Source organism: Equus quagga, chromosome 19 (assembly GCF_021613505.1).
Source record: "Equus quagga isolate Etosha38 chromosome 19, UCLA_HA_Equagga_1.0, whole genome shotgun sequence".
Lineage (NCBI taxonomy): Eukaryota > Metazoa > Chordata > Mammalia > Perissodactyla > Equidae > Equus > Equus quagga.
Window position 1 is genome coordinate 8,297,757 of NC_060285.1, and position 68,358 is coordinate 8,366,114.

Genomic DNA, 68,358 nt, shown 5'->3' on the forward strand with positions numbered 1-68,358 from the left:
TTCTGGGTTTGGAGGAACCTAGAGTGCCCTAGAAAGGGATCTGGTAGTTGCGAGAAGCCTTGTAGTCAGTCTTGGGCTTGCACGGTCCATGATTGGGGGAGATGGTGTGATACTCTGGGCGGGGTCGTGCAGTCAGTAGGACAAGTCCTGGAAGCGTTTCAACCACACCCGCCCGTCTGGGCCACCGCCTTGGGACTGGCGGGGTGGGGCCGTCGCCTGGCCCGCCTGGAGCCTGGCTCTTACTCCCTGGCACCCTACAGGCCTTGTCAAAATTGAGAACCTCTCCTCCCCTATTCCCCTTTCCACACTCGTTTGAATCCAGTCGTGCTGGATTGTAAGGATGATAAGGATGTAGGATGTTCAGGCTTGAGGTGCCTGAATATTTTTAAAGATACCCATGATTTGGGGGCCCAATGGCTTCCCTCACCGTTATCCCTCCTTTTCCTCTTTAAAACATAACTTTTTCTTCTTAAAAACTTTCTGTCTGGTGCCGGCCGGTGGCGCAGCAGTTAAGTTGGCACATTCCGATTCTTGGCGGCCTGGGGTTCACCAGTTCGGATCCTGGGTGTAGGCATAGCACTGCTTGGCAAGCCATGCTGTAGCAGGCGTCCCACATATAAAGTAGAGGAAGATGGGCCCAGATGTTAGCTCAGGGCCAGGCTTCCTCAGCAAAAAAGAGGAGGACTAGCAGTAGTTCGCTCAGGGCTAATCTTCCAAAAAAAAACCTTGACATTTTTGCCAGAGTTCTCTGGAAACTCTGCTACCTATCATTGACTGGACCTGCCTTCCTCTGTTTTGTTTTGTTTTTTTAATTTTGTTATTTATTTATTTATTTATTTATTGAGGAAGATTAGCCCTGAGCTAACATCTGCTGCCAGTCCTCCTCTTTTTGCTGAGGAAGACTGGCCCTGAGCTAACGTCCATGCCCATCTTCCTCTGCTTTATATGTGGGACACCTACCACAGCATGGTTTGCCATGAGGTGCCATGTCTGCACGCGGGATCTGGGCCGGCAAACCCTGTGGCCAAGAAGTGGAACATGCACACTTAACCACTGCGTCACCTGTTTGGCAGGGTGGCCCCTGCCTTCCCCTGTTTTTGTCATTCTGTGAAGCACTTAGTCTTTAAAACACAAGTCAGGGGCTGGCCCCATGGCCGAGTGGTTAAGTTTGCACGCTCTGCTTCGGTGGCCCAGGGTTTCGCCAATTTGGGTCCCCGTCGCCGACATGGCACCGCTCATCAGGCTATGCTGAGGCGGTGTCTCACATAGCACAACCAGAGGCGCTCACAACTATAATCTACAACTATGTACTGGGGGGCTTTGGGGAGAAAATAAGTAAATAATTTTAAAAAACAAAAACACAAGTCAGCACAAGTGATCTGAATCCAGGATTAAGTTTGTTACTGGAAGTAAGTAAGGAGAATGAGATATTAAATAAAAGTGGACAGAATTTACTTTCAAAGATTTTAGTTTTCCTTTTTCTCCCAAAGCCCCCCGGTACACAGCTGTGTATTTTTCGTTGTGGGTCTTTCTAGTTGTGGCATGTGGGACGCGGCCTCGGCATGGCTTGATGAGTGGTGCCATGTCTGCACCCAGGATCCGAACTGTTGAAACTCTGGGCCTCCGAAGCGGAGTGTGCGAACTTAACCTCTTGGCCACGGGGCCGGCCCTGCAACTTTTTACTATACTGACAGAAAGTAGATACTGCTATTGTTTAACACTTAGCCTTTGGGGGGTTTTTGTTGTTGTTTTTTTTTCAGGCTTTTTGCCACTTTTCCAGCCTTTTGCGCCCTAGTCACTGTTGGAAAAAATCTTGGAGGTCTTTCCTGCTGCTTAACTTGAATCTGCTTTTTCGTTTTGTTGAAGGGTGGTTGTTTCTGATCTTATCACATTCTATGAATATTTTATATATGTTCTAGAATTTGTCCATAGCCTTTTTAAAAAATGAGCAAACTCATCTGAGTGGTCGCTCCTATCTTTAGTTAAAGACAGGACAACACCAGTGCCTTAATCCTCTGTTTCATAAGCTTCTTGAAGTCAAAATTAGAGCCTGAGCTGATAGAGCAGAAAATCTCATTCTGGTTGTCCTGCGTTTTTGTGAGGTTCCACCCCACAGCCATCTGGCCTGGCCTGTTCTCCCATCAAAGAGGCAAAGGTGCCATTATATACTTCCTTATTTGTGCGGCGGCAACACTGAGGAACAAATTGGTGTGCAGCTTTACTTGCTTATGCTGCAGAAAATGGTTCGCTAGGCAGGGCAGATGACAGTGGTTCTATTGTATTTTAGGGTAGGAGGCTTATTTCCCAATGACTTTGGCCTGCATTTAAAATGCTCCCATTCTGAGACTGAACTGTTCAGGGGGTTAACTTGGAAGGCAATTATGCAGCAAGGTTTGAGGAAGCCTAGAAAGGTGTAGGAGCCCTTTGGTCTGGGTAGCATAGCAAAAGGCCATATGGTACCTTGGGAAAAGTGTCACATGTCATGTTTGAGTCTGTTTTTTCAAAAACATTTTGGAAACATTATCTTTAACTCTAGGCCCGTTCTTGGAACCAGTGCCAACTTTATTCACAACTTTTTGGTCTCCTCCATGTCGGACACCTCTAATGGACTGTGGCCCTCACAGACTTGCTCTTGAGGGGCCCACAGTTCTGGTGGCTAGCTTTGCATCTGATGACAAACCCAATCCTCATAAACAGAAAGCCCTTTATTTTTACCATTCTTCTTAGTTCTCTTTAAACCCCAAAGGGCTGTGGACTTGATCTGTGGTGACCATGAATAGACATTTGAAGAAACCTGGAGATCAAGTCTGTGTTGGGGGCTGGGATCGAGGGGAGACGAGGGTCTCCTGAATCCTGAGCGTCCCTGTGGAGAGTTTGGGAGAGGCCATGCTCCTGGCACCTCTGTTGACTCCCCACATGACCCTGTCTGTCTGCTCAGACCTGAAATGAAGGTGGGACTAGACCTAGCCACTGTCATATGATACTCCAGGCTCATTCTAGGGAATCACTGCTAACTTTCTTCACAAATTTTTTTTTTTTTTTGAGGAAGGTTAGCCCTGAGCTAACATCTGCCACCAATCCTCCTCTTTTTGCTGAGGAAGACTGGCCCTGAGCTAACATCCATGCCCACGTTCCTCCACTTTATGTGTGGGACGCCTACCACAGCATGGCTTGCCAAGTGGTGCCGTATCCGCACCAGGGATCCAAACTGGCGAACCCCAGGCCGCTGAAGCGGAACGTGCAAACTTAACCGCTGCACCACCAGGCTGGTCTCTCTTCACAGTTTTTTAATCTCCTCTGTGTTAAACATCTCTAGTGGACCACTATAGCCCTTACAGACCTCTGTTCTTGAGGGGCCCTGTGGTCCTGGGGGCTAGGTTTAGATTGACCCAGTGCGTCTTCTCTGATACTCACCCCAGAGATCTCTGCCTAAGGATTCAGTACAGAAATGTCCCAAGGAGCTACAGCCTCAGGCTTGAGAATTACAGGGAAGTGAGTTGAGGCAGGTTCAGAAAACTCAAGATCCTGAAGCCTAGAACTGGTACCTGGATACTCTATGCTGGACCCAGGGATTTTAATCAAAATCCAGCCCCAGGTCTTTTCACGGGACAAAAGATGCCCTTGACCGATCATGGATCAGTCTTGTCCCTGTGCTGAGCTTGGCAGCACGGTCTCGCCCAGAAGTCTTGCTAGGAACATGTTCGGGCCCTGCCTGCCCTCAAAGGTGGCCCTTTTCAGCTCCGTTCTCCCACAGCAGGAGGCTAGGAGCTGCCATTTTGGAGAAAGTGAGGAGATTAGGATCACTGGCTCTCAGGACCTCACAGATCATCTTCCTGAGACACGAGGTGGCCCAGACCTTGGGAATAAACCTTTTTGACCTTTGTGGGATCTGGCTGTGAGAGAGTCCCAAAATAACAATCTGAGTGTTTATCTTGGACTGTCTTCTCTCCAGGGATCTCCAAACACTTGAGAAATCTGATCTGGTGCCAAGGACAGGTGGTCAGACAGTCCCTGGGAGACTGAGTGATGATGGGTCCCCAGCTGGAGGCTGCAGGGTGATGGAAAATTTCTTCTCTCTGCCCCCCTCATCATCTACCCTCTAGCCAGAAACTACAGAGATTCTCTCAGGTCCCACCAGTGCCGCTCTTAACGTTTTGTTTTATAGGGCCCTGCTTCCGTGGAGCAGCCCCCGGTCAGCAGTTCTGTTGACCCACGCCTCTGGTTGTGACAGGTCTTGACTTGTTCCTGGAGATCATGCTCTTGTCTCCATTCTTGCAGGCTTTCTGGATGGCAGTGCACACCTTGGTTACACTGTGGAGTTTTTAAATCGGTTCTGTAAACCCAGAGTGAGCCAGAGAGCATACACACCCAGGGAGCCCGGGGTGACAGATTGGATGTGACTAGAATCCAAGCCCTCTGTGAAAAGTTGGCAGTGCCCCTTCCTGTTCGGTGACCTGTATCCCTTTCCATTTAAGGAGGAAAACTTTATTAAACTTATTTCTCCAAACACTTGAGAAATCTGATCTGGTGCCAAGAACAGGTGGTCAGACCTGTCCTTGAGAAAGATTTTAAATTTGTCTCTCGGCCTGTGACAGTTTGGGAGCATGACTTCACCAAGTTACTGCAAGGACAAGTGAGTGAGAGCCTTCCCTTCTCTGGCTGAAGTAGGGGCTCAATTTTTTTTGGTGTCAGTCGTATACAATGACCTGAATTCTCTAAGTAGTAGAAACCACAGCGCCCCTATTTCTTTAGAAATACTTAAAAAATAATAGCTGCCTTTATCAAGTCCTACTAAATACCAGGTACAGTGTGAAGTAGTTTATATCTTTGAACTAAGTTATTCTTCATGGTTGCCTCATGTTAACTGATGAAACCAAGGTTCAGAAAAAAAGTGACTTGCCCACAGTCACACAATTAAGCTAGTCACTGGTAGAACAGACCTTGGGTCTGTGTGATCCAGAGTTGGTGCCTTTTTGTCTGTCCTTCGCCATTGATCCCCCTGGCTTTCTGCATATCTACTCATGCCATGGGCATGAGTCTACAAAAGCTGAGTACGGCTGTTGAGGACAGGACATTGTGGCCATCACTCATTCACAGGGTCTCCAGGAGTTGGAGCTGACTTGACAGCACGTAACAAAAAACTGATGATGCCCTTTCTCATTTCCCAGAGCCATCTAGAGCCCAAGGCTGCCCACCTTCCATCTCCTGCCACTGCCCTTGGCTTGTGCACGTGCCCTGCTCTGATTCTCTGCCTAGGAAAGGACCATGCAGCTGGAGATCAAGGTGGCCCTGAACTTCATCATCTCCTACTTGTACAACAAGCTGCCCCGGCGCCGGGCAGACCTGTTTGGGGAGGAGCTAGAACGCCTCTTGAAAAAGAAATATGAAGGCCATTGGTACCCTGACAAGCCACTGAAGGGCTCTGGCTTCCGCTGTGTCCATATTGGGGAGATAGTGGACCCTGTGGTGGAGCTGGCCGCCAAGCGGAGTGGCCTGGCAGTAGAGGATGTGCGGGCCAATGTGCCTGAGGAGCTGAGTGTCTGGATTGACCCTTTTGAGGTGTCCTACCAGATTGGTGAGAAGGGGGCTGTCAAAGTCCTGTACCTGGATGACAGTGAGGGCTGTGTTGCCCCAGAGCTGGACAAGGAGATCAAGAGCAGCTTCAACCCCGATGCCCAGGTATTTGTGCCCATCGGCAGCCAGGACAGCTCCCTGTCCAACTCCCCATCGCCATCCTTTGGCCAGTCACCCAGCCCCACGTTCATCCCCCGCTCTGCCCAGCCCATCACCTTTACCACTGCCTCCTTCGCTGCCACTAAGTTTGGCTCCACCAAGATGAAGAAGGGTGGTGGGGCAGCGAGTGGTGGGGGTGTGGCCGGCAGCGGGTCAGGTGGCCAACAGCCCTCCCAGCAGCAGCCGCGCATGGCCCGCTCTCCCACCAACAGCCTGCTGAAGCACAAGAGCCTCTCTTTGTCTGTGCATTCACTGAACTTCATCACGGCCAGCCCCGCCCCTCAATCCCAGCTCTCGCCCAACGCCAAGGAATTTGTGTACAACGGCGCTGGCTCTCCCAGCCTCTTCTTCGATGGGGCTGATGGCCAGGGCAGTGGCACCCCAGCCCCCTTTGGGGGCAGTGGGGCTGGCACCTGCAACAGCAGCAGCTTTGACGTGGCCCAGGTGTTCGGAGGTGGCACCAACAGCCTCTTCCTGGAGAAGACGCCCTTTGTGGAAGGCCTCAGCTACAACCTGAACACCATGCAATATCCCAGCCAGCCGTTCCAGCCTGTGGTGCTGGCCAACTGACCACCCACCTGCCTGCGGGGCCAGGAGCACCCAAGACCACAGAAAAGAGAAAGGAAAGGAAAGGCCAAAAAAAGAGGAAAAGAAAAATATACAAAAAGATGTCCAATCTTCTCACTCTCACTTCTAGAAAAAAGATCCAGCCCAGGCATGGAAGGGGAGGGGCTCCCGAAGCACCCGATCGTGTTTAACTCAACCCCCCTGCTGTTTTCCTGCCTGCCTCTGATTTATTTGGTTGGTTTGGGTTTTATATTTCTTTTTTTTTTTTTTACATGTAGTTTTCTATATAACATATTTAATTAGTGGCTTCCTGTGCTAAGAATGGTCCAGATGTGAATTGCTGCTCCCTGCTCCCTCCCTCCCTCCTTTACACGCCTGGTTTAGGATTGGTGTGTCCAAGCTCACAGGGAAGGAAGAGCCGCAGCTGGGGCCTGGCCCTCCCCAGAACAGGGAGAGGCTGCCCTGTGTCACTGCCTCCGTCACCCAGCTATCCTCTCACTCAAAGCCATCCAACCTCAGCAGGCCTTCTTGGGCCCTGCCACCCAAATAGGTCTGACCCCAGCCTCCACTCCCTCTCAGGCCTGGGCCACAGGGAGCTGCCGGCTGGCTGCTTGACACCCTCCCCCTAGAGCTGAAGTCTCTGACTCCAGGGAGGTTAGCACTCTGTCTAGTGGAATTCCTTTCATCTCTGTCCTATGGCTCCACGCCACCATCCCCAACTGGCCCAGCCTATCATCATGGCCCTGGAGACCCAGCCGTTGACATGTGGCCTCTCTCACACGGCCTCTTCTTCCCTGGGCCTGAGGTGGTGGGTGGGGAGGTGGGACAAGTGTGGGTCGGGGTGTGTGCCTGCGCATGTGCGTGGTTTGCCGTCCTGTTTTAAAGGATTCCAAACCATGTGGAACTTCCCCTCTGGGTGTGATTCTGGGTTGAGCAAGTGCTTACTCATGTTTGAGGTTGGGGAACGGGCCAGGGACGGCGTGTCAGTCCTCTTGTAGGGTGGTTCACGTGGTGGGGTGAGACTGCGGCTGAGCCTAAGACACTCCCAGGGGAAAGCACTGCAGAAGGAACTGGTTTCAGACTGCGGAGGGATCTGCACTTTTGTTTGTTTTTGACCAAAAAAAGGTTAGTGTGAGGGGCTGAGGGAATAGCAAGCCTCTGATGCCTAAGAAGCCCCTGAACTCAGACTCTCCTGTTGTGTGACCTTAGCCCGGGATGGGAGCTGCTCACCTGAGCACCCTGGGGGGCGGGAGTTAGTCGGTGCCTGAAGTGGGCAGTCCTGAGCCTTGAGTTGAGACTTTTTGGTCTTTTGGTGTAGACATTGTTTTAGTACATTTCTGCCCTTGCCTGCTTGAGAACTTCTTGGTACCTCTTGCCATCCCCTCACTGCCCGACCCAACCCCACTGGGCCCAGGAGTGGTCTCCTGAGCAGGCTGGGCTGAACAGGCGCTTGGCCGTTGCAGGTGGTGTGTTTGGCTTACAGAAGAGCACTCGCTCTCGCCTCTGCCGGGAGAGAAGTTGTTTCTCTGACCCAACCCTAGTGGGCCAGCTTCCATGCCGTGATGCTTTGGCAAATGGGGTGCATGGCATCAGGGCCCCCCCCACCATCAGAAAGTACCAAAGTCCTTGGCACCCTACCCCACCCTCTCCGGCAATCCTCAAGTGGGCAACTGCTATGGCAGTGGGTCCAGCCCAGACAGACACTGCCAGCCTCCTCCCTGCAGTGGGCACCAGCTCTACCTCCCCTAGCCAGGCAATACCCTGGCTCCTCAGCCCAGCACCATCTGTCCCCCTACACTTCTCAGGGGCCAGCCCAGGCTGGGCCACCCTCTCCCTAGCCCTCAGCTCCCACACAGGTCACGTGCCCAGGCAGATGGCTGCTCTCTGGGAAAGGTTGGATGCTGCCTTATGTCCCTCCCAGCCCCCTCCTCCCACACTCGCGCACACAGGTACCGCCACACCTGGTTGGCTTGTTTCTCACCACACAGGGAGAGGGGGACTAGCCCCTAGTATCTTTTGAAATACGAAGAAAAATGTGTGTTCAGGAGCATGACTCCAGCGCTGGGCTCTTAGGCCCGGTTCAGTCTGTCTCGTCTCAAATCTAGGCATTTTTGCTTCAATTTTATTTTTTTTAAGGAAACAAAAACAAAAATCTGCACTAATTTACCTGGTTTCGTAGGAAAACTTTTTTTTTATTTTTTACATTTTTTGGTGTCCGTTTGTATTGAATAATTTGCTACATTTGTAAAATGTAAGAGGTATATATAATATATGTATATTTCTAACGTAAAAAACGTAATTTTTTTCTTTTCAAGATTTTTTCTTAAAAAGAGGACAGAAAGATATTTTTTCAGGAAAAACAAACTTTAAAATAAAAAAAGAGGAGACTAAAACCTATTTCTCCCCTTTCCCCATCCTCTCTCTATCTACCCCTTTCCCAGGAACAAATCAAAAGGTGGATTGTCTTGTAAAGAATGTAAGCTTTTAGTCCAGAATGATGATTTTTCTCAATGCAGTGAGCTATAGATTCTCTGGTTTGACCCCTAGGGACGGGAAGGGGGGCATTGAGGCAATGTGGAGAGGAGCTTGGGGGGGCAGGGTAAGGAACTTGTTTTCTTTAGTGAAGGAGGAATACAATCAAGCGTTTTGTATTCAGAATGTTGTGCAATATTTTGGAATGGGACATTGGTGTGTTAGAGGTTTAGTTTAAAAACAAAAGGATTGATCAAATCTGTACAGTTTATATTGTTCCAGATTTTTTTAAGTTTGTATTAAAAGCATGATATATAATAGCCTTCTGCTTGCTCCCAGCTTGTTTTATTTCTGGGACCCCTTTAAGATGGAGAGAGTGGGAGTGACCTGTTGGCTTCGGGAAACAATTGGTCATCCTGACCTGCCCCCGGGATGGGCATAAGCCTCCCCGGCCCCTTTTACCTCCTATGCCATCAACACAGAACACCTGGAAGTGCCCGCTCCTACAGGCCTTTCACACTGGAAACAGGTTCCGCAAGGTTGGGAACTGCCCCAGCTCCCTCTGCCAGAGGTGAGGAGCCAGGCCTGGAAGCAGAGCCTGGACAACAGGATACTTCTTTGTGGCTTTTTTAAGAATGGCGTATTCCATAATTACTTCCACTGAAATATTTTGAAAAATGATCTGCATCAATACTATAAAATCATTAAGGTGAGGCCGAGGGAGGGATCAGCCTCCACCCTGTTCCAGGTCTAGAATTTGCCCTTCCCAGACCGCTAGACTCTTAGAACTACCCCCAACAGGCTTTGTCCACACAGCTGGCGCTTGGATTCCCGGCCCTTCTCTGGGCTGAGCAATTCCAGAGCAGAGCTGTGTTAGGGACAAGAGAGCCTGCCTGAGCCATGGGCTGGAGAGGGGTCGCCATCCGCCTCCGCCTTCCTCTCCCAGGTCAGCCCCACAGGGTCCTGGGTTAAGAGGGCAACCTGTTGAATCTTTTATTTCGCCCTTGCAGAGACCGGGTGCTGGAGGTATTGTCTCCACAGCACAATTGAGAAACAGGCTCCAAGTTAGATGACCTGCTAAATTCACAAAACTAGTTGATGGGAAAGCTGAGATTTTTGGCCCATGTGCGACTTTTTCTTGTGAAAAGCTGTAGTAACTGCCATGGGAGAGTGACACTGGAGGCGGGGATGGGAGGCTGACCTTGCCCCCTCCCGGCTGGTGCAGGGGACAAGTAGCTTTTCTGGGGCATCAGTAGGATGAGGGTCTCCTCAGGCCCCTCACTCCCCGAACAGGTCAGCACCGATCCCTCCCCTCACAAGTGTGTGGACTGGGTCTAGGGGCTCTCAGGCCAAACATCCAGCCTCCACACACGGTCCCAGAAGCCCTTGATATCCACCCTGCCATGGGCTGCTCCCCCCATGGAGCCTGTCCAGCAGAGGGAGGGCCAGGCCCTGGCCTGCCAAACATAAGGTCACTCCCAGGGGTCTTGCTCTCCTCTGTCCTAACAGGGAGACGCCCAGCCTGTCCCTGTGTCCCTGTATACAGGCTGCCCGCCCACCTGTGGGCCCCAGGGCCCCTTGCACACTCATTCCTATTCATGTTCCTATAAAGGAAGCACCCAGCACAGGTCCTGCCACAGAAGGTGACCACAGTCACTTGTTCCCACTCCCTGTGCATGTGCCAGAGAGCAGAAAGGCCCAGGGAGGCCAGCTCAGGTGCTGGGACCACCATCCCGGCCAGCCCAGATTTGAACAAACCTCCAAATTCTCCAAGACATAGGCATAGAAATGACTTGTGCCTCCATTTAGTCGCAACGTTCACTGGCTCTGAAGCAGTGGAGGGGGACACCTGGGTAAAGGGCTGCCCAAGGTCCCTGCTCTGCAGCAGAGGAAGAAAGAACATTCTGGTACACAAGAGAGTTCCTCGGAAAAAAGCCACATGTATTCACTTGACAAACCCTCTATCCATAAGCACCCACTGTGTGCCCCGGGAGCACAGGTGGGACAGCAGTTACAGGACAGTTACAGTCCAGGGGGACTGAGAGCCCAGGGATCGATCAGGAGGCGAAGAAAGAGTACAAGTTGGCCAGGAAGGAGAGGAACAAGGCCAAGGCCCCTCCCAGGGACCTGCAGGGAGGGTGCCTGGCGAAGAGTCTGGACTCTGCTCCCTCAGACAATGCAGATTCCCACCCCTGCCGCTCCCTAGCTCAGTGACCTCAAGTAAACCCCTCCACTTACTCTGGCACCTCAGTTCCCTCACCTCTAAAATGGGGATATTAATTGTACTTACTTGTGAAAACTAAATGAAATAATGGGAGGAAAATGCTGAGCACAGTGGCCGGCCCAGAGTAAACAACAAGTATCATTTTCATCATCAGGGCCATTATTGTCCATCCTCAAATACCACCAGCCAACCCAGTCCAGGATGCTTCCTTACGTCAGCAAATAGGCCGAAACCCAACCCCGCCAGCAGCAGGACGAGGCTGGGGCGGAAGAAGAAATTCCATTCTCAGAGCAGAGACTAGGCTGGCCCCAACTCTGTCCTCTGCCAAGGTGGGTGGCTGCTTGTCCCCAGCAAGACAGCGTCCTGTAAAGTAGGCTGATCACCACTCCTCCTCTCCAGGGGCCCAGCCTCCAGCCTCAGGATGGGAGAGGGCCCTTGATGTGTGTCCCAAATCCTCCTGGGAGTTTCTCCCTGGAGAGCAGACTGGGAGGTGAGGTCACAGCAGCAGGAGAACCCTGTTCCCTTGTCATTGCCTGCCTGAGTCAGCACCTGTCTGCAGGCCAAGGGGATGCCACTGTCTGGTCCCCACCACTGCCACCTCCCCCTGAGTGAGTCAGGGGGTGGAGGGGCACACTCTCACCCACCCTCCTCCTCTCTCTGGGCCTGGCAGGTTCGGCCAAGGCCTGCCTGGGCAGGGCCTGAGGACCGGCCAGGCAGTCTCCAAGCCCCTGGGCAAGAGGAACCTGCTGATCCACTGGTTTGTAATTCAGGGAATGTTACTGCCAGCAAGAGATGTGGGCTCTCAGTCCTCACACCTGCCAGCTCTCTGTACCTCGAACACCTTTCTCCCCTCTTGCTATCTGTCCTATTTGTACAACAAGGAACAGTTGGGCTGGTCCCCAGGCCAGCACCTCTTCCAGCCCCCCTGGCTCCCAAGCCCTGGTGAGGGCCCTGGAGGACCCTGTGCTGTGACACCTTTCCCAGGGAGGGAAAGAAAGAAGGATGGGCTGAGCCCTGGGCAGGACCACACAGCTACACATGGCTGAGACCCACCCCCCCCCCAGCATGAAGACCTGATCAAAAGGCTGCTGGGCTGTGGCAGGGCTGGGTAACTCTAGGCAGGAGACATCTGGGTCCTTCCACTAGCTCTGCCCTGATTTACTAGACTCAACATCCAATATTCACCATTCAACACAGAGCCCCCATGAGGGCTGGACGCGGTTCCAGGTGTGAGGAAAATAAGGGCGACGAGCAGATGAAACCCCTGCTCTCCTGAAGACGATGTTGTATTAACCACAAACAAATAAGTGAGAAAACATCAGATGTCAAGGATGTGCTGTCAAGACAATTGCAACCAATGATGGCAGCTAGTGACCAAGTGACCCCTTTAGGTTGACCAGTCAGGGCAAGGAGGCCTTCCCAAGGAGGGGACTTTCAACCCGGGACCTGAATTATAAGAGAATTAGCAGAGACAGCAGCAGGGAGGTCACCCACTTCCCAGGGCAAGACAGGGACAAGCATGGTATGCTGAAGGAATGAAGAGGCCAGCAGTAAACAAGAGGCAAGCAGCACAAGACAAACTCAAAGAAGTCCCCAGGGCCACATCATGGGCTCCATAGCCCACACAGGGAGTTGGGATTTTTTTTTTTTTTTTTTGAGGAAGACTAGCCCTGAGCTAACTGCTGCCAATCCTCCTCTTTTTGCCGAGGAAGACTGGCCCTGAGCTCACACCCGTGCCCATCTTCCTTCACTTTATATGTGGGACGCCTACCACAGCATGGTGTACCAACCAATGCCACATCCACACCTGGGATCCGAAATGGCGAACCCCGGGCCACTGAAGCGGAACGTGCAAACTTAACCACCGCGCCGCCGGGCCGGTCCCGGGAGTTGGGATTTTATCTTTAAAAATGTGAGGCTCAGGGCCGGCCCCGTGGCCGAGTGGTTGGGTTCGTGTGCTCTGCTTTGGTGGCCCAGGGTATCACTGGTTCGTATCCTGGGCGCGGACCTAGCACCGCTCATCAAGCCACGCTGAGGCAGCGTCCCACATGCCACAACTAGAAGGACCTACAACTAGAATATACAGCTATGTACTGGGGCGCTTTGGGGAGAAGAAGGAAAAATAAAATCTTTGAAAAAAAAAAGTGAGGGCTGGCACCATGGCCTAGTGGTTAAGTTCAGTGCACTCCACTTCAGTGGCCTGGGTTTGGTTCCCAGACATGGACCTACACCACTCTGCGGTAGCCATGCTGTGGCAGCGTCCCACGTATAAAATAGAGGAAGATTGGCACAGATGTCAGCTCAGAGCCAATCTTCCTCAAGCAAAAAGAGGAAGATTGGCAAAGGATGTTACCTCAGGGCAACTCTTCCTCAGGAGAAAAAAAAAATGTGAGAGTTAAGTCTCTCACCCCCAGGTTGCCTCATCTGTGGCTAGGGGCAGAGAGAGTGAGAGAGTTTTCTCTCAATCAGCAAACCTTCCCAGAGCCCCTCCTTTGTGCCAGGCCCTGACTGGGCCCTGGGAAAGGGCCTGCGGGAGGACAAGGGGTAGTTCTAGTGGTGGAAGAGTCGGGTAGAAGACAGACCCAGGTCATGATGACTTCAACACCCTGACCAGGTCCACGGCAGAAGGAAGCCCAGGAACAACAGTGCCCAGAGAAGGCAGGCTCTTCAAAGGGTTGATAGAAGCTAGCGTGTGAGGAGGTACGGCACAGCACGCATGCCAAGTGCTTCAGGGCGGGCTAGTAAGACGACACCCGGACTCAGCATTGAGGGGCTCTGGGGGTTCAACAGGGAGAGGGGGAGATGAACAAGACTCAGGAGCAGAGAGGTGAGGGGTGAAGCCCAGGGCACAGCAAGTGTAGATGATGCCTTCACGAAGCTACAGAGATGTCCAGAAGGCAGAAGTGTAAAACTGAAACTATAACAGCTCTAGAAGACAAGAGAGGAGAAAAATCTTTGTGATCTTCAGTTAGACAAAGATTTCTTAGGGGCCGGCCCAGTGACACAGCGGTTGAATGTGCACGTTCCGCTTTGGCAGCTCGGGGGTTCACCGGTTCAGATCCACCACTCAGAAGGCCATGCTGTGGCAGGCGTCCCACATATAAAGTAGAGGAAGATGGGCATGGATGTTAGCTCAGGGCCAGTCTTCCTCAGCAAAAAGAGGAGGATTGGCAGCAGATGTTAGCTCAGGACTAATCTAGGCCCAGGGTTTTGCCAGTTTGGATCCTGGGCACGAACCTAGCACTGCTCATCAAGCCATGCTGAGGCGGTGTCCCACATGGCACAACTAGAAGGACCTGCAACTAGAATCTACAACTATGTACCCACAACTAAAAATACACAACTATGTACTGGGGGGCTTTGGGGAGAAAAAGGAAAAATAAAATCTTTAAAAAAAAAAGTTTTGGGGCTGGCCCCGTGGCCAAGTGGTTAAGTTCGCGCGCTCTGCTGCAGGCGGCCCAGTGTTTCGTTGGTTCGAATCCTGGGCGCGGACATGGCACTGCTCATCAAACCACGCTGAGGCAGCATCCCACATGCCACAACTAGAAGGACCCACAACGAAGAATATACAACTATGTACCAGGGGGCTTTGGGGAGAAAAAGGAAAAAAATAAAATCTTTAAAAAAAAAAAAAGTGTTTATAAAAAAAAAAGACTGGCCATCAGAAGTGTTAACAAAGATGTGGAGAAATTAGTAACTTTCATACACTGCTGGTGGGAATGTAAAATGGTGCAACCGCTTTGGAAAATAATTTTGGAAGCTTCTTTAAAAATTAAACACACCAGGCCAGCCCGGTGGCACAGTGGTTAAGTGCGCACGTTCCGCTTCGGCGGCCCAGGGTTCACTGGTTCGGATCCCAGGTGCGGACATGGCACCGCTTGGCAAGCCATGCTGTGGCAGGCGTCCCACATATAAAATAGAGAAAGACGGGCACGGATGTGAGCTCAGGGCCAGTCTTCCTCAGCAAAAAGAGGAGGATTGGCAGCAGATGTTAGCTCAGGGCTGATCTTCCTGAAAAAAAGTTAAACGTGGGGGAGTGGCCCCGTGGCCGAGTGGTTAAGTTCACGCACTCCACTTCAGCGGCCCAGGGTTTCGTCAGTTTGGATCCTGGGCACAGACATGGCACCACTCATCAGGCCATGCTGAGGCAGCATTCCACATGCCACAACTAGAAGGACCCACAACTAAAATATACACAACTAGGTACCAGGGGATTTGGGGATAAAAAGGAAAAATAAAATAAAATCTTTAAAAAAAAAAGTTAAACACACCTACTATGTGATCCAGCCATTGCATTCCTAAGTATTTACCCATAAGAAAAGGAAATAAATGTCCATACAAAGACTTGTATGCCAATGTTCACAGCAGCTTTATCTGTTAGCCCCAAACAAGAAGGAGCCCAGAGGCATCTGATGGACTGAAAGGCACAGACAATATTCAATTGTCCGTTCCACAAATATGCATTGACCTCCTACTATGTGCGAGACCCTGTTCTTGGCACTGGAGATGCAGCAGGGACAAGACAAAGTCCCTGCCCTCACCAGCCTCACGTTCTAGTGCGCAAGATTAACAATAAACCCGATAAACAAACAAGAAAAGCCATGCAGAGAAAAGTCCTCAGGGAAACAGGACACACCTCATGACGGGAACACTGCGTGGAGGGAGCTCTCCTCTATGTGGGCGGGCAGCTGAGGGAAGGCGTCTCTGAGCAGGCGGCAGTTAAACTAAGACCAGAGGAGGCCCTCCCGTCTCTGGTGTGCCCCTGCCCCTCTGAGACGGCCCCTCCCAGCTGTTGTCAGCCCCCTTCCTGCTCTACACGGTTGATCCATTTCGCTGTGTGGCTTTGCATGATTCCCAGCCTCTCTCTGCAGCTCAGCTTTCTCAGCCATACAGTGGGGAGACAGGTTGTGCCCAGCTCACAGTCAGTTCTCTGCCCATGAGGGCCTCTCACCTTGGCGCAGCTGGATTTGGGGACAGGCAGAGGAAATACACCAAGGGCAGGTAGGAAAACAGGCTTGTCAGGAGCCCAGCTGGCTTCTCCTGAGAGATAGCCTAGGGAGCCTGTCCCTCGGGACCTGGGGTAGTCTTCTGGAGAGAGGGCATGGGCGGAGCAGGGGGCACCCCTCTTAAGCGGGGCTCACAGTGAGGAGGGAGCAGCTGAAGCACTGTCCTGGCCTCTGAGAGGGCCGCTCTGGCCTCCTGCTTGTGCCAGGGCCAGGCCAGGTTGGCCTGATGCCCGGAGGGGCAGGGCGGGAGGTCAGTGGCCACAGGCAGGGGGGCCTGCTTGGCCCTCTCTCTGGACACAATGTCCTGGACTGCTCCACAGCTTGGCTGGCAGACAGGGAACAGTGGCTGGCAGAGGGTTAGGGCAGCTGGCCGACTGCGGGGGGAGCAGCCCAGCCTGAGCAAAGGGCTTGTCTTCCAACCTGTCCTGCCACCTTGGGCAAGGAGAGTATCAGCTTGCCTGGGAGGGAGGCAGGGGCCTGGTGCCCTGCAGGGACCTCATCAATCCCTCCCGACCCTGTGCCTTAGTTTCCCCATACCACCACCAACTGCCAGCACTTGAGCTAAGTTCCACAAGAGCATGGAACCCTGCAAATGCTGGCCCTGCCCCTTCCTGCTGTGACTTTAGGCAGGTCACAACCTCTCTGAAACTCAGATCTTCACCTGAAATATGGTATCTACTTCTTTGGACTTGAAGGCATGGGGAGCTTTTAGGACAGTGGCCCTCAGGAGGCCGTGCTTGATGGAGTAGAGTGCTATAATTACATAGTAATAAGCAACAATAACACCGTTCTTGTACTGAGGGCCTCCTCTGTGTCTGTGCCAGGAGCCTCACCTACCTGGCCCGAATGCCCGCAGCAACCTGGAAGGCGGGTTTATCACCCTCATTTTATAGATGAGAAAACTGAGCTCCCAAGAAACAAAGTGACGCAGCTGATATTAGGGGGCGAGTAGCTCCCCCTCTGGGAACCCACCCTCCCAGTAAGCAAAAGGGTAATTAAGCGCCTGATGGCTGGACCCTGGGGTTCCCTGAGGCCGAGCTGAACCAGAGAGGGGCCAGGGGCAGCAGCTGAGCCCGGAGACCTCGCTCGCCTCCCACAGGACACTCCTGGCAGAGTCCACACTGGGTCCAGATATACAGGGCGGGGGGCAGGGATAGCAGGGATGCATTCATTCATTCAGCAACTACTGCCTGAGGGAAGTATAGTTCGGTGCTGCTGCACACGGCCTCTGGAGCCAAACTGCTAGACTCTGGACTCGGACGCTGTTACTTTCCAGGTGTGTGGCCTGGAGGGAGGGTGACTCTTAGTTGTCCCATTGAAAGTGCTGCGTCCCAGGAAACCCCTGGGTCCCAGGCAAACCAGAACAGCCGGTCACCGTACCTGGAGGAGTTACTGTACCCCTTGGTTTCCTCAACTGTAAAAGGACACCACTTCTCACCTCAAATTGCTGTCGGAAGGTAAAATGAGCACAGAGCCCTGGCTCACCATCCAGGCCTGAGAAGTAGGAGCAGGGACAGTGGCATTTCACGTCTTCCTGGCAGAGGCAGAGCAGAAGGGGAGGGAGAGAGGGAGGCGTGATTATCCCCATTTTACAGATGAAAGACTGAGGCTCCTACAGTGTCTGAGCACAGAAAAGGCCTGGGCAGATACCTTCCTCATCCCAGTCTGCTCTTAGGAGGTGCTCGAAACAGGCATTGGGTGGGCTACCTCAGGGAGTGAATGCATGGGGTGCACTGCAGGGGACCCCCAGGTGTTCCAAGGAGTCTTGTGCAGAGGGCAGTTGGGCAAGGCCCCCTGTGCCCCTCAGTACCAGCCCCACCTGCTGCTGACGGCCAGGCCACAGGGCAGGCCTGGACCACATGCTCCCCGGCAAAGGCCAAGGTCCACAGGGAGCCAACTAGCCCAGCAGGGCACCGCCTACCAGCCCAGGGTGAGGCCCTAGGAGGGAGTGACCAGTGATAAGGGCAGTTCAGTTAGCTGTGTACGCAGCAGGCTCTTCCCCACACTAGAGGGAGGGCCCATGAGCAGCCCTATTTTATAGGTGAGGACACTGAGGCTGACAGAGGCAAAGTCTACCCAACGTCATCCAGAGGGTAGGCAGAGAAACCCGTCAGCTTCAGTGCCTACTTTGGAATACAAGACACATGGTGTTCCGGGCACAGGGGGGTGGGAGGAGCGGCTGAGGAAGCTTCCCCGAGCAGGCGAACCCAGAGCACCCAGTGTCAGGGTCAGGGAGGGAACCTTTGAACAGAGGAGAAGCCATGGCCCCAGGTGGTGCTGGGGCTCCCACCGCTATCTGGGCTCTCCTGGGGGCCCAAGGATCCCAGCGAGGGCGATCACCCCCCATCCCCACGGGCACCTCCCTCGCTGGACAGAGGTGCCCCCTGGACAGCGGCCTCAGTTTCCCCTTGGGCGATAAGCGCAAATGGAGGACGCTGGGCCAGGCCAGGCCGCGCCAAGGAAGAGGGCCCCGGCCCCTCCTCCCGGCCCCCAGCCTGGCGCAGGCGCGAGGGGCGTCGGGCGGGCTGGTACCCGGCGGCGCCTCAGGGAGCTGGGGCGGCCGCGCTGTTCCATCCTCCCGACCGCGGGACGGCTCCTCCGCGCCCGCCGAGCCCGGGGATGCTGGCGGGGCCGGGCGGACCGCTGGGAAGAGCGGGGCCCAGAGCGGCGTGCCAGGCTCGCCGAGGCCCGGGCTGGGCGCACAGCGGGCCGTGGCCGCCCGCCGCGGGGGTGGGAGTCCGCCTGCCCGGAGCTGCCCCGGCCCCCGTCCCGGCGTCGGCGTCCTCAGCCGCCCCCCAGCCCGGTGCCGGCCGCTGTCGCACGTCCGCCTCGGGCTTAGCTGGAGCTCAACGTGCAGCGCTCGGCCCCGCCTCGAGGCCCGGAGCCCCCTGCTCCTCGCAGGTTACCCGGGAGCCCAGGGAGCTCCGGGCCGCGCCGCCCCGTCCCCGCGGAGCGCCTCTGCCTCCCCGCTCCCTGGCGGCGGTTGCTGCCTCGCTCTGCTCGCACGCACTTCAGCCGGCCTGGCCGCCGGTGGTTATTTATACCCACGCTGTCTCCCAGCCGGCGGCCCGGAGCCCTGCGCGCACACCGGTGCAGCAGATGCCGGCGGGCCCACTGCGTCTGGGGAAGCCCCTTGCCCAGGTATGACTCTCCTCGCCCTTGGGAAAGGAGGAAAGGACACAGGCTGCCGCCACCTGAGGTCCTCCCCAGCCCCCAGGCCCACCACGACTGCACTGGCTCTGCCTCGGTGCCCAGGTCAGGGCATCGTCTTGGGCTTAATCATGCTGCCCCCCAGGAGGCTCCTAAAGCAGGGTCGTGGCCACTGAGAGGCTGCTTAACAATGCTGATGCCAGGGTTCCACCCCAGGCCCCTCTGAGTGGGCCTCCTGGAGATGAGGCCTGGGACTCTGCATTTGAAACAGGCCCCCTAGGGGAATCCTGCACTCTCTAAGGTTTAGGAGCCGCCCAGTGGCTGCTCTTTTTTTTTAAAGATTGGCACCTGAGCTAACAACTGTGGCCAATCTTTTTTTTTTTTTTTTTCTGCTATGTCTCCCCAAATCCCCCCAGTACATAGTTGTATATCTTAGTTGCAGGTCCTTCTAGTTGTAGCATATGGGACGCCGCCTCAACGTGGCCTGACCATCGGTGCCATGTCCTTGCCCGGGATCCTAACCCTGGGCCGCTGCAGCGGAGCGCGAACTTAACCTCTCGGCCATGGGGCTGGCCCCCGTGGCTGCTCTTGAGGGAGTGAGCAAGCAAACAGCAGGAGGGTGGCTGGTAGGGACTGCCTCTGCTCTGATGTGAGGGGGCAGGATGGAAGGACAGGGCGAGTGAGGGTCTCGGGGGAGAGCAGACTGGAGGCCTTGGCCAGGGAATGTCTGAACTGTGGCCTCCGAACAACAGCCGTTGGCTGAGCATGGAGAAGGGAATACACTTCCCTAAAAGAGTTGCCAGGCCCCAGCGGCCTACCTGGTGGCGCAGTGGTTAAGTGCGCACATTCGGTTTCTCGGCACCCCGGGGTTCGCCGGCCCGGATCCCGGGTGCGGACATGGCACCGCTTGGCGCACCATGCTGTGGTAGGCGCCCCACATAGAAAGTAGAGGAAGACGGCAACAGCGTGCAGCAATCACAGCACAGCCACCGTCACAGCCATGGTCTCATGGAGCAAGGACAGCGCGGAGCTGAATGGTGAAGGATGACTAGGAGTTCACCAGGAAGATATGAGAGGTGGTATTCTAGGCAGCGGGAACAGCTTGCTCAGCTGCTCGGAGGCCTGAAATCCCTGCTCCTATAGGGACCTAGGAGCAGTTTGGTGAGGCTGAGGCTGAGAGTGTGTCAGGTACATGGTGAGAGACGAGGCTGGATGTGCAGGGAGAGCCTGGCCTGGTGAGGAGACCAGACTTTGTCCTGAGGGCAGTGCGGGGATGGAGCCGGTGGAGGAGGGCTGAGGAGGAGGAGGAGGAGGAGGGGTGGGAGGGAGGCTGAACAGGGCGCCCCAACAGCAGAGGCGGCAGGGCCTCCCTCCCCTCTTCCCTGTATCCCCTTGGTAGCCCCTCTTTCCCCTGCCCCCCATACCCACCCTGGCTCCGCCTTAGCTCTCTCCTGCTCAGTAGCTCAAGCTGGGGACCGCCAGGGAGCTCAGACTCCATCCCAGCTGAGCATGCTGTGTAGGTGATTTTGTCTGCCTGGGTCTGTTTCCTTGTCTGTAAAACAGGGACAGCACTGAGCCCCACCAGTCCCTCCTCAGCAGAGGCGATGGAGGGGCTGGAGGAGCGTATTTGTGCTCAGGGGTGTCAGGTGCAGTGTGAGGCCTCCCCTGCCCTCCATCCCAGTGAGCCTCCTCTCCAGATGGTCCCCACCCCATGCCCACCAGGCTTCAAGAGCCACTCAGTGAGAGCCAGGCGCCTCCCCCCCCCCCCCCCCCGCCCCCCCCCCCCCCCCCCCCCCCCCCCCGGCCTCGGTCTTCTCAGAGGCAAGATGGAACGCTCCCAAGTGCACTCCTGGCAGCCCTCTGGCCCAGGACAACCAAGGCTGGCTCTCCCCAAAAACAAACAGCTCCCAGGTGCAGAAAGGGCAGGTCAGGACCCCCCTCCCCCCTCCCCTCCGCCACCCCCAGCCCCTGCCAGGGACATCCTGTGCCCTGGTGATGTCACCAGGCCCTGGGAGCCGTGGCTGGCTGTAGCTGACAGCACTCAGGACTTATTTTTAAACTCTCAGGGCTTGCTCAGCTCCCTGCCCCCTCTCCATCCCACCCCTGTCTGCCCTGCCTACCGTCTCCCACACCCCAGCTGAGCCCCCAGGCCAGTCTTGAAGGTTCCCTCCACAGACACTCTGTTGCCTGACTTTCACCCACGAGGCATCTGAGAAGCCGTGGGGGAGCTGGCTCATTGGCCAAGTGTCTCTGATCACTGAATCCAGACCTGTCGAGGTAAACGAATGGGCCCCTGGAAGTGGACCTCAGCCTCCTTTGCCTCCAAGGGGGAGCCAGAAGCCCAGAGAGGGCAAGGGACTTGCCTAGGGTCCCACAGCCAGGGCTTGGGGTCATCAGAGGGGCTCTGTAGACACCTAGAACCCCTGGCTGGGCTTTGGAACTGTCACCAAAGCTTGATTTGAATTCATTTTTTAAAAACAGCTTTTTGCCTCAAGGCTTTCTTGATACCACGTGGCTCAGACAAGCTGCAGAAATAGACTGGGCGCTGGGGTACCTCCCAGCAGCCCCGCAGCCCTCACCAACACCCCGGGCAGGGAGTGTGTCTAGCACAATTGTCACACACTTACCGTTGCAAGTGACTTCAGACTAAGGACCTGTCAGCACCCTGAACTGAGAAATTTATGCTGATAAAACACCCCTTTATCAGTTTCACATGTTGGCCTTTTGGATATGATTGTGGCTGAAAAAGAGGTTTTACTGGAAAAGTCCATTTGAAAATGGCAGCCTTGACTCCCTCCTCACAGGTGCCCTGGGAGGCTGGGGAAGGGCAAGAATCCTCTTCTAGAAAATGGGAACACTAAGGTCAGAGGGTAGGGTGACGTGCGTAGTGGCTGGAATCTAGGGTGCTTCCGTCTTCCGGCGCCATGAGAAGGGAGACAGACTATTTTGCCCAGCCCAGCCCCACCTAGAGTGGGTGGTCTAAGATACCCCCATGGGCTGCAGTGCCCGCTGAGGATAAATCCTTAGAATCTCCATTTCTTGACAGTTCACCTCAGTGTAACACACACTCTGGACCCAGATAGTTTGAAACCTTCCTGTGCCATTTCTTAGCTGTGTGACCTTGGATAAGTCACTTCACCTCTCTGCGCCTCAGTTTGCTCACCTGTAAAATGGGGATAATAATAGGATGCACTTCACAGGGAGGGTTGTGGGAAAGACTGCTTGAGAAACTGCCTGAAAAGCACTTAGCACAAGGCTGGACACTTTGTGAGCACCCAACCAACGGTAGAGTTTATTATCATTATTATTCTCCCTGAGGAAGCACTCACTGAATCTTTACCCTGACAGCCCTGCTTGGGTCCTGGGGATTGGACATGGGGCTTCTGCCCCCAAGTGGCTCAGAAGTCCAGAGAGACAAGAGGCAGCGCTGAGGGAAAGGCCACTTCTGATGGGGCATCCATCCGGGAAGGCCTCCAGGAAGAAGTGGCCTTGAAGCTGGGCCTAGAAGGATGGCCTCTTCAGACTGTCTGGGCAGGGCCGTCAGGAGTTGGGAGATGGCTGACTTAGCTTGCTTGTCTGGGAGAAAGAACTGCGGAGAAACCTCCTGGCCAGCCTGGGGTGGTTGTGTGGAGAGAAGCCAGAATCAGCTCAGGAACTCCAAAAACCTCAGCAGCTCCTTTGCCTTCTGCCCCTATCCACCCACCGCCGTTTCCCCTGGAGGTCACTCGAGCCAAAATACCAAGAGCCAGGCGGCCGGGCAGATGGCCATTCCCAGGAAAGCAGGAGCCGAGAAGAGGGAACCTGTGCCCCCTTCCCACTCCCACAACCCAGCTGTGTCAGCAGAAAGTCCACCCAGGCTGGGTTCGAATCCCACTTACTGTGTGATCTCAGCCAAGTCACTTCATTTCTTTGAACCTCAGTTTTCTCTTCTGTAAAATGGGCATAAAGCTACCTTAAAGGGCTGTTGTGAGGATGTACTGACCAGATGTATAAAGCATCCGGCACACATTAAGTGCTTAATAATTGTCTCTTTGGAGACGGGAAAAGAGCCAGGCTGACTTTCCACATGAGGAAGTGAGGATGCTGGAGACTGGCCCCTCCAACTTAATCCCTGGCCCATCACCCTCAGGAAGTCCACAGCCTCCTCAACCGGCAGGGCTGGCAGGTGAGAGTGATGCTGTGCCCCTGAGGGAAGGAGGGCCTGGGGTCTGAATGCAGACCCACACAAATCAGGAAGCACAGGGTGCTCCGTGGGCAGAGATGGAGAGAGAAGATCCACCTACTGGGGTCGGGCGGCTGCAGCAGAAGCGGGATGTCCTGGTGCCCTCTCAGGGCACTGCCCCAGGCACTGACTGAGCAGGTGCTCCAGGCCCCGAGGAGATGAGAGCCCCTGGTTTGCTGGAATCCCTGATCCTCCTCTGCCAAGCTGAGAGGCTGCCTGTCCTCACCCACGGGCTCCTAGGTGTGGACATGTACAGACACATTTGCACAGACACACACGCTCAAACACAGACATGCATAGACACATCCGTATACCCAGGGACACACACTCTCACACACACACACACACACTCTCTTCAGGTCACAGGCCTCAGGGCAGGGGAAGCCCTAGACACTTTCCCCCTTTGATGGAACAGGAGACCGAGGCCCCGGGGGGCTGCTGGTTTCCTGCCCACCTGCCTTTCCCTCAAGCTCACACACTACTCCCATGCACACACCACCCACCACCGGGGAGGCCCCCCAAAAGCTCCTCAGCCTCATTCCAATAGAGCAGTCCACCTCGGCTCCCCAAAACAGGGGTTCAGTTCTTGCTCACATTTTTATCCCCTGTTGACAGATGAGGAAACCGAGGTGCAGAGTCAAGCCAGGCTTGTGAAAAGCATGCAGAGGACCAGAGGAGGTGGGATGCAAACCCAGGCTCAATGGATGGACTCGACGTCGAGGCCTCCCCAGAACTCTTCATCGCAGACACCTTGCTCTGGCTGAACCCCAGTTCTCCCCACTCCCACCCCCTCACGCCTACACATCTGCTCCCTCCCCAGAGAAGTTCAGGCCGTGGGAGCCAGCCCTCCCTTCCTTCCAGGCTTCTGTGGATGCCCTGGACCACGTCCACCAATAGCCACCGGAGGACAGGCAGAGCCGGGGCTGAGTCAGCTGGTGCCCCATGGCACAGCCTGGCACAAGAGCTCCTAGGAGGCTTTGCTGAGAGGACGAATCAGGAGGCTGGACACGAAGTCACCACCCAGGGACGTGCCTGCAGCGCCACCTGGTGGTGACGTGGCACTCCTGCTACTCTCGGCCCTTGTCCTGCCATCCCATCCCTGTGGGTTCGGTAGATGGTTTAGTGAGCAGCTACTACGTGCCAAGCAATGGGTGGCCAGGCACTGAGAATGGGACCAGTCCGGGAAGATCTGGGGGACAGCACTCCAGGCAGACAAGTGCTCTGAGACCGGAAGGAGTTGGTCGTGACCCAGAAGGAGCAAAATGGTCAAAGTGGCTAGACCCGGGTGCCAGGGGTGGAGACGGAGGGGGAAGTGGGCCGGGTTGGTGGCCAGATCTCATGGGGCTTTTTAGGCTGTGGTGAGGATATGGTCGATGGTTTAAAGGCTGCTGTGGGGAGGACAGACTGCAGGGTGAAAACAGGAAATCAGGCAGAATATGATGGTGGCTCAGACACCAGGGGGTGGCGGGGAGGGTGGGAAGAAGTGCCTGGATTCTAGAACTGATAGGATTTGCAGACGGATTGGATGGGGCTGTGAGATAAAGTGGGGAATGAAGGACAACCCCAAGGCTTTTGTCTGAGCACCTGAGGAAAGGTGAGGTCCTTTACTTTGAAGAGAAGACGGAGGAGAAGCAGGTTTGCGGGGGGGACCAGGTGCCTTCGGGCAGTTTAACGTGGAGACGCCTGTAATATGTCCAAGGGGAGGAGCCGGGGAAGTGGGTGGGTCTGTGCCTCTGGAGCTCAGGGGGAGGATGGGGCTGGAGGTCCACATGTGAAGTTGCCAGGGTACAGATGGCAGCCCACGCCGTGAGGATGGGTGAATCACCTAGGAGCAGGCACAGGACAGAGCAGGGGGCCTCTGACCTTTAGAGTTTGAGGAGACGAGGAGGAGCAGCCAGGAGGTAGGAGAGCCGGAGCCAGTGGAGAGAGTGTTTCAAGAAGGTGGGAGTGAGCAACTGGGTCCGAGGCTGCTCAGATGGGAGAGAGAGGAGCCTGGGCATCGCCCCAAGCCGACTTGGCAATGCCACGGCGGTCATCGGGGACCTTGAGAAGCGGGGTTCCAGCGGAGGGTGAACGTCTGATTGGAGGGAAAGTGGCGGCTGCGAACGGAGACCTCACTTCTGAGGAGTTTCACTATAAAGGGAGCAGAAGAATGGCGGGAGCCGGAGGGTGATAGCGGCCTGGGAGGTTTGCTATTTAATTTTGGGGCTGGAGCAGATTTTACAGCACGTTTGTGGACTCATGGAATTATCTCGTGGAGAGGGAGGGTTGGAGCGCATGGGAGAGAGAATCGCAGGCGTGGGGTGACAGGATGGGTGCTCATGGGAGGGGACTGGGTTACTGGGGGCAGAGATACTCTGTCCCTAACAGGAGGGAAAGCAGAACAGCATGTGGCTGAGGGGGGGCCCTAGAGTTGGGCTGCCTGGGTCCATATCCTGGCTCTACCACTGATAATCCCTGGGACTAGAACAAGTCATTCCTGTTTTCTGAGCCTCAATTTTCTTACCTGTAAAACATGCGTGGTGATGAGAGTAAAAGCTGGCAGTGTGGCACTTGCTCCCAGCCGTGAGCTATTCTAAGCATCTCACACATTTTAATTCAGTGGATTCTCACTTCAAGAGTGAAGGAGCAGGGCCAGCCCAGTAACCAGTAGTTGAGTTCGGCGCACTCTGCTTCAGCAGCCCAGGCTTGTGGGTTAAGTTCCCAGGCACAGACCTACACCACTTGTCAGCTATGCTGCGGCAGTGTCCCACATACAAAATAGAGGAAGACTGGCATAGATGTTAGCTCAGCAACAATCTTCCTCAAGCAAAAAAAGAAGATTGGCAATGGACGTTAGCCCAGGGTGAATCTTCCTCAGCAAAAAAAAAAAAGAGTGAAGGAAAAACTGGGCCTGGCTGAGGGCCTGCAGAATAAGGTGTGGGATCATGCAGGAGGGGCCACTTGCCCCCAAGAGCATTGATGAAGCCTTCCTGGTGGAGGTGACAGCGGACTGGGGCCTAGAGGGATGATTAGAAACTAGTGAGTCAGAGAAGAGAAGAAAGAGAAGTCTGGGCTTGCCACCCATGGGCAAAAGCCCAGTGGTGTTACTGAGTCTGGACATGAGTTCTGAGATCCACACTTCCAGTCCTCTTGGGCATGTGGGGAAACTGAGGCCCAGAGCAAGGAGGAGCCCGGTGAGTCATTGGCAGACTGGGCACTGGCTCCTGGCTCCTGGCTCCTGACTGCAGCCCCAGCTTTGGGCGCCTCCACTTGCTCTGGTCACACCCCTGGGGCTCATACTTGGGGCCTTGGCAAAGCTATAGGGTAGGATTTGAGGGCGATTTGAGCTCTGACAAGCAGCTTTTCAGAGTCCTAGGGCCAGGGGCGTGGCCCAGCCCTGCCGCAGACGTGGTCAAAGCAGTTCTGGACTCAGACCCCAGGAGAACAGCCATGCTCTTCAGCCCTGAGCCGCCTGGCCCCACTGACTTCCGGCCCCATCTCCTGTCTCTAGCCCTCTTTACCCTCCAGCAAGCTTTTCTAATGGTGGAACTGCCGGCATTGGCAAGTCTCTGGGGAAGCCAATTTGAGTGTGATGGGGGGGAGGCACCTGTCATCACATTCTGGGTCCCAGAGGTGTTGGGCTGGGACACTGTCCCATGTCTCATCCTTGCAATTTACAAGGGGCTTCTATCCAGCATCTCATATGAACCTCATTGAAACCCCGACAAGTGGGCAGGACAGGGATCCTGATCCCCATGGCACTATTAAAGAAGAAGAGGCTCAGATAAGGATGTGGCTTGCAGAAGGTCACACAGCAAGTTGGAGATGGGGCTAGGATGAAGCCTGATTTCTGGTTCCATGTAAGCCCAGGTTTCTGTGAATAGCTCACGGTCTGGATAGGAATAGAAGCAGCCAGCGCCCTCCCTCAGTAAAGGGCCGCCCAACTTCAGTGTGATTCCAGGGAGATGGGAAGTGTGGAGATGCAGGATCCCTTAGCCTGAGTCTCATTTTGCTGTGTGACCTTGGGTAGCTCCTTTCCCTCTCTGGGTCTCTTTCCCATCCATTCAGGGAGGGCCCGGATATGATAATTCTAAGATCCTTGTTGTCCAAAGCCTCTGACCCTGGTACCCAGGAGGAGAAGACACGCTGTGAGGGAAAGAGAGAAAGAGAGATGGGTCCAGGGATGGGTGGGACCAAGGAAGAGGTTGGGAGGAAGGTGAGGGGAGTAGCAATGTGGCCTCAGGGAAGTCGTTTCCCCTCTCTGAACCTCAGTTTCCACAGTTTGCCAAATGGGGTCACCATGAAGGTCCTTCCTGGCCCAGCATGTGGGACAAATATCAGTCTTTTCCTCCCCACCACCAAGAGCTGGGCCTGGGCCTTGCTGCTGCTGGCCAGGGTGGCTTGGGGACCACCAAGATGTCAAACCAGGTCTCAGTTTGGCTGCTTTGGTTGGCTGACCTCTGCTGGCCCAAGGGAGGTGGAGGGTGGGGGTGTCCTTCCGGTGTGGACAGGCCCGGGCAGTGTCAGCGCCTTGACTCAGAGATGACTGAGATGGCAGAAAGAGCTTGGGCTTAGGAGCCCCCAGGTCTGGGTTTGAATCTCATCTCTGATACTTCGTAGCTGTGAGATCTTGGGCAAGTCACCTAAGACCTCACTGAGCCTCCATGTCCTCCTCTGTAAAACGAGGACGCCCATCCGAGGGTGCTGTGAGGCTGGAATGAAATAAGAACAGTGAGGAATGGTGCAGCTGGCTTGGGCTCTAGAGGACCAGCTGAGATTCCTCCTTCCTCTGCTTTCCTTGCAGCCCACATGGGACCAGCACAGGCCTGGAGGCAGCACCAAAGCCCCGGTAGCCCTTCTGTCCCCCAGTGCACCCCCGTCTGGACTTGGAGTCGGCCTGGAATCCAGGGCAGAGTGGATGTCCCCTACCAGAATCGGAGACACCTGCAGCCTCGGAGCTGGGGGATACTGAACATTCCCAGCTCCTGCTGACAGACAAGCAGCTTAGGATAAAAGGCTCCTGCTCCACTGGGTCCAGGCGTCAGCCTCCGTGGGTGGGAGGGTTTGCTGAAGTGAGAGGCTGATGAGAGCGCAAGGGAGGGCTGGCTGGAGGCAAGCACCTTCCAACCGGTTTCGGATTTCCTTTGCTGTCCTCCCCTATCTCTGGCTGGCAGCTTTTCGGGATTAGCTGCTGTGGTCAGGAGCTGCCAGCTGGGCCGGCCTGGCACAGCCTCAGGGAGGTGTATGAGGGCTGTCTGGTAGCTGGGCACAGTCAAGGAAGGGGGCATGAGTCCAGTTTTCGAAATTTGTCCCTCAGGAAATTTGTCCTTTGGAAATTTGGGAAGTGGTGGGGAGAGGTGCGTGTCTGCCACTCACACATGATCCGTGTAGCACATCCACATTGTACAGGGAGAGAAATAGCTCAGGGAGGTGGAGTGATCACGCAAGGCCACGCAGCTGGTCTGACCCTGGCTGCATCCCACGCCATCCAGTGGACACGCCTCCCTGACGGCTGACAGATGAGCTAGGAGGGGCTCATGTCCGTGCGGGTCAGTACCTTCTACACCATCGCCCCAATGGCAGCTACCACGTACTGAGCACCTACCCTGTGCCAGGTGCCTGTGAGGCTGGTGTCCTGTTCTACAGACAAGAAAACAGAAGCCCAGACAGGGGAAGCGACTTGCTCTAGATCACACCCCAAACCGGCGATGGAGGCAGGGTTTGAACCCAGGACTAACTCCAGAGGCTGTGTTCTCACCTGCCCCATGCTCAGCAGAGACCTCCCCGCTTTGACACACGTCAAGCCCACGGCAGCTGTGCTGCCCACGGCTGCACCAGGCCCTGTTCTGGCCGAGAGCATTTGTACACAGAGCGGAAAACACAGTGGGGTGCAGCAGGCCTCTCCCGAGAGAAACCGACCTCACCTTGGCAAATCTCAGGGAAGGGGCTTGGAGGCTCAGTTGGGTCACAGGTTCACTCCTTGACCAATCAACTGTGCCCAGGGCTGGGGTCAGATAACCATGTAGCAGCCCCCTACAGACCATGGTGGCCAAGGCGGTGGGGCATGGCCTTTGCCTAGAGATTTGACCCCTGGGCCAAAGGTTCTGTTTAAGTTACATCTGCCTCCCCCGGCTTCTGAGCTTCCTGTTCCCAACTTCCATGACAAGAGGCTGGGGGGTCAGGGTGGGTCCTCTCGAAACTGCTTTCCTTGGGCCGGGCCCCTTCGTCCAGCCGACAGGCCATGTCTGCCCAGGGAACTGAAGTGTATGGACAGGGGTCAGAAGCTACTCGAAGGACTTGTCTCTGTGCCCAACTCATGTGTGAGCCTTGGGGTTAAGTCACATGGTTCAACCTCTGGTCTCAGTTCACACATCACCCACAGAGAGGTCTCCACCCAGCTCCCCAGCCTTCCCAGCCGCAGTCTGTCCTTCTCTATTGTGTCTCTGTGAGGTCTGTCTTTCCTGGCAGATTGTGAGGGCAGGAGGCAGGGCTGACACAAAATAGACATTTAATAAATATTTGCTGAATGAAGTTTCTCTAAACTCTGGTGTCCCCATCTGTACAACGGGGGAACGACAGCCCCAGTGAAGTTTAAATCAGATGGCACCCAGAGCCCCACCCCGGGCCTGGGATGCAGCCGGAGCTCCCGGCCCTGGAACCGCACTGAGGGCAGGCTGAGCTGGAAGGCCTCTGGAAGCCACGAGGAGGAGGGAAGGCCCAAGAGTGCAGTTGGTTGAAAGACGGAAGATGTGACACTGAGCCCAGGGCCGCCTGTGGTTACTGTTCTGGGAATTGAATTTGGAAATTTGAAACCCACTCTAGGTGTGAATTTAGCTCTGCTGCTGCGATTTGAGGCATATCACCCTGCTTTTCTGAGCCTCAGTGTTTATCTGTAAAATGTCCATTTAAAAAAGTCCACCTTGGGGCTGGCCCGGTGGCACAGCGGTTAAGTGCGCACGTTCCGCTTTTCGGCAGCCCGGGGTTTGCCGGTTTGGATCCCGGGTGCAGACATGGCACTGCTTGACAAGCCATGCTGTGGCAGGTGTCCCACATATAAAGTAGAGGAAGATGGGCACGGATGTTAGCTCAGGGCCAGTCTTCCTCAGTAAAAAGAGGGAGATTGGCAGCAGTTAGCTCAGGGCTGATCTTCCTCAAACAAAACAAAACAGTAAGTCCATCTGCCAGCTCGCCTGCAAACTCCAAATGCACGTTTTCCCCTTAGAAACAAAATTATAAATGGTTCCTGGTCCCTCAAGCCACAGGAACCCTGAGCACTAACATGCAGCGTGGGGAGGCAGGACGGAGCCGTCTTGGCTGTGAGAAGGCAGCACAGGCCTCCTGAGGACGCAGGCACCACCAGCTCTGGGGATGGAGGGAGCAGAGGGAGAAGGGTGAGCTCCCACCCCGCTGGATGGAAGCCACGGGGAGCCCAGGCCAGCCCTGAGCAGGGGGCCTGGGGACGCCCAAGCCGAGGGAACCAGCAACGACAGTGCCGTGCCCTGCACGGGCTGCACTCGTGTACAAATGTCTTTTCATGGAGAAGGTCTCATGGCCCTAGACAGAAAATCTCACAAAAGGGCAAAAAGCCCTAGAATCTCACCCCCGGGACCCAACTTGTCCAGTCTTTGTACTTTCTTTTTAACATAGCTGTCATCAAGTGTTCCCTGTTTGGGAACACTTTTCACGATTAGTTCCCTGTCTTTCTACCGGTGGGACAGCACTTTTAGTTGTTCAAAGTGCTTCCTCAATAAACTGTGAGTAAGCAGGCAGGAATCACTTCCATCTGACAGACGAGGAAACCGAGGCACCGAGTGGTTCAGTGATTCGGCCAAAGGTACCTGGCTGGTGATGCAGGAGTGCCTGGGACAACCCTCAGGCTCCCAGGCCAACACTCAGACAGAGGAAACTGGGAAGCAGGGAGGAGGACAGAGAAAACAGTCCCACAATTCTCATCTCAAAATATTTAATTTTGTTTTGAAAAGGATACATTCCCGGCTTCCCTCCCACCACATCACTCCGGCCCACCAGCAGTGACACACTCGCACGCACACACGCACATAAGGCCAATGGGCTATGGTCTGCTTCTCCCTCTCCAGCTGGGAAGAAGGGATGTTCTCTTGGCCTCCTTCCTCCAACAAAGGTAAAGGAGAGAGGGGCCTGCTGGAATGCCAGCTCCCAGGGGAGGAGGCAGAGCCCCACACACTCCATCACATCACATGCACTTAGAAAAATAAAACCAAGTGGTGTTCTGGCATCCCCAACATCGTAAGATAGCAATATCCACCTGGAAGTCATCTTTGCCATTTTCTAGAAAAATTTATTGCACTTAATTAACAGATGTTGAAGGAGCTCTGGGGTGGGGCTTTGCCATGAAAACCAGGGGCTCTCAGCCCTTTGTATTATGCGGAACAGAGCTCCCAGGGCCCTGGATGGAGAGCTGCCCAGTACAAAGGGGCCCTCCTCTGCTGGCTCCCTCACCTGCCACCCTGCCTCAGGCTGGAGGACTGCAGGAGCTGCCCGCCCAGGGCCACAGCAGCCCCCCTCAGCAGGGTAATGCTTACCAGAGTCGAGGTTCGCTGCTAAGTGCCGTCCCCAACCTCAGGACTCAGACAGGCAAAGCCTTTCCTTTGGCCAAGAGTAAGAGTTACCCAGGTCCTCCACAAGGCTGCTGGCCATCGTGAAAGCTCTCCCTCTGTAAATCTATTCCTATATCTAGATATACGTTTATTATACGTATATTCCCGCAACATTCTAGCTCATTCATGATTTGTCTGTTCTGAGGTTGCAACGAGGCTACGAAGCTGGACAGGGCGCTTAGGAAGGGATGGTGCTTCTCTGCCACTGCGAACCCAGGGAAAGCCGTTTACACTGGCTTCTCCAGCCTCCGCTGCTTTGTAGAGGACGTCAAAAACCTGAGCACAGGAGCCTCAGTCTTTGGCTCAGCCCCAAGATGGAGGGGGTCCAGGAGGAAGTCAAGAAGACTCCCAATTCTGCGACGGAAACTGAGCAGGCAGCAATCCTCTCCTTCTGCAAGGACTCAATTCTTAGGTCTGGGAGGAGACACGCTTACCTGAGCACTCCTTTTCCCCAAAATGTCAACCTCCACGGACATGTCCTTCCTGTCCCTGTCAGGCTCCTGACTCAAAGGGGCTCTTCTAAAAGAGGCCAGCAGCCACGTTCTTTCCAAGTAAGCACTTTGGGAAGGAACCAGACACCCAGTGCCCGCGGGGAGGAAGGGGAGGGCACTGAACAGGCAGAAGGTGGGACAAAGAGGAGAGACATCAGGCCATCGTCCCACCCGCTGGGGTCACAACATGGACGCCATCCAGAGATTAAATGTCCACCCTTTAAGAAAAAACAAACTGAAGAAACACAAACCATACATTTTCTGGCCAAAGAAAATGAAGAGCTTTTAAGTCAGATGCTCTTCTACCAATAACAAAATGAGAACTGCCCTCTTGGTGGGTAGCCAGACCAGAGGGAGAGCGCCCGGGCGGGCAAGCTGCCCGGGGCAGGACACTGACATGCCGGATGCAACTGCCCTGTTGTGATTACACTAGAGTGAAAAGTGTGAACATGATTTTTATAGAACCACAAAGTAAAAGTCAGGGGCCTGGAGGGAGGCGGTGACCTCCCTTGGCCTCAGGGACCCTTGTCGAGGCCCCCGGAGAGGCAGGTGTGCAGGTCCTGGAGGGCCGTGGCATCCCCCGGGGGCGGTCCACGGCCAGTGGGTGGCTGCCCCTGGTCTTAACATCTGTAACGAAAAGTCTTTAGGGGTCGGGGCCTGGGACGTGGAGCCACACTTTAAATAAAGCCAGTGGTAAGCATGACAAAGTGCGCCCATCACCTCTGACCCCTCTTTACCACAGGCTGCCCGCCCTGAGCAAATAAATATACCCATCTCCAGGTGCCCCAGCTGACCACAATGAGCAGAAGCTTCCACAGATTTCCTCAATTAATCTTCCGGGCAGAGCAAAAGGACGAGCCCAACCGGACACAAGACAAAGCAGCAGCTGTGAGCAGTGAGGCCACAGCCGCAAGGACCCCTCCACGCCACACCCCGGACAGGCTTTATGAGTGGCCCACGGCCCCTGGGACCCAGACTGAGGGGACTCTAGCCTGTACAAATATCCCAAGAGCCTGCTATTCCACAAAGTTGTGCTGCAACCCTGGCGACCCCAAACCAGGTGTCCTGCCCGGCTGACGCCCTCCAGCCAGCTCACGTGGAGGAGGGATCCTGAAGCCAGAACTGGGAAGCCCTCTTCTGCTTTCAGGGAAAGTGGACTCTTCGTCTGGCCCACACAGGAGAGCAGAGCAAGAAAAAACAGGAGTCTCCCAAGAAGCACGCCCCAGCCCTCCGTCCACAGTGGAGGTGGCGGTGGAGGCCAGGTTTCTAAACACCAGGCGGAAGGTGCGTCTCGGCTCTGGGAAGTTAAGCTTCCCTGACGAGGGGGGGTCTTCCTTTTAAATCCAAGATCTGAAATTGGTCACTGGGTGAAAAGAAACAGCAGGCCCAGAGGCCTAGTCTAATGGGACAAACAATATTCAGGTGGCCCCCAGGGGTGACCTGGAGAAGAGGAGATGGAAAAGGTCTCCCTCTGTACTGTGAGCAGGGCTCAGAGACTGGCCACCCTGGGGGTCTCTCCTCCACAGCAGACGAAGCACAGAGAGCGTCCAGGCTCAGCCACAAGAGAAAAGGGGTGTGGGAGCTAAGAACGGTGCACTTGTGCCTCAGGCCCCAGACCCAACCCATCCCAGGCTTTGCAGAGACCCGGCTCTTGTGGCCTGGCACCCGCGCAGACACTACAGAGGAGCTGCTGTGTCTCTCCACCTCTGAGGAAGATGGGAACAAGTGTTTCTCTCAAAGACTTTCTGGGGAGGGTGAGGTGGACGACAGACACCCCGCCTGGAAATGCGCCCTGCTCCCTGAGAAGACGTAAGGGTGACAATGATCACGACTCGCTCTGCGGAGACAGGCCTCCATGGCCCAGGCTGGAGATGAGGGGGTCAGGGCAGCCTGAGCGCCCCATGAAAGGAGGTCTGTCCTCCAGAGGTCCCCTTCCGCTTCAACTGGGACATCCAAGAATAGAAACTAAGGCTGATTCACCCGTCTACAGAGATTCTGTGGCCCCGCCAGTGAGGAGGCTGGCCCCCAGGGAAGTCGCCACGTGCGCTGGCCATGTGATAATGAAGCTGAAACGTGAACGCTCCTGGAGCAGGTGCGCCGCCATTCGCCCGTGACGAGTCCTAAGTCTCCACTCGTGTAGGGTTTCGGGGAGCCCCCAGGCAGAGGTCTGAGGTGCAGGCAGCGCCACCCGGGCGGGGACACGGGTTACAAGGGCCCGTACTTGGTCTCATACTTGGACACGATGGTCTTGCACTTGCCCACCTCCTTGCGTAGCTCGGCTACCTCCGTCCGCAGGGCCGTGTTCTCCTTCTCCAGGAAGGCCGCCCTGATGGTGATCTGGTTCTCCTTCAGGCGCCGGGCATCTCGGGACCGTTTGGCTGCCACATTGTTCTTCTTGCGTCTTGTCCAGTACTTTTCGTCCTGTGGGGAGGAAGCGTCCTCTATGGATCTCCCGTCTTTCCCCACCAGGGGACCCAATCTCTCCCCATTTGCCAGCACTCCATATCCCAGATTCCTCTCATAACTCGTCTGGTGCAGCCAGAGTGGAAGCTGGGACCCCAGGGAGGAGCTGCATGTGCCAAGGACACCAAGGGGCCCTACCCTCTCCCCAGGGAGGCGGGATGGGACACAAAGTCCTTCGGGAGCTATGTGGTGGAGGGAAGGGAACTCCACGTACTGGCGGCCTGCTCTACGCCGCTCCACTGTGAAGCACCGCCTAGACCCTTGCCTCATTTAGGCATTCTGGTTGTGGCTAAGGGCCTGCCCCCTGGGTCCAGGGTCCTGAGTTCAAATCTCAGCTCTGCCACCTATTAGCAGTGAAACCGTGTGAGTTCCTTAACCTCTCAGTGTCTCAGGTCCCTCACCTTTACAAGGGGGATAATAACACTAACTACATAGTAGAATCGTTGGAGGAGTAAATGAGTCAGGATGTACAGGGTTCTATAACAGTGCCTGGCCTCCAAGAAGGACCACATAAATGTTTCCCATTTTCATCATCATGATTAAAACCCCAGAAACCTTCTGAGAGGCAGCTATGTTATTCCCATTTTACAGATGAGGAACTTGAGGCCCAGCCAGGTCTAGGTGGCAAAGCGGGGTTTGAATCCAGGTCTGCCTGACTCCAAAGCTTAGGTGAAAAGTCCTTCCCGTGAGTTTTTCACAGGAGAGGATGGAAAAACTGCAAAATCCTCCTCTCCCACCCCTTCCCCCTGTTCCCACAAAACCATCAGCTTGAAAGCTGCTTGTGAGGACCGGCCACGTGGTGTAGTGGTTAACTTTGGCAGGCTCTGCTTTGGTGGCCCAGGTTTGCGAATTCAGATCCTGGGAGCAGACCTACACCACTTGTCAGCCATGCTATGGCAGCTAACCACATACAAAATGGAGGAAGACTGGCACAGATGTTAGGTCAGGGACAATCTTCTCAAGCAAAAAAAGAGGAAGATTGGCAACAGACGTTAGCTCAGGGACCATCTTCCTCAGGAATTAAAAAAAAAAAAAGGGAGGGGGCCAGGCCCAGTGGCATAATGGTTAAGTTTGTGCACTCTGCTTTGGTGGCCTGGGGTTCACAGGTTTGGATCTCTGGTGCGGTCCTAGCACCGCTTGTCAAGCCACGCTATGGCAGTATCCCACAGAAAATAGAGGAAGACTGGCACAGATGTTAGCTCAGGGCCAATCTTCCTCACAAAAAAAAAGAAAGAAAAAAGAGAGAGAGAACACCTTTGCTTCTCTTCCCCCCCCCAAAAAAGGAAGCTATTTGGCTGCTTGCTCAGCCCTGGGGATAACAACATATAACTATCTTTTGTCCTTCAAAGTGAGGGCCTGTTCAAGCTGTTCAAGTTCCGGTGGCCTGGTGAGCCCTCGCCCTAAGGCTGGGCTAAAGCCAGGAAGGTGGGAACATCAACACAGCTGGTGGTGGTAATGAAAGAGAAACTACAGGGAGTCACGCTGGGGCCAAACGCCACCTGCCTCCCTTTCTTTCTACCAGTTGCTGCAGGATACGGCTCTATGCTCTGAACTCATACCCTTCTAAAGGGTGTCCACAAGGAGGAACGGTCCTCCAGATAAACCCAAACGTGGGGAAGCACACACCCCTGGCTCTTGAATCAATGCTGTACATTCACTTATAACAGATACCAGGTTACCTTTTGCTCATCGGGGACAAAGACCTTCTTGGCCTTTTTGATCATGGGCTGGGGCTTCAGGTCCTCCTCTGCAAACTTGTGCTTCCGAGGGTTGAAGAGCTCCCCACCCGGCACGCTGGAGAGGACCAGGTCGGCAGGGTCAGGATTGAAGTTCACATCCACCTCCACGCAGTTGGGGTCGATGGGACTGGGCGTCTCCCGCTCCTTCTTCAGGGAGGATTCTGAAAGACACAGAGACAGGTGGTCCAAAAGCAGCCCACTGGACAGCGAAGACATGTCACACACCCAGATACCAGCTTGAATCTCATGGTTGCACAAGCCACTGCCACTCGGAGGGAAGGAAAAACAGAACAGCACCAGCCCCCAGGCCAGACTGGCACACGTGATTCGATTCAACACCACAAACGTGGAAAGAGTTCTTCCCTTCAGGAACAAAATGCTCAAAAGGAAACAGGGGCCCTCAAAAGAGACAGGATTTCCAGATTGTTTTTCCCCCTAGAAATGTTAAGTAGAACATTAAATCATTATACCCCCTTAACTTCCTGTGGTTTCAAGTTCTCAAGTAATGAGAAACAGCTGAATCTCTCCTTGAACTATGATGGGTTAGGGACACAGACTGAATAATGAAACGGCTTCCATTTTTGAATCTCTCGAGACATATCAGTCACTGTGCTCATTAGCCTTACGACGACTCTGAGAAGGAGATGGGCGTTAACCTTATTTTACAGATGAGGAAACTAAGGCTCAGAGAGACGACATAGTTTTCCCAGGGACACAGAGGGCAAGTACCTGAACTAAAATTTGAGTCTGGGTCTGGCTGATTCATCTCTGCTCTACCTGGCTGCCACTTTATAGTGGACATTGGATTAAAGACACTTTCAGAATTCAAAGATTGTGCATTATTAGAGATAAGTTATATAAAAAAATCTATGCCTTTGGCCTACTTGTTCAATGCTACTGGTAAGAGTACACTAAATAGTCAGTAGGTATCTATTAAGCACCTGCTATACTCTGGCAGCTACTGTCCTGGCAAAGACCAAGCAGTGAACAAAACAAGTAAAATCCCTGCCTTCATAGAATGTTATTCTTGACATTACCTAAGATAAATTAAAAATATCCAAAAAAGTGTTAGATGCCATGTGGATATTTGGGAGCAGCACATTTCAGAAAGAGTGGACATGAAGGGTGCCAGTATGTGCACAGGCAAGCAGTGGTATGTTGAAAGAAGAGGAAAGGAGGCCAGTGCAGCTGGAGTGAATGAAGGAGGGGGAAGAGTAACAGGCCAGGTCCAGAACAGAAAATATAGGGCCTTTCATCCCAATAAAGCAGCGGCTCTCAGTAGGGAAAGATTTTGTCCTGCAGGGGACATTTGGCCATGTAAGGACAGGGTGGGGTGTGTTCTACTGGCATTTAGAAGCCAATGATGCTGCTAAGTATCCTATAATGCACAAGACAGTCCCTCCCCCAACCCCAACAAAAATTTATCCAAATTTTATGCCACTGATTTTGATGAGATGGGAGAAGCCACTGGAAGGTTCTGAGCAGATGTGTGACAGGATCAGACTTACGTTTTAACCGGATCATGGACATAAACTCACTGTATATCCCATTAGAGGGAGTTAATTACAAAGAGGGCTGAGTGTCAGAGGAGTGAATGACCAGGGATCAATGTGGTAACTGAAGGAATACAGAGGCTGCCAAACTCTTCACCTGCAAAACAAACAGCCAAGGTACCAAAGCCAACAACTAGAACTCCCATACCCTGCTGGCGGGAGTGTAAACGGCTCCAACCACTCTGTACACTGTTTGGCAGTATCTACAAAGCTGAATGTACGCATGTCCGATGACCCAGCCACTCTACTCCTCAGTAAATGCCCAAAGAAATGCACATGTATAGTTACCAAAAGACATACACACAAATGTTCATGGCAGTGCTATGCATAACTCCAAACTAGAAATGCTTCACACGTCTGTCAGCCATGGAACGGATAAACTGTGGTGTGTCACACGATGGAACATCACTCAGCAATGAAAATGAGCAAACCCCTGCAGTAGGCAATGATGTGGAGGATTCTCACAAACAGAGCTGAGGAAAGAGGCTAGACACAAAAGAATACAGACTACTTATGTGTTTTGTACAGGAGGAACTGAAAAATTAAGAGGGAGAGTTCTACTTTCATTTCTACCACGTACACAATTCTTCATTATAAATCTTACTCCACCTGCATTGTGTTTTTTCTTCTCTGTTGCAGTGTTCTGTAAGTATGTTCTATAAATCTATTTTGTTAGTGTAAAGAGATTCTGATGCCCACATATGTGTGCTATAAAGCTGGCTATAGGAAGCTATGAAAGTGAGAGTATAAATGCAATTAACTCAAAATAGTTAAAAACAAAAAAGAGAACATAACATACAGTTCCATTTATAAAATACTCAATTATAAGCAAAATGAATCTTTGGTGATGGAAATAAGGACAGCGAATACCTCGGGGGAGTAATCAACAAGCGAGGTCACGAGGCACTTCTGGGATACTACTAGTGTTCTAAATCCTGATTTGGGTGGTAGTTACATGGGTGGATTCACTTTGTGAAGATTCTTCGAGCTGTATACTTATGGGCACTTCTGTATGTCATTCTTCATTAAGGTTCACTTAAAACAAAATCAAACGTGAATGCCACCTAGGTAGCCTAAGGGACAAGACGGGGGCTCATTTCCAGCTGTGTCCCCTACCCACACATGGAACAAGCTTCTAGGATAACCTGACCAGCGCAAAAATGAGTTGCCTGCAAACAAGAATTTGGCTGGAATCAGCTGAAGCCTTTAGATATGACCAGTTTATAGGAAAAAAGTGAGGGGCTGAGGAACAAGTCAAACAGCATTAGAGATATAGTCAAAAATCTAGCATGGGCAACACTCTACAAGACAAATAATTCAGTTTCTTCAACAAATAAATTGCAGAGGAAAAAAAGAGGAGGGGACTCTATAGATTACAAGAGATTTAAGAACTTAACTAAATGAAATGTGGGGATCTTCTTCGGATCCTGATTCAAACTTGTAAAACAGACAACTTTTTGGGAACTTGAATGTTGATGGATTTATTGTCAATTTCAGATGTAAAACTGGTATTTTTATGTTTTTAAAAAGAATCCTTATATTTTACATACACATTGAAATATTTATGGATGAATTGATATAATATCTAGGATTTGATTGAAAATAATCAGGTGAGAGGAATGAAGAGATTATAAAGAACAAGACTGGGGGCCGGCCGTGTGGCTGAGTGGTTAAGTTCACGTGCTTCACTTCGGTGGCCCAGGGTTTCGCCGGTTCGAATCCTGGGCACAGACATGGCACTGCTCATCAGGCCATGCTGAGGCGGGATCCCACATGCCACAACTAGAAGGACCCACAACTAAAAATACACAACTATGTACTGGGGGGGGCTTTGGAGAGAAAAAGGAAAAATAAAATCTTTAAAAAAAAAAGAAAAGATTGCTTATGAGTTAAGAATTATGGAAGCTGAGTGATGGTTACATGGAGGTTCACTATAGTAGTCTCTTACTTTTGTTATTTGAAAATTTTTCCATGATAAAAAGTAAAATAAATAAATCAAAATAAATAGAGCATGAGAATTCCTTGGATGCTGGTTCCCTGGGTTCCACACTAGCTTCTGGGCTCCTTCCAGGAGGCATCAGCCTGTATGCCTCTAACTGAGCCTGCAGAAAGCTTTGCAGAGCCCCTTGAAACAGGAACTATGCCTCCTCTGGTGGGCTCATGTCCAAGGGGCATGAAAACCAACTAACCAACCAACCCCCAGAGGTAAAACAGAAAGAGGACAAGATGAAGGAGGAATCCTAGAGAGGATGTTTGTCCTGGCAGTGAGAATGCCTTCTTCGTGCCAGGGCCTAAGCAGTACCTGGGTACGGAGTCAGACATCCTGAGTTTGGATGCTGCTGCCGCTACCTACCAGCTGTGTGACCTTGGGCAAATTACTGCTCAGGTTCCTCACCTACAAAACCAGGATTATAGTATCAACCTCCTAGGATTCTTGTGAAGATTACATGCTAATGCCTGGCACAGAGTAAGTGCTAAATAAATGTGAGCTGTTATTATTACTGTGCTTGCCTGAGCTTCCCAACAATCTGTGGCAAAGTGCATGCAGGGGTAAAGAGCAGCACTGAGGAAATGAGAATGGGATTTCCATCCTGTGAGCCTCAGACCGGAAGGGCTCACTCCACTTTCCTGACCATCTGCGGCACACCAACCAACAGAAAGGCTGCGACTGCCACCGATGTGACTGCTATTTTTATCTCCAGCTTCAGGGGACTGTGCTGAAGGGTGGGGAGCAGAGGATTTCTCCACACTGCAGGCCTACCAGGACCTCCCCTGAGAGAAGGGGCTCACCGGGTGTGTGTGGACACAAGCAGCCCTCAGTGGGAAGTGGACTTCCCTGGATGGGACAGGTGGCCCTGCCCAAAGGCCTGTCACCAACCTGTGCTGGACACAGTTTCAGAGGGCTGAAAGACGGCGGCAGAGGAGGATGGTGGGGACGCTGTGGAAGAGCTGGCTGACTCCTTCCCTTCCAGCTCGGCCACAGGCAACAGCAGGTTCTGGGCCAGGTGGGTGGGGCCGGCGGGGATGCCATTCTCCAGCAGGAACTCGTCCAGGTCCATGTACTCCAGGTGGAAAGACTCGCCGTCATAGGGGATGGTCTTGTCCCAGATGGGCGGCATGAGGGAGGCTGAGACGGCCATGGTGCTGGCTGCTGCGGCCTCGTCTTCCTCCAGTTTTTCCTTCCCCTTTTCCTTATCTGCACACACAAAATCTGCGATAAGACACCACACAAGAGGGTAACTCAATCCCAAGAGGTGAGCAGTGAGCCTCACAGGGCTGACCCACCTCTCTCAGAGTCCTGATCCATCCTATGCATTTCAAGAGCCAACTCTGTTCTTGTTATAACCTGGTGCTTGAACCAGGCCACTGGCCTCCTGTAGAGATGGCAGCACGCCCTTGCCCATGCCTGGGCTTCCCAGAATGCTAGCGTCAAGCTCTGAGGCCTGAGTGGTCCCAGGGTTAATTGAGAATGGGCTGTGGCGTTAGCAACTGCAGGAGGGAGGCTACAAGGAGGAAATGGAGTTTCTGACCCTTCCTGGTGTCTTAGCGATATCTTAGGAAAGGCTGATTCCTCAGGCCAAGAAGTTTTATGTTCTCCTGTCCTGTCCCCTCCAGTTATGCCCTTTTTTTGTGTGTGTGAGGAAGACCGGCCCTGAGCTAACATCTGTTGCCAATCTTCCTCTTTTTGCTTGAGGAAGATTGTCACTGAGCTAACATCTGTGCCAGTCTTTCTCTAGTTTATGTGGGATGCCACCACAGCGTGGCCTGACGAGTGGTGCTAGGTCTGCACCCAAGAGCCGAACCAGCGAACTCCTGGCCAAAGTGGAGCATGCGAACTTAACCACTATGCCACCGGGCTGGCCCCCAGCTATGCTTTCCACAGCAACCCAACCTAGGGCTTGAATATCAGCTCTGCCACCCACTTGCTGTGATGTGTGACTTTAGCTATGTTATAACCTCTCCCACGCTCAGTCTCCTCCACTGTAAATAAGGATAAAGCTGCCTCTTTGATGAAGACTAGACACAGCATTTGAAAGTCTTGCAGAGCTGCTGGCACACGGCAGACATTCATTATTACTGTGAGCTTGTTGAGGGCAGGGACGGTGTCTGATTCATTTCTAGATCTCCAGGGCCAATACAGGAGCAGGCAGACAGTGGGCCACAGGACAAGGTGGATACTGAATGAAGAACATTGGGTTTGCCAACAGACTCCCTTTCAGTGTATTAGATAGACAGGGCCTGGAGCTGTCTTTTCAGGACTTTTTTCAGAGCAACCATTTCAAGAGACCTCTATCCCTGAATAAGCACAGAATATTGAAGGCAGGGATTCTGGGAAGAAGCAGACGGGTGGAGCTGTAGAAGAAAGGTTGCTCCCATCCAAAGCAAAATTAATCAATTACTGGGGGACTAGATCCCACTTAATTGTCTCAGTCAAAAGTTATGCATGTGGATATACAAGAAAAAGCAAATTAAGAAAAAAAGACAAGAGAGAAATGCGACAAGGCTGGAAAGAAATCAAAGTGACAGGGACGCTAACCAGGGAAGTGGGAGACAAAATCATGACAAGTTCATAATGGGTTTTCAAATTGAGGGAGACAAGTTTGAACTCTGGATTCTGAAATGAAAAAGAGAAATCAGATATGATTATGTTGGAAATAAACCAGTCATGCATGGACTCCCAGACCACAGACAGTCAAAAAGCAGCCCATTGGTCCAATAAAAAGGACACACCCAGTGAGTTAAGAACATGGTTTTGACAAATAGAATTTGGTCATGGCTTCTAACACAAATTAACGTGAATTCCTGCAACTGCTTTCTGTACCAGGCTTTGGTTTAAAACCAAATGGGAAGTAAGAAAGCCAAGCTTTGGTGGGCTGGGTGGGCCAGATGGCCTGCCTGTTCTCCTCCCCTAAGATCTTGACTCTACATTCTGTTCAGAAACAACTGTGATCCATGTTGGGCAGGGGCATGGGGAGCAAATGAGGGAGGAGAAGGGAGGACACAGAAAAACACCTACACTGAAGGATAAGTAACAATAAGGTCCAGGTTTTGCCTGGCCTAAGCAATTGAGGATATTTTTAATCAGTGTTTTTACAAGACAGAGTTTTAATTCCAAGAGATGATAAAGGACTAGGCCTGTCACTCAGGTCATGGGGATTAACATCAGTGGTTGCCGGTGAAGAGCCCCAGACCGAGACTTGTGAGGCCTAGCTATGGGACCTTCAGGAAGCATCCTCAGCTTTTTTCATCTGGGAAGTGGGGATAACACCCTATAGGACTGCTGTGGAGACTAAATAAAATAAGATTCTGTCAAAGTGCTCTGTGAGTATTTTGCAAATGTAAGGTAGGATTATTCTTAGGGATGGTTATTATTTGGTAATCTTGAACAGGAACCCGACAGATGTGTACACCTGTCCTGGCAGCCTGTCTCAGATCCCAGATTTGGAACAAAGCATCTCCTTAAAAACAAACAAAAGGGTTTGTGCACATGAGATCCTGAAGCAGGAGGAGAGAGCCTGGCCTCACCTGATGTACTGAAGCTATTTATAACCCAACAGTGACAGCCATAGGGATGAGAACACACCCAGGAAAGGAAGAGAAATGGCATTTTTAAAAAGGAAATTAATTCTCCAAGACAGGTAATTCACAGAAGGCCTATTCCTTCCCAAATCCCTGAACTACACTGACGGTTCTTGGAAATTCAAGGGTCTCGGATGGAAAGCACACTTCAGTGCACTTAAAACCTCACAATAGGTGGCACTCCTGCTGCTCCCTGAACCTCATGTTCCCAGGCCAAAAAAACAAGGCCAAATCTGCTTTCCACATAGGCCCCAGGGACCTTTGTGGCCTAGGAAACAAGATAAAGCCCAGCCCTGCCTCTGTGGCCCCAAAGCCTAGGTTCAGCCCCAAACAACCAGGTGAAGGGCCTTACTGGCCTCATTCTGACCCTCATCCCTCTACCTGCCTCCCGAACCCCCTCAGAAGGCTCCTCGCATCTCTTCTCCTGACACCCCTCCCCCACGTCAGCAGCAGCCCTGAGACACACTTCCAGAAAATCTCCAGTGAGTCCCTAGTAGCTGGGGATATCACACGCAGGGATGAAGACAAGTCCTCCTCCTAAGGGGGGGGAAGGCCAGATACAAAGACAATTCACTATAGTGTATCAGCGCACCTCAAACTTTAGTGGACTTTGGAATCACGGAGGCAAGGCGGGGTAGGTGCTCCTTAAAATGCAGATTCCTGTTCCAGGAGCCGCAGATTCGGTGGGTGAAGGGCGGGGCCCAGGAAGCGGCATTTTAAACAAGCATCCCAAATGGTCTGATGCAAGCGGCCTGAGAACGCGCCCTGGAGCGTCATTTAAGTGGCTGCTGCGACCCCCATCAGCTTCAACAGTAAGCCCTACGCATAGCGCGCGCGCTCGTGGCTGCCCAATGAGCCTCCTCACTGCGACCCCCACCCCACCCTCTCCTCCTGACCCTCCCTGCCAACCCCCATCTGCCCCAACCTCTCTCAACTCGCCTCCGACCTTCTCTTCCCAACCCCCTTGCCTCGCCCTCCAGGGCCCTCGTCATCCCTGGCCCCATCCCCCTCGGCTGCACCGCTTCACCCTGACCTCCGACCCCGGCCCCCCCCCCCCACGGCCCCCCCCTTGCCTCAACCCCCCCCCCGGGCGCGCGCGCGCCCCCCCCCCCCCTCCCCTCACCGAGGCGCGCCTCGCGTGGGGGGTTCTCCATCAGCTTCTTCAGGACCAGAGGGAAGGAGCCCGGCAGGCCCCTCTCCCCAGCTGCGCGCCCCGGCCCCGGGCCTGGCCCCGCCTGCGGCTCCACAGGCGGCTTCTTTCCGCCGCCCGCGTCGGACATCGTGCCCCGCGCTCTGCTCGCGCGCCTCGCCTCCCCCGCCCGGCCCCTGAGATGGGCCGGAGCCGTGCGACCCGCCGCAGCTGCCGACACGGGCAGCTACTGCGCAGGCGCCCAGCGGCACCCCCGCCTCCCTCCATCCCTACCCCGCCTGCAGACCGGCTCTGGCATATTAATTATTCATAGAGCCAGGCCAGCGTCCCTGGATCGCGGCCTTGGATTGGCCCATCCTGTGAGAGGGGCCGGCGCAGCCCTCCGGGCCGTGATTGGTTAGGCCGCCGGGTTGAGCGAGACACGTGCGGGGCCAAGTGAGAAGCAACGCCGCAGGCCCCGCCCGCCCGCCCCTGCGTCACCTGATTGGCGCCTGCTGGAGTCTGTGTCATAGGCCCTCCTCGGCGGCGGCCCCTTCCCCTCTACCGGTGGTTTCGCCTTCGCTTCCCTCTTCATAGCACCCGCCCTCCTGCCAGACCACCGTAACCGCTCTCCTTTCCCTCTCATCCCAACCTCGCCACCTTCCGGACGCGACGCTGCAGGGAGGCGGGGCTGGGCGCGGCCAGGCCGACCGGGGGAGCCTATCAGTGAGCCCGCTCGGGCCGCGCGGCCGTCCCCCCGCGGGTCACGTGGAGCCGCAGCCGAGTCCAGTCGCGTGGGGCGGGGGAAGAGGAGGAAGGCGCGGAACAGCCAATGGAGGGCGGGGGCGGGGCCCGGGGCGGTGCACGAGGCGCAGCACGTGCCGGGCTGCGGCGGGGAGCGCGAGGGGAGGCGGGGAGTGCGAGGGGCGGGCCTGCTTGTTCCGGGGACTCTGCGCAGGGTCGTGGGACGGGGACGCAGAGCCCAGCCCGCACCCTTCCTTCCCCGCGACCCTGAGGTTGGCTGAGGGCAGGGCCGCGGCCGGCGACTGCCTGGCCAGTAGGGATGCCCGGAATGAGGTTGGCCTCCGCCTAAGGGGGTGTAGTGTTCCCCACTGATCCCGGGTTTCTGGTGTGGGCGTGGCGGCTCGCTAAAGGCTAGCGTGGAGGGCGCTTTGTCGAGGCCCGGGGGTGGGGAGAAAGGGCTCAGCCCTGAGTCAGGGTAGGGGACACGTTTCTGTCCTCCCGCTTACTGGCTTGTGACCTTGGGAAAGTCCAGTTGCTTCCCTTGAGCCTGTTTTCTCAACCGTAAAATAAAGAGTTGAGCTAGTTAATCTCTAAAGTCCTAAAGAGCTCTGAAATTTTGTTCCTAAGGCCTTCCTTTCCTTTTCCTAGGGGAGAAAAAATCCCAAAACTCCTTTATACATGGTAGTGATTACACATTGTGTGGGAGAACGACTTCCTTTCTTAAAATCTAAATATTCCCTAGGAGTTGCTCAGGAAACATGTGAAAACGTAAAACGTGAGGGGATACACAACGGTGGAGACGTTATAGGAAGCTGCTCCTAAACAGCGCCCAGACCTTTGTACCTTTTTACAGCACAAATCCTGCTCTGCTTTGAGCCCGAACAATACTAGACTCTCCCTGCCCAACCTCCTAGAGGGCGGGGACTTCAGCTTGTTTGTCCTGTGTTCTGCCAGTGGCTCAGTATGGGGCTGGGGCAATGGTAGAATGCAGTTCTTGGCTCATGGGATGGGTGCATGTCGGCAACACCCAGCTTAGCTGAAAGTTGTCAAGCTGATGCAATCAGAATTTTGCTGGGAGTTGAGAGGGAAAAAGAAGTTCTGCCCCTGAGCGAGCCTGGAAAGCAAGAGGTTTGAGGGGACTTTGGGAGGTGGTTGGGGAAGGGTGATGGAGCCTGATGCCAAAACTCAAATTCTTACTGCCACACTCATTACACTTCAGTCGCTTTCTGACTCTAATACCTCCAGCCAATTGCTTCCCCTCTCCAGGCCTCCGTTCCTTTCTGTCAAATGGAGGGAGGGCAGGATCTGCCTTGTGGGGTTTCCATAAGCCAATGCATGTCAAATGCGCAATTGCAAGCCTGCAACAAATGGTAGTTTTTTATAATTTTACTAAAACTGATAGGTACAAATCCACTGCTTGGTGTATCCGTTATCCAGGAGGCTAAAACAGTGCCCATTTCACTCAATTTAGTGGAAATACTCAATTGTATACAGGAAATCTTTGTGTTGCAGAGTTGTTATTGGGGATTCTGTATGTGGCTAAACTAAGATATCTTTAGGAGAAATTGACCTAGAGGTTTCTAGAAACAAATTTCAAAGGACATTCCAAGGAAATTGATTAAAACAATATATGAAGCTTTTTAACAAATGACTAGTTTGGCCATGGAGAGACTTGCTAGATTAAGAATTAAGTGTATATTTTCATGGCTAATGTGATGTTATCAAAAGGGGGGGGAATTTTCAACTTATTAGAGGAGGATTTATGATAACATAGCGGTGGAATGTTCTAACATTTGTTTACGACAAAGGCAGGACGTAGTAAGAAAGGGTAAAGATTTAGGTTTCTTTTTTAAGCTACAGTTATCCAAAAAGGATAATGCCTTCTCCACTCATCACCCAGCCTGGAGCAACTGACCTAACAGGCAGGCAGGTTCGGGCTTCAAAACTTAGTCTTGCACCACGCTCTAACCAACTGAGCTAACCGGCCACATCAAAACTTAGTTTTGATTTGGTTCTCTGTTCATGTACTGACACTCCCCAGGGAGGGTTTTTTCCCTGGATAACCGCAGGGTAAATGGTGTGTCACAAACACTGCAGAAACCTTACAAACATGTTCTCTCTCGTGCTTACTTGCAAGCTGGGAGGTGAGCTACATTGCTGACTGGCAGCATTCAACAGTGCCATCCTGGAGGCAAGAGCCAATATGTTCTCATCTTCATTCTCCAGCTGACCTGAGAAGAGCTGTAGCAGCCCACCTCTAACTCCATCTCCCATCAGTAAAGTGGGAATAATGGTGCGGCCTTGCCCCTTCTTTTAGTGGAGGAATGAAGGTTGCAAGAAGTAATTAGCTAATTTCCATAGTGTTTGTGAGCTCTACAAAGAAATAATTCCATAAAAAGAACATGTTATTATGTGGTTAAGGCTTTAAAGCTATGAAGTGGTACCTTAGTGTTCTACAGTAATAGGGTTTCACTGCAGTGGCTTCTTGAGGGAAGCGTGGTCCTGGGGCAGCGGTGACTTTGTGGGCTTGGGAGGCAGGCCTGGGTGGAATGTCTCCTCAGCCGCTGACCAGCCACGTGGCCTTGGGCAAGTGACTTCTGCCTAAGCCTCAGTTACTTTTCTCTTGGAAATAGAGATGATATTGACAAATAGAAATGGGAAGCAATAGGATATATTGGAGTCTATGAGGAAGCCGTTTGGTGTAAACCTAATTTGGCCTGACTTTGTTTATTCCAAAAGGGCCTGACATGGCCCTTGAGCATGCATTGTATATCTGCTTACACGTTTGCTATATCCCAAAGACAAGAACAAAGGCCCTTAAGATAAAGGTGCAACTTCCCCCAACATTGGCATTTCTTTAAGGAAAAGCGTCTCTCCCTAGGCTAGGAACTGATTGCTGTGCTCACCTGTGACAACAGACCTGCCCCCCTGCTGTGTCCACCCAGACAGCAGACCTAATACCTGCTGTGTCCATCAGTCGCTGTGCCCACAGAGCAGTCTCGTGACTATTGTAAAAGGACATTTCAATCCTATGTGAAACATCCTCTTTGGGGGTATATAACCACTCTGTACACCTCACTTCTTTGGTGCCCTTTCTTCCTTCGGGAAGAAAGGCCCTGGACCATGGTCCTCACATTTTGGCTCAGAATAAACTCACCCAAATTTTTCATTTATAGATTGGTTGTGGATTATTTTTGTCAACAATACGCTTACCTCACAGAGCGGTTCTGAGGATTCTGTGTGGGGAGCAATGTCAGGTGCCGGCCTGAGCTGTGTGAGGCATGGGGTGGGTCGGCTTCCACCTTTCCCCTTCATTCAGGTTGTGTTGGGTCAGGAGTAGAATTATTTTGGGTGTGGGGACGAGGCAGTAGGGTTGAGGGTAGGTTCTAGAGTCCAAGCTACTGCAGAGATGGGATGTGAAAGGTCCATTTTCCAGACCTGGACTGGCTTTAAATTCTACTCTTTAGTGTTCCAAGAAGCCTGCTAACCAACTCAAGTTAAAAACTTAATTCAACTGAGCGCATGCAGAACAAGAGCCTTTCCTTAAGCCATTATACCGATTTGGAGTATTATCATTTAAACGTGAAGTTCAGAAACTCTAGCATGGGAGCCCTTGGGAGATACCCCAAGATGATCTCTTTGGTTATATATTCAGCATCTAGCAGGACGGTACCACTCTGTCTTCTGACTTGCCAAAAAATGTGACATGAGCCTGTGTGTGTAAGAGCAGGGCACTGAGAAGGCTTCCAGTGAGCTCTAACGAAGCCCAGTTATCCGTGTGCTTTGCCAGTACCAAATGCAGGAGAGCACAAAGCCCTGTTTAGGGTAGTAACTCAGTAAATATTTGTTGGCTCGTTTTGTTGTTGGTGCTGGTAGGAGAGTTAACAAACCCTTTCAGAGCTAAGTCATATACATTTGGAAGGTTATAAACATTAAATAACAGTCATTGTGTTTGATTCACAATCGAACCTGGAATAACAAACATGAGCCATCCTTCTGGCAAGTCCCCCAGCACGAGCCTGCCAACGACTGCCTCCTTGGAGCCCACATGCCTGCGGCTGCAGAGTTCTGGGCGGGGGTTTGTGCCTTGGTCTCGGTTTGCTCTGGGGGGCAGTAGTGGGTGGAGGCTGCTCACTCACTCTTGCCCATCTCTTCAACAGTCTCAGGAGTATTAGTTTTCTGTTTGGCTTGCATTTTGTCCACTCCCAGGGTTTGGGTTACAGGTGGAGAGCTGCCCCAAGAGTGCCATTTCCAGAGAGAAGCCCTCACCTCCAGCCTCTGCCATGTCTCAGCAGCCACTGCCCGACAGCCGGGGGTTCTCCAGTGGAAGCAATGGTAGGGTGTGGGCTCTGGAACCAGACCCTTTGGGTCTGATTCCTTCTTGGAATACTTCCTGTGTGACCTTGGGCAAGTTACTTAACTTCTCTGTGCCAGAGAAGTAAGGAGTCAATGCAGGCACACTCCTGAGAACAGTCCTTGGTGCCTCGCAAGTGCTCAGATGAACTCTTACTGTCATTCTGTCTGGGGTTGTTCTAGGAATACCTCATTCCTCCTCACCTGCCACTTCTCCAAGAGTAGTGGAGGTGAGCGAGGCATTGTAGGTGGCGAGACAACAGCCTCACTCTTCTTTATGGCCTTCAAGGCCCCGCAGGCTCTCCCCCTTTCAGGGTGCTCCATCCTCACCTCTTGCTTCTCTCCGCCTTGCTCACCTTCTGCAGCCATAGTGGCTTTTTGTTCCTCAGACACACGTGTCTTTCTTGCCCCAGGAAAACACCTTTGCAGGTGCTGTTTCCTCAGCCTGAAAGTTCTTTGTGTAGCTGGCTCTTCCTCACTCTCTAGGCCACGGTTCAAATGTCACCCCCTTGGAGAGGCTGGCCCTGCCCTCCTGATTGCTGGCTGTCTGTCTCTCCCTACTGGCATGCAAATGCCAGGCCCGAGGCAGTGTCTGTCCCTGCACCCTGCACCACATTTGTAGCAAGCACTCAGTAAGCCCATGATGCATGGTTGGAGGACTGAGGTGGTACTGCCCTGTGATACAGTTTCAGAGACCTCGGGGAATCCTGTGGGTAGAGACGAGCCTGGAAGCGGGCAGAGCTGGGTTGAAACCCCTGGACAACTGCATGGCCTTCCTATCTCCGAGCATCAGTCTCCTCATCTGTAGAATGCATAATCATACCCCCCTCACAACGCCATTTCAGAGATGGTGATGTAACAGCACTTAGCGCCATTCCCAGCACTCATTCAAGAGACAGTGCTGTGAGAATCAGGGTTCATTCCCTCAGCAGCCTGGCCTTGGGTCAGGCCCAGAATGATGCACAGCCATCTGGAAGGGACACTCCTGGACACTGCTGTCGGTTTCTGGCACTCGGTGAGAGTGAATTTCTCATTTCTCTGATGGGTGCCGGGGGACAGGTGGAGAAAGAGGCTGTGAGCCTTAAGGTGGAAGTGAAAAAGAGAGGCGGCCCACATCCTGGCCTGGAGGGTAGCCAGTCTCTGCGTGCATTTTCCCACCGTTTAGAAGGTGCTAGTGAGGAGTAGAGGAGCTAAGGCGCCCAGCACATAGAAGGCCCCTTCCCTTCCACTTCCCTAGAAGCAAACTTCGATTTCTCAGTTTTGCTCTGGGCCCCCAGGCTGGGAGTGGAGGCAACCAAGCTCAGGACAGCCCAGGCTGCACTGAGTCCGCCCGTCTTCGCCTGTTTACCCCAATCCTGCAAGAGGGGGATCCTCAGGCCTCTGCCCCCCTGCCTCTGCCCCAGCAAGTCCCACTGAGATCCAGCCTGTTATCATTCAGCCCTTTCTCAGGCCAGCCCAGCTGGGCTGTCCGGTTTGGTGCAGGGCTGATGGCACCATGCCCCCAGGAGCCTCGCGCATTTCCAAGGAAGCACACAGCCCTGCATGTGCTTGCACAAACTTGCAACATCCAGTTCTTTCAAGGAGGGTATCCAGGGGAAGGGGAGTGGAAAGAAGGGAATGAGGTCAGATTGCAAATGTAATGTCGATGGAAGAAGCCTAAGGCCAGGCCCAGCTGCTCTTTGCCTTTCACAGAGAAAACAGCGTGGCACCTCACAGTTTGCAAACACTTTCACATGGGATAACATTTAATCCTGGCAACAAGCCCTGGAGCAGGTATTCTTTTTCCCCTGTTTACAGATTGGGGATGGAGAGAGAAGGGCATGTCAAGGATCCCCTGCGGGGTGACCTACAAGTAATTGTAGTTAGGAGCTCCCGGGGCTGGGACCCCACCTGCCCAGCTCAAAGCGAAGGTCTTGTTCAACCTCTGGGTGTGTTGTCATGCTACACAGCTCCCTGAAAAGGAGGCCTGAGTGACCACAGCTGGCAGGAAGATGGAGGACTGGCCCCTGAGCACAGCCGAGACCCCATGGAGTGAGGGAGGGGTGGGGTGTAAAGAGCCAACAGTATAGTTTAGAGAAGCAGGGTCTTTACAGATGCTGGAGAAGAAGGTAAGAGAGAGTGAGCAGTCTGGAACAGAATTGCCTCTGGAAGAAGATCCTCGGGAGAAAGGGCAGGAGTAGAAACAGGGAGAGTAGTCCTTAGGGATCAGGACCCAGAGACAGAGGGGACACTGAGTCAGGGCCTTGGGTACAGGCCCAGCCTTTTGCTGGACATGGCTTTTTTTGCCTTCAGGAAAGCTGGTCGAACTGGTGGCCCAGAGTGAGGGGGCGCAGGGTGGCCGTTTTAACCTGAAGCCGAGAGAGGCTTGAACCTGGTCAGCTCTGCTAGAGAAAGTCTGCTTAGCCGGGGACAGGAAGGCAGGGGAGTCTGTGCAGGCTGTGGGGGGAGGCCCGGGCAGCAGGACAGGGAGGAGCCCCAAGGGCAGGACGCAGGGAGTATCTTTGAACTGGAAAATGGAGTGAGAGGCTGTAGGGAGAGCAGAGGCTCGTGAGCGCACACCTGGAATTTCTCACACTCTGCACGGCTTCCCTCTGAGATTCCCTCATGCTGGACCCAGGATGTGCTCTGCATGTGACCTAAATGTGTGCGGAAGCACAGTCACCAGGCTGTAGAAAGTGGGCAGTTCGTAAACGGGTTTTAGTCCCCCACGGAGAAACCTGCCCCCTTTCACACCAAAGCAAAGGGCGGGCGATCCTGAGGGAAGGCCTGTTTCCAGGCAGCTGGGTCCTCCCGTTGAGCCCTGAAGCCCCAGTGCTGGGACATGAGGAGAGAAGCTGCCTCCATAAGAACTTTTAAAGTACTTGCTACGTGACTTCTGGAAATCCTAGTTCGTGTGGTGCGTGCACTTTCCTTTCACCGAAGTCTATTGCTTTTCAGGCAGATGCTTTCATTTTTATAACAGATTTGGTTGGTCTGGGAGCTTTGGAAAGTGGGGATGGTGGGTTGGGGGCAGTAACATGAGAGAGGTCTTTGTGGAGTACACTGGCCCCTTTGGCTCTTTAGCCCTCCTCCTCTCATTTTATCTACCCATTGGCATCTGTCAGGTCCCACGGGGTCTCATGCTTCTGACCCTCAGGGAGGCACCACATGGAGAAGTGATAGGAAGTGGCTCCAGACTTCGGTCTCCGCCTCTTGGGCCAACCAGCCCTACCAGACCAACTAATGCTCAGAGCTTGCCAGCCCTTGGCAAAGCTCTGCTGAGACCTTGGGCAAGTCCCCTCTGTGCTGGGCCCCAACTTTGCCCATCCACAGTGAGGGACAGGGACTTTCCAGCTGTCACAGGGCTCTGTGGACCAGCTGGGAGCCAGCAACCAGCAGCTGCTGCCACACTTCAAAGACCTTGCTATCCTTGTCTGAAGAGCAGCGCCCTGAGTCGCCTCCGAGAACCCTTCCCTGCCCAGCCGGGGAGCTGGCCCTGCAGAGTCGCCGGCAGCCTTGTCACTTCCTGTGCATGCACTGCGCCATCCTGGGACACCCTACCTGCCCTCCTGGGTGCCTGGACCAAGAAGCAAACCTGCTACCTTTAGTTTTTGGAAGGACTTCCAGCTTCACCCACCCAGATGGGCTGTTCAGAGATGGCAAGACAAAGTCAGCTGTGGCCCATCTGCCAGGCTGAGGTGAGGGTTTCCCTGGGAAGATGGGCTTCTCCTGGAGAGCAGCGGGGGTCCTGCGTCTAGGAGGGCACAGAGACTCCTTCTGTGGTACCCGCCCGAGGGAGCCCAACCGCCCCGCATTCAAGACCACAGGGTGTGGTCTCAGGGGCCTGGGCCCAGAGCTCCGTGAGAGCCCACAGGGACCCTCCCCTGAGCTCTGGGAGCCACCTTCCTCCCTCCAGCAGTCTCCATGAGCAGAGCCTGCTTCCTCGCTTCCTTGAGCCCCGCTCCCCGAGGAGTGAGAAAGAGGGCGGGGGCTGTGGTGTTGGTCCTCAGGCTCCAGAGTTTGGGAAAGAGCTGAGTCCCGTGGAAGTAAGTCCTGTGGGGACAACCAGGGCTCTGGTGACAAGATCTATGAGGTGCCAGCACAGCAGGATGAGGGAGAGGCCTGAGAAAGGTCCCCTGAGGGGACAGCAGGGCGCCTAAGTCAGACTCCAGAGCAGAGGCCATCGGGGCTCCTTTAAAGGCCTCTGTGGAGTTTGAGCAATGAGGACCTGGGTGTGAGCCCCTGATGTCTTAGAGTCTTAGAACAGAAGAGATTTGGAGAAATATGTATCAGGAGGGAGTACCCTGAGCAGGCCACCCCCAAAGCTAGCTGTGGCCTTGGGTTTCTCAGGCAGGACTTGGGAGACACCTGGTGCTGCCTGCTGGCTCTGCCCCTTGGTGCACGCCCTCCGCCGCCGGCTCCCTGGCCCCGTGTTTGCCTGTGGTATCCTAGGAACCGGGGCTTCGAGCCTGTGGTCCTGTTACATAACAGCTTCCATCCCATCCATGGGATCAGCCCTCCAGCGAGCGGGAGCTAAAGCAGCACATGGAGGAAAGTCTCTTCTCCAGACAGTGGGGCTCCTGCCTGTCCGAATCTCCAGTCTCTGCCAGTCCGCTGCCACCCCAACATGCAGAGGGAGGGAACTTAATACACAATCAGCAGCCAGTGCATTCTCTCAGCGGGGCCCTCTGGTCCTGTCCTTGTCCCACGTGAGCACAGCACCTGTCAGCGGCCACACGCTGGCCATAGCTTCCCAAAGCTAGCAGACCCAGGGGGCCGCCCATGAGTTGCAGTGGCACTCCCCACAGTGTTCCTCTGCACCCCAGGCCTTCCTTCTGCCAGGAAGGGGCCCAGCGCAGATCCCTGCTGGGGACCCTCCCTAGCTTGGAGATGCCTGTCCTGCCACTGTGCCTGTGGCTGCCCCCACCCCTTGGGTACCTGGGCAGCCAGCCAATGCAGGCCACCTCCATTCCTACCTGTCCTCTTCTCTGGCCAAGGCAGAGAGTGCTCCAGCAGGGACTTGAGGACCTCAGGCATGTCCATGGCAGGGGCCACTCCGATCCGGTCACAGCTAGACATGGCCCTGCAGGATGTGCTTGTTCGGGGAGTTTAGAAGCAGCTGGAGAGGCAGGAGCTGGCTAGGGAACTGCAGGCTCTGGAGGCGGGCGGGGCGGGAGCCCGAGGCAGCCAATGGGCAGCACAGGCCCCGGCCCGCCCGTCCACCCCCAGCTCGGCCACCTGCCAGCTCAGGCTGCAGCCAGGCCTTCCCTTCCCGCTGCCTGGAAGGGCGGGCCTGGCCCTGTGCCAGCTGCAGCACGTGGAGCCACCGCACCAATCCTGACAGAGAGCCCAGCCTGTTATCTAACTTTGCAAAGGGAAGTTCTCCCCCGGGCTGGGAGCCATAACCAGGGCCTGCCAGGTGAGAACAGTGAGATGGCTCCATGCCTACAGCGAGCATGCACCACACACTCAGGCACACTCGGTGGGGGAACCCAGGAGGCCAGGCCCAGCAGAGAGCAGGGCCTGCCACGGAAACCAGCTCAGGCTGGGACCGGAGATCCCAGCCCCCCAGGCAGCTCAGTATGAAGGATATTCTGTTGGCACATCCAGGCACATGAGGGACATCACGCACTCATCTGCGAGCTTGTGAGCCTCAAGGAGTTGTTGACATGTTTTGCTGCTGATGTCTACAAGCTATGCACATGTGCCCTGCAAGGCACGCGGGTGTGCATGTGGTGTGCATTAATTGGGGCTTTATACCATCTGCAGTCCTTGTTCTGCTCTCCTAAGGGGAGTGACAAAAGCTGCAGCCTGGCCTTCCTTTGGTCTTCTGGGGAGGGGAGGAGACGGGTGCCCAGCAGACAAATGCTGGGAGGGCAGGAAGAGCAGGCACCCCTGAAAGGGGGAGCTCTGTAAATGTGGTGCAAGCTTGTCCTGGAGGACGTCCTGCTTCCCAGCCTGTCCTGGGGAACTTTGGCAATTGGCTCTTTGTGGTAGTCCCCTGCCTGGCCCTCTCACCAGGACACTGGCCTCTGTGCTCCCTAGGCCACTTGAAGGTGTGGTTGAAGCCAAGGTTCTGTATGTCACCCCCCACCAAGGACCAACCAGAACACGGGTGTCAGGCTCTGGATTCTGACAAGCACTGATGTGGGATCTTGAGCAAGCTGCACAGCTCTTCTGGGTCTCAGTTCCAAAACGACTGAATGTTGTGACCTCTGAGGTTCCTTTCAGCTCTAGTTCTGTCTCTGATGATCCATCCAGGTTGGATGCAATAAACATTTGGTTCCCCGCACGGAGCTGATTCCTTTGCTGCTTTCTAAAACCCCATTTTCACAGAATCAAAAATACTCCAGAAACTCCTTCTGGCCCCTCCCCTTCCCAACAGCTCTCCGCTTGTCCTCTAATTACCCACTCTTCCTCCCTAATAACCTCCCCAAACCATGTTCTTTTCCTAATTAAAAATTAATTTCAATTTTGAATTAAAAAAACCATATACACCCCAAGCTTCGAACTTTTGATAAGGCGTACTTTAGAAATGTCATTTCTGGGGCCGGCCCGGTGGCACAGCGGTTAAGTGCACACGTTCCACTTCGGCAGCCCGGGTTTTGTCGGGTCGGATCCTGGGTGCGGACATGGCACTGCTTGGCAAGCCATGCTGTGGTAGGCGTCCCACATATAAAGTAGAGAAAGATGGGCATAGATGTTAGCTCAGGGCCAGTCTTCCTCAGCAAAAAGAGGAGGATTGGCAGCAGCTGTTAGCTCAGGGCTAATCTTCCTCAAAAAAAAAAAAAGAAGTGTCATTTCTATCCCTGTCCTCCCTCCCCTTTCCCCTTCCTCATAACACATTTAGTTTCTTATTTATCCTTCCAGTGCCCTTTGCCTCTGGACCCGGGGGTGGGAGTGCGGCAGGCCTGGTGAGCAGGCAGCCTCGAGTGGACCTGTAGTTTGCACCCTGAGGCTGACTGAGGCTGGACTGGTGTGTTAACCATTCCTCGGCCCAGGAACCCTCTTGTGTGCAAGACTGGCTTACCACAAAGGTGGAGTGGGTAGTTACCTACAGAACATGATTTCAGAGGCAACAGGAAGTACCCTACATGTCTCAAAAATACTCACCTGCTGCACGACATTTCATTCTCAGAGATTCGTTCCTGTGAGCGCTCTGCAGACCCCTTACAAGGTACAAATGTACTAAGCCTCTAAGACTGTGAATGAGTACTTACTGCGCACCTGGCACCAGCCTAGACCTTGGGAGGAATTCAAAGTTAAATAACAAACCTGGCCCGGCAAGTCCCTACCCTTAGGGAATTTTCATGCCACTGAGTCAGCCCACATGGCACTCCCACTCTGCACCAGGGTATCCAGCTGGCAGCATCACCTATGGTCACAAAGGGGCAACATCAGCAGGTTGCTGGGCAGGTAGCTGCGAGGGAGAAGGGAGGCCACATACAAGTCTGGAGACACTGGGAGGGGGCTGGGTGGCAGGTGTGTTGGGATTGTCTGCTCTTCTTGGGTTTCCTGACTCGGAGGTCTGATGCCCACAGTCGGTAGCTCCCCTGGTAGGGGTACCTGTGGATGCAGTTTCTGGCAGAGCTCTCAAGGGCTTTCTCTAGAGAGGTGCAGAGCTGCCCCCATCCCCACCCTCGCCTGCAGGTCCCCTGACAGTCACCCCACCCGTCCAGGTGGCCTCTCCTTGGAACAGCTTCCCCAGAGGCAGGGAGGAGAAGCCCGCTGGGGCACTGTGGTGGTGGTGCTCACTGTGGCCCCCACTCAGAGGGCCGAAGACTAGAAACGGGCCTGCGTGCAATAACTGGAGGCTGCTGAAGTCAGCTGGGGCCCCTTGATGGATACAATGTCAGCGACTGATGGTAAATATCTAGGTTACAAGCAGGGCATGGGGACCCACATGCGGAATACAATTGAGAGAAAAAGATGCAGAACGCTAAGTGCACAATGATTACAATGATACGACAATCTTTTTAAGCCTCAATTCCAGTTTCACCTCCTCCAGGAAGCCCTCCTGGCTCCCCAGCCTGGATGAGGTCCCTTCCCTGGCACCTGGAGTGTCTCCCACCACTGCACTTGTCCCATCATCCTACACTCTTCCAGGTAGGGCCATCTCCCTGTGGACTATGGATTCAAGGGAAGCCACGTTTCTTCAGTAATCTGGTATCCCCAGGATCTGAGACCAGGTGGGTGCTCAGTTAATGCTTACCAACTGAGCCAAATGAGGACCAGAAGAGAACTTAGAGGAACTTACGAGAATATAAGAATTTAGTCCATAAGGTTCATTGAAGTCCTGTTTATCTAACTCTCTCTGATTTTCTGAGTTCAAGGGAGGAGCTGATGCAGGCTCATGATCCCTCTAGCCTGAGGATGGGTCTGCATTTTTCTTTCAAGAGCTGTCCCCTGCCATGCCACTTTGCTCTTCCACGGTGCACCCAGGGATACTAAGAACCCCAGAACGTCAGCACTGGAGGGAGCTTTGCCAACAACCTAGTGCCCAGTGGTTCTCGATCTTTTTTCTGCCTCCTTTTTGAGGGTCCTTGGAAACTTCGCTAAACCTCTCTAGACTCTAAGATGTGGACACCAAACGTGCAGAGAAGTGCTCAATCAGGTTGGCTGCTTCTCTTACTCATTTGGTCATTTTTCAAGCATCAGAGACCCTACTGCATACCTGACCCAAATGATTCCCTTTCCTCAGAGAATTCTCAGGCCTTGGACCTCTGTTCCTGGGGCCTCTCCATCCTGCACTTGAAAGCTGTCTGGTGAGGGCCTGCTCATGTGCAGCCCCTCCCATCAGGACCCCCCTCCATCACGTGCAACCATGCACAATCCAAGAGATTTGAAAAAGTGCCTCCCACCCTAGCAGATACAGGTGTCCCTGACAGAATTCCCTATCTAATACACGCTTTCCTTTTAAAGACGAGGAAGCTGGGCCTAAGTAACTTGGCCCTCCTTCCCTGGACCCAGAGCAGCCGGGGCTGCAGTTGGGATCATATTCCAAAGCATGGCACAGCCCTTCACCTTTCTGGAAAAGCCACACCCAGAAAGGGCAAAGAGCCGGCCCTCTGGAACCCGGAATGGCGCACATGGTAAAAGCTGGGAGGTGTGGGTACCACTGGGCAGCCCCACTCAGAAGGCCACAAGCAGGCAGGCTGCAGAAGAGCCAGCAAAGGGTGGCTCCTGGGGCCACTTGTGCAGAGCACAGCTTGTCCCTGCCAGCCGAGCTCGAGCTGCTGCCTGAGCCGGGTCAGCTGGGTTTGCCTGTTTACACAGGGACACAGACCTTCTGCCCCTCACCCCTTGGAATGTCTGCCTTGAGGCATGCCCAGCGGCAGCCAGCTCTGCCCCACAAATACAGAGCAGCCCAGGCCCCCAGACACAAGTGCCAGGCAGGGAGTAACAGGAGCGACACCTGGGGGACAGAGGTCAAAGTGCACACGTTTATTTTCTAGAACAAAGGCTAAAAGAGGCAAGTTTCTTTCATTTTATTTTAAGAAGGACAAAAATTGTTATTAAAACATCTACATTATTATCAAGATACTAGACCTTATGAATATTTAATATTAAAGTGTGGTATTCTTAAATTTTTAATACACAGACATTTTAAAAGGACCATTAAGTTGATTACTGCCCAGCTGAGAAATGCAGCATCCCTCTTTACCCCCTCAAAGGGACACTCATGGGGCGCCTGCCACCCATCACTATGTTCATCATGACGTTTGATCCCTGCCTGCTGGCAGTGGGCCCCATTCAATACTCTGAGCCTCCCGGGCAGGGTCACTACGGAAATAATCACCCCCGTCATCAAAGTGTACTCCCATTGCCCCCCACCCGACACCCTTCCTCTCGCTCTCTTCCCAGCCCTGTGAGGGATCCAGCCTGGCCAGGCCAGAGAGCCCCAGATCCCGAGGGCCCCGGACGGATTACAGGTTGAAGAACTATCTGGACTCTAATCCTGTTCCTTTGGGTGGGAGACACCGATCATTTTCTTTCCCTGAGCACTTCTGCTCTCTCCTCGCTAGGCTGGGGTGGTCTGGAAGCCATCAGGCAGAGCTGGGCCCAGGTGGGGGAGGGGGGGCACTCTGCCCTGCTGCCCAGATCACCTCCAACCATGGCTCCAGTCCCTGAATCCTTGCAAATGGCCTGATGACCCTGAAAGTCCCTCCTAATTACACCAGGATGGCTGCATTTTCCGGCCAAATTCTTTATCTGTAGCCCTCATTAGAAGAGATTCCTCGGATACCACACACATATATAATATTATATAGAGCGATATATTTAATACCTGTGTATATATGTATCACGGGGGCGACATATATACACACTAAAAACAAGGCTGGTGACAACAGACTGCAACACCACGGATCAGGGAGACAAGTGTCATCGACATTCACGGCCACGGCCCCCACCTTGGGTGTGGTCTCTCCTCCCCTCCAGCCAGACTACCAGCACCCAAACTGCAGTGCTGGTCTGCTGGGGGAAGGGGGCAGAGAGAGGAAAGGATGCATGCCACGATTATCGGGAAAGGCTGGGCAGTGGCGGCAAGAGGAACAGGGTCCCCTGCGGCCTGGGGTGCCCGTCATCATATCATCGCACACTATCAATCCTTGCTGGAGGAGAAATAGGGGTGTTCCATTCTCTCCGTCTCACCCCCTCCCCCGACTCCAGCCGTGGTCCCCGGTTCCTTCCGGGGGGTCCCCACCATTGTGCCAATGGTGTAGGGCATTCTGGAATGTCTAGAGAACCAGGGGAGGCTGGGTCTGCCCAGAGCGGGTGGGAGGGAGAGGAGGGAGTGCACGCAGACACGTCAGATGAGAGGATGGGAGAGGGCTTGGTGGGTGGCGGCTGGGGCTGGCTGTCAGCTGGGGTCCCAGGCAGCTGGCCGGGCTGGGGATCAGGGAGGGGCTGGGAAAGACAGTCATAACTGTATGTCCAGGTCTAGGGGAGAAGGGGGAGAGGACCATGCTGGGTCCCCAGCAAAGAAGGGCTGTGTCTGATCCTGGAGTGGCCCACGGTGCCCGGGGGTCAAGTCTCCCTTCTCTCCACATCCCCTAACCACTCCCCTCAGCACCTCAAGCAGAACCTGAGCCCATGGGTGCCCTGCCCGTTACCACCTCGCCCCCAGTGGGCATGGGGAAGTCACCTTTGTTGCTATACTCCCTACGACCATCCTCAGAAGGGGACTGTCCCTTCACGGGCTGCTGAAAGATCAACCCCTGAGCCTCCCTCCCCCAGCCCCTAGGCGGCGCTGCCCGGACTCCAGCTGCACATGGACTCAGAGACTGTGACATCCCTGCCCAGGGCCTGGAGGCTCCTGCCAATAACTGGCCGTGAGTCTTCTGACCACAGTTTGCACCTCAGCTTGACCTCATGCCATGGGCTGGAGACCCTGGGCCGATCACTCCTCCCTTCTAGGCCTCAGTGTTCCTATCTGCAAAATGGGGGTTTGGGCTGGGTCATCACCAAAGGCTCTGAAGATCTACAGTCTACATTCAATGGCCCATGAGGGAAAATGGCTGGGCTGTGGCCTCACTAGAGACAGCCAGACTCCTCAGTCAGCTCCAGAGATCATCTAGCCCAGTCCCTCCCACTCTTCCAACCAGAGGGAAAACTGAGGCCCAGAGGGGAAGTGACCAGTACAGCGTCCCCGGCTTCATCCTGGGGCTGCATTTTAAAGCTAAGTGGGGCCTCCTACCCTCTGTTGTGTCCTGATCTGCCCCCAGGGAGGCGGGGGTGGGGTGACGGTGGGGCAGGGAGAAGGCCCTCTTGCTGCAGATTCAAGTGGGGACCCCAGGCTCCCCAGCCCTGAGCTTTGGGCCCCCTTTAGGAGCAGACAGAAGTTAAAGCTGTAGGCTGAAGCTGGAGGGGTCAGCTAGGCCCCTCCCTCCCCAACCAGGAAAGTGGAGGTTGCGGGGGAGGGTCTGCCCAGGGTTTCAGTGGGATGAGGACTCCAGGACCACAGCTCGTGCACCTGGGTATGCAGACGGGGGCGGTGGGGACAGAGAAGATGGACAGGGCCCCAGGGGGCCGGGGGCTGCCTGATGAGGGCGGCCCCCCACCCCCAGCCCTGGCCTGCCCTGGCCCTTCCACCAGGCCCTTGGTCCCCATCCCCACCCCTGACCCTAGGACTTCACCCACAGCCAAGACCTGGCTCTACTCCCCGCTGACAGTGGCAGCAGCAGGAGCCTCTGGGGCGGCACCAGCGGTGTTCCCATCTTCTTGCAGCAAGAAGTTGTATTTGCCAAAGTCGTCGTCTCGTGGGCACAGAAGCATGTCCTTGCGGGCCTTGGCCAGCTTCTGCTTCAGCACCTCGCGCCGGTCCAGCCACTCGTTGAGCTCCTCCTGCCCGTGAGCGCAGCGGCACTTGTCCCCGTCTGGGCAGGCCTTGCCCTTCTGGAGCCTGTGGGCGACAGGAAGCTCACTGCCCGATCCTGTGCCTTGTCCACCATGGCTGCCGGACCTTGGGCCGGCTGCTTAACCTCCCCCGAGACAAGCCCATCCCCGGGCAGCTTCTGTCCTGGTGAAAGCTGGTATGTCCCAGCCTTCTCCAGGATTGACCCAGAGCTGCAAAGTATGGGTCTGGGCAGGTCTGAGTCCACCCCTCCAATCCCACCCCGTCCTGATGCTCCTCACATCTGGGAGCAGCTGTTCCTGGACACACCACACCCTGCACGCCATCTCCAGGCCAAGAGGAGCCAGTGCTAGCCACGGCCTCCATCTCCTCAGGCCCACTCCACACGTCCACCCCACAGCCCGCCAGGTCCCGCCAGACCCACCCCACAGCCCTGCACCTGTCACAGAGCCGGAACTCGCCCATGGGGAAGCGGTAGGCCCAGCCGCTGGCGTCGCTGTCAGATGTGAAGACCTTCTCCTTGTGCTTCTCGGACTGGATGTGCTGCTGCCACTGCTTCTTGCTGTTGCTGTTCTTGCCGCAAAGCCAGCAGTGGTAGCCCATCTGGGGGTACAGCCACCATGGGTGCCCACTCCCCACACCTCTTCCCGGACCATGTCCCCCAGGGAGGCTAAGCCCCTGACAAGGCCCCTCCAGGTCAGGCTCAGACCTGGCTCCCAGCCTGTGGGATTACCATGATATCGGCATAGTCCGTGGGCATCTGGATCTGCTTCTCCCCTTCCCGAGAGCTGATGGGGGTCCCTTCCCCCGGCTTCCCTGGGTTGTGTTTCTTCAGCCACATGTCATAGGTCTGCTGCATGTCCAGGACTGGTGGGAAATAGGGGACAGAGTGCCTTGTGAGAGGGGCTTCTTCATCCATTCTGCCCCATGACCCCTGCTGGGCTGCCCAGTCAACCACAGATGGCCCAGAGGGCACAGCCTGGGCACAGAAAGGGCCTGGGTGGCAAGGGGGTTATGGCAGGGGTGCTTGGGCCTGCCACTGAGTCGGGGTGCCTGGTAACGAGGGTCCCGCCCCACCCAGACTGCCCACTCACTCTTGTTCTCCTTCATGAAGGTCCACATGTCCCTCTCCTCCGGGCTGTGTGCAAAGGAGCAGTTCCCCACATACTGGCACTTGCGGCCATTCTGCGCATGGATGCAGAGCTGTGGGTGGGCGTGGGAGGGCCTGCTGAGTCCGCTGGATTGCGTCCCTGTCCCAGTCGGCGGGCAAGCCTTCCTGGGTCCCCATGGCCCCCACACCCGAGGTGCCACTGCCACCCTGCCACCCACCCCGGTGCTCACATCGTATTGCTGTGGGAAGTTGCGAATGGATGGGAGTGGTCTCACTGACACCCATTTCCTCTTGGCCTTGGACATCACCAGAAGGACCCGCCGCTCCTTGGTCCAGCTGCAGGACAGAGCAGGGAGCTGGTTGGAGAGGGTTCAGGCCAGAGCCTTGGGCTGTGTGACCTCCACCGTGAGCCCTGGCATCCTTACCCGTGGCGCTCGCTGGGGCCCCGCCCCCCCCGGCACCCGCCCAGCCCCTGGCTCACCAGTGCCGTGCCTTGGCGCTGCAGTACTTGAGGTCTTTGTCAGGCTCCACCACCTGTCCATTCCTCCAGCACTGGCCGCACACGAACTTCATCTGCAGGTCAAAGGTGCTGGGCCCGTGCGTCCGCGGGGCGCCCTGTGAGGGACGGGAGCCAGTAAAGCCGCAGGCACTGGGGCCGACACCCGGGGTCTGTTGTGCAGGTGGCCTCTGGGAGCAGTAGGGCCACCCAGAGCCCTGGAATGTGCTGGTCCATTACCACTTTCCGGCAGGAAGCGATCCCTCAACTCCAGGCCCCATGGCTTCTGAGTGTGGGAGCCAGGCCTGGGATGGGGTTCCTGACTCCTGATCAAGGATTCTCTGCTTTATCTGAGTAGTCTCCACAGGCCTGCTCTGTGGAGCTGCTGGCACTTCCCTAGGCACAGCATGTGACCCCCTCACCTCTCTGCCTTTGCACATGCTGTTCCCTCTGGCTGGAATGCCCTTCTTCCGTTCTTCATCAGGCTTGTTCTAGAAACCTTCAAAATTTAGCTCAAACACTACCTCCTCCAGGAAGCCTTCCCTGGAGCTCTCCTAAGTGGCAGCTGCCCATCCTATGAGCTCGCACAGAACCTGAACTACCTCATCTTGACCAACTCACCTAGTGATGAGGGCTCGACCTGGTCGAGAGCAGGGCCCAGAGGGTGGGCAGCCACTTCCAGGGGCTGGGCATACAGGAGGTTGCCTCAGGCGGCCTCTAGGCAGCCCTGGACTCTAAGGCCCTAGCATGTTCATTCCCCACCCTCTGCCCCAACCATTCCTTTGCAGGCAGGAGGGCCTGTTCTTCTGCACTCCTGGGACAGGGTGGGGGCAAGAGGTGGGACAAGTACCCACCCAGCCTTGTCTCCTGCCACTTTTGACCCCTCACCCAGCCATGCTGGCTAACCTGCTGTCTCTCCCATTAGCTGGAGCCTCCCTGTCCTCCCCAGAGCCTCAGATGGGGGTCCCCCTTCTCTCCTCCAGACTGGCGGGTCCCTGTCCCCTGCCCTGGGAACACCCGTGTCCCTAGCACTGCCCAGCCCAGGGCCTGCCCTGGAGTAGGAAGGGGATCTGTCCTTGCTGCTTGTTGACTGACCCTGGCCTGGTGCTGGGAGACTGGCAGCCTGGCTCGGCCCCAGGACAACACACATATCATCCCCAAAACAAGGTGAAATCACGCCTTTGTAACTGGGACACAGCCTGTGCTAGAGCGGGCAGGAGGCGTGTCCACATGGCTCCTGCTTTCTAGGTGCTCCACTGGATCCCCACAGGAGCATGAGAGGACCCACTGCAAGGGGAGGTAAGTGGGGCCCGGAAGGGCTTAGCCGCACCAGGTCCCCGAGCTTCCTTTTTCACAGCCGTACAGTTTCACCGTCTCCTTGCCACAGGCCTAGGGGGCAGATGTGATCACTCCCATTTGAGCAGAAGCAGAAGCTCAGACAGGTTGCTAACCCACCCACGGGGAAGTGGCCTGAGGACGGGGACCTGGGCTGAGGCAGGTGCTCGTGTTTCTTTGTGGGATGGCACAGGTGTGCCATGGGCACGGGGCCTGAGCAGCTTCTTCCCTGGCATCCCGTCCTTGGCCTCACAGTGCCACTGGCCCTGCCCTCTGATAGCAGAGCAAGCAAGACACCTCATTCATGGGCTGTGGCCAGGCCCGGCACGGAGGCCCTGTTCCTGTGTGAGGAGTGGCATTTTGGGTGGGCAGAGCGGGCCCCTGGCAGCAAGAGGGAGTTGAAGCCCGTCAGGGCACCCTCAGGCAGCTAGGCCTGCCGCCGTTCCTGGGGACCCCGGCAGCAGCCTTGGGCAGGATGATGGAGGGCCAGAGGGATAGGAGGTGGCAAGGACTCAGTATTCTCTTTAGAAGACGATGCTGTAGGTCCAGCCTGAGCCCTTCACTGCTTCCTAGCTGGGCTCCGGCAGGAGCAAAAATAACACACAAAGGGAGGAGGGGGAGGGGAAAAGAGGACTGCACAGGAGGGGGATGACCAGGAACGAGGGGGCTAAGGAGACAGAGGGAAGACCCAAGGGGGCCAGGCAGCCCTATAGACAGCCTGGCCCAGGCCTGCCCCACCAGCCAGCCTGCCCCGCTCCTGGCTCACGGCCAAAGCCAGGTTGGCCTCAGGAGGGGCAGGGGCCCAGCTTTCTCCCAAGTTGATCAGTGGGCAGGACTGGCATGGTGAAGGGGTCGTCCCTCATGTGGAGGGCATGGAGGCCTCACTTCCCACTCACTGCCTCCTGGGCCCTGAGACTACCCCGTCTGTCCCCACTGTCATCTGAGGTTACAATGGTCCCAACCTCCTGAGGAGGGTATGAGGAGCAGGGATGGCAGGGGGCAGCTCCTGTGAGCCTCGCACCTTCCCTGGGAGACAGCAGGTAGGATTATGATCCCCATGGTGGATGGGGAATCCTCAAGGGTGACAGGAGTGGTATGGGGTGGGGAGGGGGCAGAGTGAGCTCTAGACAAGATGTCAGAGAAGCTGGGATTTACTCCCCTAAGTGTACTCCTGGGCAAGTCTGTAGCATGCTCTGAGCCTCAGTTTCCCCATCTGCAAATGCCACAAGCAACAGCTCACTTCTTCAGGACCAGGGTGAGGATCAAGAGGGATGGGAGATGATACAACCAGTGGGTGAAAAGTTTGGGGAATACTAGGCTATTTACATGGTCTCAGAGTATCTCCCCAGAAGATATTTATTGATTACAAAGGGAACAAATATAACTTCACAGGAGAGGAACCTTTATAATGGAGTTACCTTTAATCAAGTTGTAACCAGTAAAGGGACAAATGGAGATGATGTGTGTCCCGAAGAGTGAACTGAGAAGCTATCAGCTCTGTGGTTTGAGGAACCATCAGACCATCCCAAAGGGATGGGCCTTTTACAAAACAATCAGCTCTCCAAAAATGGCAACGTCGTGAAAGACAAAGACGGACTGAGCAACCGCTCTAGATTAAAGGAGACTAAAGAGACACAATAAATGAATGCAATGTGTCACCTGGGATTTGGGGACGATTCACAGAATTGGAGTAGTATACCATAATCTGAATAATTACACCAATGTTAATTTTGGCATGTTGATAATTACACTGTGGTTATTATGTAAGAGAGTATCCTTATTTTTAGGAAATACACACTGAAGTAAACGTTTAGTGGTAATGGGGCATCACATCTGCAACTTACTCTCAAATGGTTCAGAAAAGTGTGTACATTTCTATATGTAAACCTATGAGTATATGTACACACACACACACAGAGGACAAAGTGACTATGGAATGTGGTAAAATGTTAACATCTGAGGAAGCCAGAAAAACGTATACACGAATTCTCTGGACTCTTCTTACCATTTGCTGATAAGTCTGAAATTACATCTGAGTAAAGGGATGGGGGATGGCCTTCCATGAGGCTGGATCCCACCCCCAGCGCCAACCTGGGGCCTTACCAAGCTGCTGCTGGCCTTCCCTGCATGGGCCTCCATCTGCTGCCAGTATTTCTTGGATTCCTGGACGATGTCTTCATGGGTCATGCCTGGTGGGGGTGGGAGCAGACAGAGGCATCCCTGAAGGGGCTCAGCGAGAAAGGCAGGGGATCTGTGAGGGGCCGGTGCCACCCCCAGGCCCAGGCAGAAGAGCCCCATTCTCTAGTCAGGTCCTGCCAGAGAAAGCTGTGGGGCGCAGGGAAACCACTCATCCTTGCTGGGCCTGTTGTTTATCTGCAATTGGGGACGGAGGCCTGCTCCAAGCCCTCGCAGTACTGAGAGGAGAAAATGAGGCCACGGGTAGGAAAATGCGGGAGAATCGCATTGGCTCTACAGCACGGTGATCCCTGCCCCCAAGCCAGCAGCCCTGTCTCTTCCTTGACCCCTGCCTCCCTTAGTGGGGCTTCAAGCCTGATCCCTGCTTGGCAGCCGCTGGCCCATCACATCTTAGGGCTCCATGCCTGGCCCAGCCAGACTCCCCAGTTCAGCGAGGGGTCATGGCTCTTCACCGCCAGTCAGCAAAGGGCAAACACCCGAGTCTGGTGGCCCAGACCCTCCTAATCTGACAGCTAACACTGAGCCCACCTTCTGAGGTGTAGCTCGGAGCCTCTTCCCTGAAGCTTACTCTCCCCTCCCAAACCCCCTCCCGCGTTCTAGGCCCTTTCCCAGAACTGATTTCGTTTTAGACCTTGTCCTATGGATACCGCTCCACGGTGCCCACTTGTCATCTGGGCTTACTCTGCACCAGGCAACTCCACTTGACATCCACGTTCTTGCTGATTCCCAAAGATGTGTCCAGCCTAGACCTCGCCTGTGAACTGCAGACTCCCACGTCTGGCTGCCTGCCCATCTCCACTTCAAGTCCAACAGGCAGTTCAGACTCCCCATGGGCCCCACTG

At 54.4% G+C, this 68,358-nt stretch overlaps 4 protein-coding genes across 14 annotated transcripts in view; 2 read left to right on the plus strand and 2 right to left on the minus strand.

Annotated features, from left to right (window-relative positions):
- Window positions 1-3,248: 3,248 nt before the first annotated feature.
- Window positions 3,249-9,092, plus strand: TOB2 (transducer of ERBB2, 2). Its single transcript, XM_046646311.1, has one exon. It carries the CDS (start codon window positions 5,266-5,268, stop codon window positions 6,301-6,303), a length of 1,038 nt encoding a protein of 345 aa, XP_046502267.1. The 5' UTR covers window positions 3,249-5,265; the 3' UTR covers window positions 6,304-9,092.
- A 9,054-nt stretch (window positions 9,093-18,146) lies between these two features.
- LOC124230182 (collagen alpha-1(I) chain-like) lies at window positions 18,147-29,875 on the plus strand. Of its 3 annotated transcripts, XM_046645980.1 has the most exons (3): window positions 18,147-19,143; window positions 23,990-24,052; window positions 28,161-29,875. In XM_046645980.1, exons 1-3 carry the CDS (start codon window positions 18,264-18,266, stop codon window positions 28,346-28,348), a joined length of 1,131 nt encoding a protein of 376 aa, XP_046501936.1. In that variant the 5' UTR covers window positions 18,147-18,263; the 3' UTR covers window positions 28,349-29,875. The 3 variants fall into 3 exon arrangements, 2 of the variants coding, with proteins under 2 accessions (XP_046501936.1, XP_046501937.1); XM_046645981.1 differs by lacking the exon at window positions 23,990-24,052 and having other exon boundaries at window positions 18,148-19,143; XR_006886099.1 differs by lacking the exons at window positions 18,147-19,143; window positions 28,161-29,875 and adding an exon at window positions 21,447-23,317 and having other exon boundaries at window positions 23,990-26,125.
- Window positions 29,876-31,302: 1,427 nt separating this feature from the next.
- TEF (TEF transcription factor, PAR bZIP family member) lies at window positions 31,303-55,157 on the minus strand. 7 transcript variants are annotated; one of them, XM_046646153.1, is made up of 4 exons: window positions 55,000-55,157; window positions 41,117-41,434; window positions 36,626-36,846; window positions 31,303-34,904 (listed from the first exon to the last, which is right to left on the minus strand). In XM_046646153.1, the coding sequence occupies exons 1-4, from the start codon at window positions 55,100-55,102 to the stop codon at window positions 34,689-34,691; spliced, it is 858 nt and encodes a 285-aa protein (XP_046502109.1). In that variant the 5' UTR covers window positions 55,103-55,157; the 3' UTR covers window positions 31,303-34,688. The 7 variants fall into 7 exon arrangements, with proteins under 7 accessions (XP_046502109.1, XP_046502108.1, XP_046502105.1 ...); XM_046646152.1 differs by having other exon boundaries at window positions 41,117-41,449; XM_046646149.1 differs by lacking the exon at window positions 55,000-55,157 and adding an exon at window positions 45,449-45,612 and having other exon boundaries at window positions 41,117-41,449.
- A 4,339-nt stretch (window positions 55,158-59,496) lies between these two features.
- ZC3H7B (zinc finger CCCH-type containing 7B) overlaps window positions 59,497-68,358 on the minus strand; it is a 53,970-nt gene continuing 45,108 nt past the window's right edge. For all 3 annotated transcript variants that reach the window (XM_046646104.1, XM_046646106.1, XM_046646105.1), the window contains exons 17-23: window positions 67,424-67,509; window positions 63,971-64,104; window positions 63,720-63,825; window positions 63,473-63,581; window positions 63,112-63,245; window positions 62,818-62,981; window positions 59,497-62,426 (exon numbers count right to left, since the gene is read on the minus strand). In XM_046646104.1, coding sequence (XP_046502060.1) covers window positions 62,180-62,426; window positions 62,818-62,981; window positions 63,112-63,245; window positions 63,473-63,581; window positions 63,720-63,825; window positions 63,971-64,104; window positions 67,424-67,509 — 980 coding nt within the window. In that variant the 3' untranslated portion in view covers window positions 59,497-62,179. The remainder of the gene's footprint in view (window positions 62,427-62,817; window positions 62,982-63,111; window positions 63,246-63,472; window positions 63,582-63,719; window positions 63,826-63,970; window positions 64,105-67,423; window positions 67,510-68,358) is intronic.

Coding starts and splice junctions, on each gene's coding strand:
- LOC124230182 (XM_046645980.1), top strand. CDS start 18,264: ATGGCCCCAGGTGGTGCTGGGGCTCCCACCGCTATCTGGGCTCTCCTG. Junction 19,144..23,989: donor TGGGGAAGCCCCTTGCCCAG/GTATGACTCTCC, acceptor CCCTGTTGACAG/ATGAGGAAACCGAGGTGCAG. Junction 24,053..28,160: donor CATGCAGAGGACCAGAGGAG/GTGGGATGCAAA, acceptor CTTTCCTTGCAG/CCCACATGGGACCAGCACAG.
- TOB2 (XM_046646311.1), top strand. CDS start 5,266: ATGCAGCTGGAGATCAAGGTGGCCCTGAACTTCATCATCTCCTACTTG.
- TEF (XM_046646148.1), bottom strand. CDS start 45,098: ATGTCCGACGCGGGCGGCGGAAAGAAGCCGCCTGTGGAGCCGCAGGCG. Junction 41,450..44,941: donor CCCACGCGAGGCGCGCCTCG/GTGAGGGGAGGG, acceptor GTCTTATCGCAG/ATTTTGTGTGTGCAGATAAG. Junction 34,905..36,625: donor TTGTCCCCGATGAGCAAAAG/GTAACCTGGTAT, acceptor TCCTCCCCACAG/GACGAAAAGTACTGGACAAG.